Source organism: Arvicanthis niloticus, chromosome 2, assembly GCF_011762505.2.
Source record: "Arvicanthis niloticus isolate mArvNil1 chromosome 2, mArvNil1.pat.X, whole genome shotgun sequence".
Lineage (NCBI taxonomy): Eukaryota > Metazoa > Chordata > Mammalia > Rodentia > Muridae > Arvicanthis > Arvicanthis niloticus.
This window is the reverse complement of record NC_047659.1, coordinates 102,710,648-102,770,872: the sequence shown is the minus strand read 5'-3', so window position 1 is coordinate 102,770,872 and position 60,225 is coordinate 102,710,648. Positions and strand designations below refer to the sequence as shown.

At 46.6% G+C, this 60,225-nt stretch overlaps 1 protein-coding gene across 3 annotated transcripts; it reads left to right on the top strand.

Moving 5' to 3' along the window:
- The first annotated feature begins 10,650 nt into the window (after nt 1–10,650).
- On the top strand, nt 10,651–45,837 carry Rassf2 (Ras association domain family member 2). 3 transcript variants are annotated; one of them, XM_034495776.2, is made up of 11 exons: nt 10,651–10,804; nt 27,545–27,635; nt 29,130–29,205; nt 31,493–31,644; nt 33,629–33,717; nt 34,523–34,683; nt 36,137–36,238; nt 37,712–37,763; nt 38,242–38,363; nt 40,057–40,154; nt 41,886–45,837. In XM_034495776.2, exons 2-11 carry the CDS (start codon nt 27,577–27,579, stop codon nt 41,953–41,955), a joined length of 981 nt encoding a protein of 326 aa, XP_034351667.1. In that variant the 5' UTR covers nt 10,651–10,804; nt 27,545–27,576; the 3' UTR covers nt 41,956–45,837. The 3 variants fall into 3 exon arrangements, with proteins under 3 accessions (XP_034351667.1, XP_034351668.1, XP_034351669.1); XM_034495777.2 differs by lacking the exon at nt 10,651–10,804 and adding an exon at nt 11,348–11,689; XM_034495778.2 differs by lacking the exon at nt 10,651–10,804 and adding an exon at nt 12,381–12,499.
- The last annotated feature ends 14,388 nt before the right edge of the window (nt 45,838–60,225 follow it).

Genomic DNA, 60,225 nt, shown 5'->3' with positions numbered 1-60,225 from the left:
GTTTGAGGCCAGCCTGGTCTACAGAGTGAGTTCCAGGACAGCCAGGGCTATACAGAGAAACCCTGTCTCAAAAAAAAAAAAAAAAAAAAAAAAAAAAAAAAAAAACCCAATTTCCACATGATCCTCAGAATGGCCCAGATATCATCTATGTTTCTCTCACCCCGATTGTAGGACACCTGTGGGGTCCCCAGTTTTCCTCTTCTAGGCTTACCTCAGGGGTAAGTTCTAAAGGGGCCTGCTCCTTTAGAACTTCCTGAAGCTTTAGAAGCTATCTGGTTCTACCATGGCTAAGGATGCCCAAGACAGCTCCATGCTACAAGGTCTCTTACTACTGATGAGAAGTCTTTCCACTGAGACCCCTCACTGGTCTAAACACGAGGATCTTATCGTCCAAAGGCTCCCTTCTGAGATGACCTTGGACGGAAGGTCTCCAGGCACCTTCTCAGGATTCCCAGGACTCCACGGATGTGTTTCACTCCTCCATCTTCGATGACCAAACAAGCTTGCTTCCTCTTTTTCCTCCATCACTTACTTGTGTTTGGCTGCTCCTATTACTCATTCTATTGTTTTAATTCTCTGTGAGGACAGCGTGAGAGCTACATACGAAATGACTCTCCGTCCAAGGCAGTGTAGCATACCACAGTTTCTGGCTTATTTTTCATTCAACACAGCTCTCTTGAAGCCCCGAGACAATGCTGCTGCCCCTCTTGAAGCTCCCTCGCAGTCTCTTGAATGACTTCAAACTTACTGCCAGCTCTAGGAGCTGGGCCATTCATTCTGCATGGACCCTTTTACTACCTTCTTATGCCAAGTTCATCATTGGCATTTTAGTTTGTCGGTATAATGAGTTGTAACATCCATGTTTCATTCTTGTAACCACAAATCTAATAGTTGTCTTAACAGGGGCACAGCAGTGCTCACTGTGGGCTCTGTCCTGCTTCTTCATCTCTTTAGCCAGTTTCGCCTTTGGGTATTGTTGTCTTGCCCCAAGGCATTATGGGAACCCTGGAGGAATGGAAACATCTCACTGTTCTCTGACTGTTGCTGTACTAAAGTATCTAACAAGGCTGACTTTTAAAAAATAGGCACTTTGAGCCAAGCAGTGGTGGTGCACACCTTTAATCCCAGCACTTGGGAGGCAGAGGCAGGCGGATTTCTGAGTTTGAGGCCAGCCTGGTCTACAGAGTGAGTTCCAGGACAGCCAAGGCTATACAGAGAAACCCTGTCTCGAAAAAACCACCCCCCCAAAACCAAACCAAACCAAACAAACAAACAAAAAAACCCAAAAAAAAAAACAAAACAAAAAAAACTAGGCACTTTGACTTGTATTCTGGATGGCCAAAGAAGATTTTGCTCTTAAAGTCTAGTAACGAGGACATGGCCTAACTCTTTGGCTTCATTTGCTCCTTCAACAGCTCAGTCAGTGTTTGTTTATTGGGGCTTCTATGTGTCAGACATTATTTAAGCATTTGGGGCCTAGAGGAAAAGTCAGATAGGCAAAGGTAACTGTCCTCATTGCTATATTTTGGATCTTCAGTGTATCCCAAGGGCCATTGTGTTACAGACAGGACTGGAACATTGGGAGATGGTAGACACAGAGGTGAGGCCAATGTGTGTGTGTTGGGGGGGGGGGGTATATGCATTCGTGTGGGGGGTTGTGGTAAGTGGGATGTAGTAGTTTGAGCTTTCCTACACCAAACACAGACTGCAAAGCACTGACTGCCGTAAACTCCCCCTTATCCCCTGGCTTTGTTCTCTGTCTATGCATTTCTTCAGATCAGCACTCACCTTTCTGCTGCTTCCTTGTATTATTTGGTGCTGGAAAGAGTTCTTCTCCCATAGTCAAGGTGCTCGTGTGTGTGTGTGTGTGTGTGTGTGTGTGTGTGTGTGTGTGTGTATGTGTGCTGATTCTCACTATAGTTATCTCACAATAGGGATATTCAGTCACTGTTTCATTATATTGTAATGCCTTAATGATTTGTCTCTCGAGGGCTGAGGACAATGCTGGCATGGCAGGTGTCCATTACATGTTTGTTGAGTGAACTGACAAATGACAGAGACATTCACATCATAGTCAAATATCCAATAGGGTGCGAGCTAGGAGGAGAAGACAAGGAAGCAGGAGCTTCTGCCGACCTCACAACTTGGCCTGGCCTGGCCTAGCTGGGCACCCGAGCCCCAAGGCCTGCTGGAGGACTAAGGATGGGATAAACTTGACTCTACCCAACTCTGGGACATAAGCCAGCCTCACCCTCACCATCAGCCTCAGCCTCAGCCTCAGCCTCACCATCAGCCTCAGCCTCAGCCTCAGCCTCAGCTCAGGTTCATTACCTGGTTTCAAGTGTCAGTGGAAGCTAGCAGTCTAGGTAAGGGTCAGCAGGCATCATCTCTCTGCCGGGCCTGGCTGCTCAGAGGCAGAAGACAGATGTGTGGAGAGACCACACTTCTGGCTCTGATCTTGAATGGTCACTCACTGACTTGGTGCAGGAGTAGGACCATTTCCTGAGACCCTGTGAGGACTGAATGAGCTGCTGCTTGTAACACGTGGGGTTTCTAACGGCAAGTATGCGTGTGCTGTACAACCCACTGCCCCACAGACACCGCTCTGTGGCATTCAACACTCTGCCAAATGCGTTTCTCCCTTTGTTAGCTGCGTGCTGAGTACTCGCCGGCAGGCAGGTGGAGGAGGACAAGGACTGAGGTTAGCCTGGCTCTCAGCATGGCAGGACGCTCCTTGTAGATGTGTTTGGAAACTATGCTGTGAGGTCACCAAGGAAGCAGGGTGTGTGGTAATTGTGCTAAGGAAAGGTGACACTTGAGCCAGTTTTAAAGATTGTGGAGCCCGCTGTGTGTTAAGAACATGATCCTTTCTTCCAGAGGACTCAGGTTCAATTCCCAGCACCTACATGGCAGCTCATAACTACTCTTTGGGGTTCTGTGGGCACTACGCATGCATGTGGCGCACAGACATATGTGTAGGCAAAATACTCATACATAAAATTAAGAAATAAATAAAAATGTAAAAAGAAATATATGTATAAACTCCCCCCTGAGACTATGTTTAACATAGGTGCTTAATGGGGTTGCACCGCTGGGCAAGGCCTTCCCAGACCACTCTCAACAATGCCATGGAAGAAACAACTCAGCAGAGAGGGTGGTAAGGGCATCAGGAAGGAAGACAGGGGAAACCTGGGGACTATGAGAATGCATGAATCCAGGGACTCAGCATCCAGGATCTCTCAAGGATGCTCAAGACGCTGGGCCAGTAGAAGAGGTTTGGAGCCTGGCCCCAAACTTGGGCAGAAGGGTAACAGGTGAGAGTTCAGCAAGCCATATGAGCACTCAGACACCCCTAAGCCAGACACGGTGATGCATGCCTATAATCCCAGACTCAGGAGGACCGGGAATCTGAGAGCAACCTCAACTCCATAGCAACTTTAATTAGCAGCCTTCAATCCATGAGACCCTGTTTCAAAACACCAAAACAGCAAACACACAAACTCCCCAGAGATTCAAAGTTATATCCCCCTCCTGCTTATCCCTCATCCTCATGGGAACACTGCCCAGTCTCATGTCCCTCCTCCCTGCTGGCCAGCACTGATGGCATCTAGAATCTCAGGGAGCTGATGGTAGATATAGGATCTTTCATCCTACATGGATACTGGGGCACAGGTTACAATTGGGCATAAATTGGAGAGCAGACAAGAGAAAGCAGTGTAAGAAACGGAGGGAGAGAGTAAGGGAGGGCCAGGCAGGCATGGTTCTGTAAGGCAGAGGCCACTGGGCCCTGTTGCTCTTTCTTTGCTCAGAGGCCTTGATTCTTTGAACTCTCCTCTGGTGACTTAGGCTGGCTCACATAAGTTTTTACAAGCAAATGGCGAGGTGACTTGATTTCCCTAAGTCTGTGTTCTGAGCCCATTAATGCATTGTTGTACAAGGTGCTCCTTGGCACTGCTCTTGGCTTTGTGATGCTTGCTTTTCCGGTCATTTACCTGCCTAATATAGTGGCCGGCACACTGCCGATGCCTTACACACAAACATGGACACAATGGAGGGTGCTTATTCTGTTTGTGTGGACTCACACTAAAGAACATTGTTCCAAGTGGAAGAGAAGCTTCAGTGGGATGGAAATTTGCGGGTCAAGGAAATTGGAAGTGATTCTGAGAATTCTATGGACTATTTCGTGTACTTGAAAATAGCTCAGGTACTATGTATTTAATAAGTTTAGCAGGCTGCCTTCTATGTTTAATCTTGAGGCTTGTTCCCAAATAATCCCTGTGAAAAGAGATGTGTGTGTGTGTGTGTGTGTGTGTGTGTGTGTGTGTGTGTGTGTGTATGAACAGTTCCAGGTGATCTACCCAGGACCCTTTGCCTTCTTCTCCAATTCTTATCAGACTCACTTGTGTTTCAAGTGAGGATGGAATGTTTGGTAAGATAGATCTCCTCCATGGGGCTGTGTAAGAGTTCCAAGCTGCTCTGCATTTCCATCGTCAAGGATGATTCAGATACTGAGCCATATAAATATTTTAGACTCCACAGAAACCTGTCACCTGTGGATAACGTGGGTTCTTGGTTAAGATAGCCCTTCTCCGTGAAAGGTACACTGGGAGAGTTTGCTGACAAAATCTTTCCTTCTCAGATTTCTCCGAGTCCCTCCAGCTTGTGAGAACAAATGCGGTCATATTAACAGCTGTGCATCTAAATTTTGCCAGCTCATTCAGACTTGAGCCATGTAAAAACACCACTATGCTGTGTGGGTGGGGTTCTGGGAACCCAGGGAGGCAGGGTGAGAGGTCCAAAGGTCTCTTGGACAAGTTTATAAACAAATCCAGGGGTCTGACCTTAGGACCTCATCCTTGCACTTTACAGCACTTTACAGGAGAACCGTCTCTCTAGCCCCTGAGTTGGCATTTTACCCCAATTCCTGTTTGCTATAACAGAGTACCTGGGACTGGATAATCTATAAGGAAAAAAGGTTTCTTTGTCTCATGGTTTGAGGTTGAGCGGCTACATCCAATTAATCAAAAGTAAAAGGATAAGCAGATCATTCAAAAGAAACAACTGAGGGCATCTTCTGTATCAGTTACTCTTCATCTCTGTGACCAAATACCTGACACTAGAAGCTTAAGGGAGGAGCAAGCTGCACCAAGAAAACATGGCAGCAGTGATGTGTGTCAGAGGAAATTCTGCAGCTCTTGTAAGACAGGAAACAGACAGAAAAGCAGACAGGGTCCTCTTAAGCTTCAAAAGCCCTCCCTCACTGGCCTACTTCCTGCAGAGAGTCTCTACCTTAGAACTTCCTCAAAATAGTACCCCTAGCTGGAGACCAAGGGCTCAAAATATGAGCCCATGGGCAGCGTTTTAAATTAAATCGCTATCTGGGCCCCTGAGAACAAGCACTCACCCGTGAAAGACAGGAGTCCATTTTGGGAGCACCTCCTGGAAGTGCTGCAGCCAGCTTTGGAGGGCAGAACACCCGCGGCCTGGGGGGAATCGCTGTAGCCACTGCACAGTCCACCGTTTTCCTGGGAAATACCAAGCTGGACAGAGGCCTGAGATCTCTTTAGTGTTACTCAGCAGGAATGTCCACAAAGCAAGGCTCTGTGGACCTAGACCATTCAACTCCTGTCAACTAAGGCTTTGTTTCTGGGCCCGACTTGTTTTGTTCTTAGTGTGAGAGTAACCTCCCAGAGGGGCCCTTTTTCATCTCTCAAACAGATTTCCAGTCAGCTTCCCTGCCAGAGTTCCAGGCACGTCCAGATGTGGTTGGGACCTCAGGGTAGAACTTGTTTTGACTTCCTGATTTCTCTGTAGCTCATTGCGTCTTCTTGTAGATTTTACTTTCAGGATAGAATAGGGATGGGTGGTAAATGCAGTTTGATACAATCAGCCCCTCTGGTCTCTGTAAGTTAAAATTCTCTTGGCATTCTCCTTTCATTTCCGGCTGTCTTCAAGGTGAGTCCTGGGGAGAGTATGTCTTTTCTTTTGTGGTAGCATGTGGTAGCGTGTTAGCAGGTAGATAATAGCACCAGAATCTCCCTAACCCCCCAAGACCCCCAGAGGCCCTGCTTTGACAGACATATTGAAAGCAGAATGCTGTGGGACGGTAGACCCAACCTTGAGGGGCTAGTTGACATTTGTTGCTTATGTCTGTAGTTATGGAACTCGGGGTCTGGGTGCCCCGCACCCCTTCAGACTCAGCACCACTGACCATTGCTTTTGATCACTGACAGACCATCTGCCTTCCTGCCAGCCCTGAGCAGACACTAGAGCTCCGGTGAGGTCTTAAAGCAGACGTCCTGTGTGTGCTTAGTCACATCTTCTGGGACTTCCACTCACAATGTCGTGTTGGTGCGCAGGGAAACATGACCCACACTGGGACCTCTGCTAGGTAAAGTGAGATCTCTGCCTATGCTTTGAGATAGAGTTCCAGAAGGAGTCGGAGGAAGCAAAGTCAGCGAGGTTTTAAGAGACAGGAGGGAATGTGCTTGAGACTCACGCAGGTGTTTAGAGCAGTGTGTCCTTAGGTGCCCCACAGTGACTACACATGTGCCTCTGTGACTTACGTTACATAACTCCAACTTATAATAAATATGATTTGTCGTAAAGTTTAAAGATGAAGAAAAGCTTAAAAGGTTTTTTTTTTTTAAGTGAGATTATTTATGTATTTTCTTTATCTCCAAGAATGAAATCATAGGTACTCCTATGAGGTGTGTTGTTCAGACTTAGGAATGCCCTCACTTGAAATGTCTTTGGGAAGTCAAATGCTGGCTCAAGAGGCAGTTGTGATTTACTAGCAGAGTTTCTGAAGCACAGCCAGATTGCACTGGAAGAGGCTTCGTCCCCTCTTGTGTCCTTGTAATCTCCCACCTCTGTGTCCTGTCTCTACCATCACAGGGACAGCAGCCACAGCTCCCCTCTTCTCTCAGACGGTTCTCTGAGGCCAACGAAGGCCACACCATTCAGGAGGTCTGAGGAGGTGAGCCAGGCTGGAAGCAATACTCAAATGGTCAGGTTTCCATAAACTGCACAATCCCCCAGCTTCAGAGCAGACAGCTCTGAGGTGCATTTATCTAGGTCCTCAGAGGGCACCCTAACAACCACAGCCCTAGATGCTCACAACAGTAACTTGTCTATCAATGCACCAGGCAACTTTCCTCTCTACACCCTTGTAGCCCACCCCTCGTTCTTGCTTTCTAGGTCCTAAGCAAATGACCTGCATCCAAGTCTAGCCTGTGCCTCACAATTTAGCTTTTCTCAAACCTTTGCATGTCTGTGGTACCCTGGGATTTATGGTGACCCTAGGGAGCTAAAGCCAGGCCTTCCATTTGTATAATCATGGGGAGCATGTTCTATTTCCCCGCACACACCTTTCCAGATGCTAGAGTGAGAGCTAAAGGAAGTTGGAAAATTATTTTCTGTGGGTGTTCTGCATTTCTGCCTGTGTTTTGCTAATGAGAATCAGAGGGCCTTCTCAACCCACCCTGGAAGCCATCAGTCCTGGGTCATCCTCCTGTGGAGGCTTTTGGTCACATGTAGTAATTGAATTGGCTCCTGTTCTTTTTGCTGTTGTTTTCTTTCTTTCTTTCTCTCTCTCTCTCTCTCTCTCTCTCTCTCTCTCTCTCTCTCTCTCTCTTTCTTTCTTTCTTTCTTTCTTTCTTTCTTTCATCTCACTATGTATCCCTGGCTGGCTTGGAACTCACTATGTGGAATAGACTGACCTAGAACCCTTAGGTCTTCCCGCCTCTGTCTCCTGAGTGCTGGAAGAGTGCATTAAAGGAGTTTGCCACCACACCTGGCTGGCTTGTGTTCTTTAGGAACAGAATTTTAAGTTTATTTACTCAAAACTCAAATTAAAATTAGATATTGCTTCTCAATGCAATTACTAAGTAAGTCTGAAGTCCATTTGACCCACTTGGGTATGTGAGTCTACTTGTCTAACTAGAACTTTTAAAAATGTAACTACAGATTAAGAATTTTTCTTCATTTTTTATCTTTTGAGATCATATGATTACATCATTTCCTCCTTCCCTCTCCTCCACACTAACCCTACCTTACAATTTTTACTCTTTTTCAAATTCATGACCTCTTTTAAAAATAAATTGTTGTTAAATACATATATATATTCTTAAATATATGAATCAGATTGAGAAATTTTTGATAAAAATTTAGCATCTGAATTATGATGTGCTGGTTTAAACATGCACCCGTTTCATCCTTAGTATAAAAATATACTAAATATATAGTATCAAGTATAAAATACTTCATGAATAATTTCTTTATATTATTGTTTATTTAAGATTTACTTATGTATTTTTAAGACAGGTCTCACTATGTAGCCCTGGATGGCCTGGAACTCACAGAGATCCTGCCTATGCCTCCCAACTGCTGGGATTAAAGGCATGTGCCACCATACCCAACATAATATTTTTATATTAATTATATATTAAAATTATATTTTCAACACACCAGGCTACACAGAAATATTATAAAACTTAATTTTATCTGTTTTGTTTTCCTCCTCCTCCTTCACTACCACCTCTGAGACAAGAGTTTTCCTATACCCTAGGCTGGCCTTGAACTCATAGTCCTCCTGCCTCAGTCTTCCAAATGCTGGAACTACAGGTGTGTGCTATCATGCCTGGCTTTCTCCAACTACTATTAGCTATTAGAAATTTTAAATGCATACCATAGCTCTTAAAAGGAACCCAGGGTCCCACCCTTTCCTTCTGAGCTACTGCCCCAGTATTTGGCACCATTTTTATTGGGAAGCTTCTTTTAGACGGCGCTCTCCTAGGCCTTGGACTTTCCTGTGTAGTCTGCGCGTGGAAGTCTGCAGGGTTGAAAGGTAAAATTCAGTGTGTGTTTCCTGTTGAGAAATAGCATCTCTAGCCCAGATGCAACATCTCTGTCTACTCTGAAAGGATGAAAGGACAATTCTCCTCTCCTACTGCCTCGATATGAGGAAATGGACCATTAGAAAGGTGTTTTCCGGTGACTCAGATCACCACTCATTGTATTCACGGAGGTGCTTTTTAAAGGTCTCACTATGTGCATGGAATAGTCTCAAATCCACAGTCTTCTTGTCTCGGCCTCGTGAGCACTGGAATTATGGGTGCACATCACCAGGGTTTCACGATTTGGATTTAACAGGGCCAAGGACCAGTATTTCTGGCATTAGGAATGTACCCTAATTGGCAGGAAGCCAGATGATTGGTTATAAGATGGCCATTTGACTCAGGGTAAGCCAGGAGAGCCAGGGAGTGGCTCTCCTGAGAGCCTGGGGCAGAAACTGAGGAATTCTAGCAGCCTCTCAGCTGCTTGAACAGCAAAACCAGAGCTCTGCTGTTAGGAACCATAGCTGCCCTTTGTCCCGTTTCCGAGGTTATGGAAGGCCAGGTTAGAAGAGAAGAAAGAACCCTTGGAGAAGGTTCCTGGAGATTTCCTCAGCTCTTCCTGCAGTTCTAGCTTGAGAAATGCTCGTATCCTCAGAGCACATATTTCCCCTGGGGTCCTGATACTTGCGAAGGAAAGCAGCTTACCTAATACACAGTAATGGCTCCAGTAAGAGAAATTAACGGACCAGGTTTGTGTTTATAGCTCAAGAGGAAAGAACTAGATGCATTTGTCCCCCTAACACTCCCCTCCCCTTTCACAGCAGAAAAAGCCGATCAGTAGTCTTCTTGTTTAGTATTGTGGGACGTTTCCAGCACCACCCCGCAGCTGTGCTTTGGGCTCAGCACATTTGTAGCTGGTCTGGGAACGGATCGCCGTTTATAACATTGTTTCTATGGGAGACACATTCCAATATCCAAACAATGAGTTTAGAAGAGAATATCTGGCTTCCAGGCAGATGCGATGCACTTTGGGGGTTTGGCCGCCCTTTCTTTAACCGTTAGGTTCCCTTCTCCTTTGGTTTGGGGACCGACTGCAAGTATAAACGAAGAATTATGGTTAGAGGTTACAGAATCCGTAGCTGAGTGCTCCCTCCTCTGCACTAGCATTCCCTGGAGTCTAAGGATGGAGAGGAGAAGGAGGTGAGGGATGGACAAAGAAACTTGACTTCCTTCTCATTGCTGTCACGTCTGCCGGCCTGTGAAGTCGAAGAGGCCCATTTAGCTCTTTGGCAACTCAAACCCTTTTGGGAACCAACCCGGGTGTTAGAAAGAACCACCACCCCACTCCACCAACTGCACATCCTCTGCTAGGAAATCTGCATTCTCTAGGCGGGCTGCTCCCTGGGAGTGATTGTCTCAGTGCCAGGCGAACTGAAGAGCTTGGGCCAAATCTCCGCGCGGCTTGGAGAGGGCAGGCGCGATGGGGTGAGAGGCAGCACCTTATTCCCTCCACCCACCCTCTCCGCCCCCTCCTCATCCACTCTGGCCGGCGGAGAAGAAACGCGCGAGCGGGGCTTGTGGGGGGAGAGATGAAGGGAGGAGGCGAGGCAAAGCCACAGCATTGTCTGTCTTGAAGGGAGGGGAGAAGCTCCGCCCCCTAGAGGGGAGTGGGGGGGGGAGAGGAGGAAAGAAAGGCAAGAGAAGAGGGGTGGGGAGAGAACTACCCCAGTGGCGGGTGGGTTGGTCAAGGATCGGCAGATAAAGGCAGAGCTTAGGGAGGCGGGGCGGAGGGGCCAGGTGGGCGGGGCGCCCGCCCTCAGCCGCACTGTCGCCGCCCAGGCCGGCCCAAGCGAGCGGGTCCCGCGGATCACTGGCCAAGCACGCTGGAGCACCCCCCCACCCCCGCAGCGGCGCCCCCACTTTCCAACCCCTGCGGAGAGAGCGGATGCAGATGGTTCGGGACACAGGCAAGACACAGGGCGCGATACAGGGCGCGGGGCTCGAGGAGCCGGGTACTGGCGCGGGATGAGGGCGCAAGGTGTCGATGGTCCTGTCTCCCTCCTCCCAGCCCAAAGTTTTCCCTCAGCGGCCAGTGGCCAGTTTGGTCCGGCCCCTAAGTCTTCTCTGTCCCCGCTCGCCACCCCTCTCCCAAACCGCAAGGTGGCCTTAGTTGTGCGGGCTCCCCAGGAGTAACGCAGGCGGGCGCCCCAGCCCACTCGTTTTTTCCAGGGTAGAAAGTTGTGGCCTGGAGCTCATCCTGCGGCTCTGACATCTTAAGATCTTTCCTGCAGTCAACACTAAGTGCAGTGGCAGAAAAGTGCCCTCCTCCCTGGAGCAGGGTGGTCCCGAACTCCCTGGAGAGGTGGAGCGAGATAGCAGGTGCAGGCCTGGGGAGCTTAGGGGAGGGTCAGGCTGTAGTGCGCCCTCTGGCTCCCAGGGCGAGGACCAAGTCGCCGGCCCGCGGCGAGCCCAGACCCCTTTGGGTTTCAGAGTTTAAGGGTGCGTGGTGCTCGGCTCACTTCCCCTTCCAGGGTTTCTTGTCCCTTCCGGAGCTGGTGCACGAGGTTGCTGGAGGCCGAGCTAGGCAGGTGCTTTCAAAAGACGGCCTGGCCACTCGAGTATGCAGAGTGCTTACTCTGCACCCAGCTTTATCTCCGAGTGCGCCCTGGGAGGCAGCAGAGTGGTTGGTGGTGGTAGGGACAAAGCTGGACCAGCCACTGGACAGACAGCCACTGTGCTTCAGTGGCAGGCTCAGCACGAGGCTTCTCAACGCTGCGCGCGCTTTAGTCCCAGGAGTCTGGAAACCAGGGCATTAGAAACGATTCTTCCTGAGAGCAGAGGCCAGGGTTACGGTAAGCATCCCACAAGTAAGATGAAGCAGTGAACAAATGACAATTTGTCAGAGCGGGCTCTGTCCTTGCGGTAAATGGTCCTGGGACAGTGGGAAGAAAAAATTAGGGTCACGGTTCTCAGAAACAGCCGGCAGATTCAGCCAGGGGATATTATTGAAGAGCACGTGAATGAGGAACCTGAGGTTGATTTGTCGTACTTTCAATCCACGATTATTAAGTGGAAGCTTTTCCTACAGGTGTTCTGAGGGTTAAAGAAACCTCTGTGACTAAGCTATACTGGATTTGAGAAGAGTGCCCCCCACTTCCTTCCCTTGTTCTCATCCTCCCTTCCTTTCTGTCCTAGGGGACTAACTGTGGTATCTTTCTGAGCGATGCTCGTTTGAGCTCTGAGAACTAGAGTAGGGCTGCTGAGTATGGGCTTTTCCTCCTTCGGACTAAAGCCTGATTCCTGGGACCTGCTGCAGTCGGGATTCGGGAAGGTAGAGAGACACATCAAATGATGGTGGACTGAGAGATGACCTTTGTTTGCAAAGAAGCATGTTTCTTGCCCCAGTACCAAAGGGGACTATCTGGCCACCTGGGGGGTGTGGACTGATAATATTTGGGATTGCCTGTGTTGGGGGGAGGGGAGTAGTGGGAAACCACACCCATCCCTTCTTTAACAAATAGAAGAGCAGAGGTGGAGTACTTGCAGAAACACAACAAAACATGGGATTCAAGCACAAATGATGAGGGTAGACTTGAGAAACTCAGCTAAAAGGAGACCAGGGTATCCAAGATTCCCATGCCAGCATCCATGGGATGGGCCAGGTTGGTCAGTGCATGCTCTGTTCTTGTACCCGTGGTACCTGCAGCCATCACCTCCCCCACCCTTGCTTTCCTGAGAGAGGTCTCTCCAGGCTCTGCTTCCACAGCATACCTCTCTCCAGCTCACCGTGTCTTCTCTTTAGAGGTGCCTACTTTCTCTCTATTTCGTGGTATTTTAGAGGGAGGGTAATAGATGCCACCTCTTGTTTTCAGTTCTCTTCCTCTCTCAGGTGTTAGGGTTCATCTGCAACATCTCAGAGGCTGACTGGTTTCCCTTTGACTTCTTTCCTGGTGCCTCGCAGCCAGGCTTCTTGTCTGGCCCTGTGTGCTTGCTACTTAGGGATGGCTAAGGATCTCAGCTAAAAGTGTGCTCAGGGCTGTACTTTTGACACCTCCGCTTCTCTGTTGAGCTGGACACCCGACCCCCCCCCCCTTGCCAAAAAAGAGACCTACTGTCCAATCACAAGAGAGCCTGGGCTGATTGTCCTCTTTGGGATTCTTAGACAGGAAGTGTTCTCACAGCTTGGGAGGAGGTGGAGGTAGATAGTACCAAGTGTAGCTGCCAGAGTCCTAAGGAAAGGCTGAGAGGGAATGGGGGAGGGGAGCCATAAGAACAGCCTTAGGGCCTGCCCAAGTCTCCTCTCCTCTCCTCCAGTGAAAAACTGCTCAAGTCCTGTATGCTTGGAATAAAAAAAATGTCCCGTCTCTGATCTCAAGTCTTAGCTGCTGAGAGCTGCCCCAGCTGTGCTTACAATACCAGGACGACAATCCTTCGTACTGCTTACCACTATTCCTGACCCCTTCACAATGCAATCCATTTTTTTTTTTTTACCCCAGTGACACACTGCCATGAATAAACACCTCCCTGATCCCTAAAGGATTTTTTTCCCCCTCTGTGTAGTCTTGGCTGTCCTGGAACTCACTGTGTAGATCAGGTTAGCTTTGAACTCATAGAGATCTTCTGCCTTTGTGTCCCGAGTGCTGGGATTAAAGGATAAAGGATAAAGGCATGTGCCACCACTGCCTGGCTAACTCCCAGAAGAATTTTTTTAAGTCCTTGAGGAGGGGTAAGTTCCCCACTTAAACCTCCCAGTTTGCTTCTGCTTTTCCATAGAGGATATGACTGTGGGGTAGTAGGTGGAGCGGAGCAGTGGGCATGCTTAGATTCCATTGAGTGGGTCACTGCTGATCCTCCCTGGATGAAGACACCAAGCCTATAAGCACAACTTGGTGCAGTTGTTTGGGTTAATAGTTTGGGGCTCCTGATCAAAGCAACTGTGGCTGAACCAGAGAGTGAAGGGCGCTTGGCTGACTCTAATGACTTCCAAGTCCCACCCTCCCCATCCCCAACTCTCTAACAGCTGACAGAAAGATCCCCTGTGCTTTCTTTGGCTATGTCAACCCAAAGTGATTAGCAAAGTAGACATATTCTATCACTATGTGGTCTTACCAATGGTTGACACTCAGTCCTATTTGTTTGGTTAACTGTTTCTATTGGTGTAATGGGTTTGGAGTCTGTCTTCCTTTTTATCTTTTTTTTTTTTTTTTTTCCTGTAGGATATAGGTCATGTAGTAGACTGGTCAGTGCCTTCCTTATGTATTGTTGGCTTCTACCAGCTAGTAATGGAAGAAATTATATAAATACACCCCAGCTCCCTCACTCCGAAGGGATTATTTTGGGACATAATCTGTGCTGTCTCTAAAGTTTCTTCTTGGGACACTGTTTTCCAACTGCTCACAGGAATAACTCTCTCTTTTAAAGATTTATTGTATAAAGATAGGTAAATGCCTACATTTATGGTATGTGTACCCTGTGAGTGCTTGGTACTTGCAGAGGTCAGATAGGGGCTGGATGTCCTGGAAATGGAGTTACAGATAGTTGTGAACTGCCATGTCGGTGGTAGGAACCAAACTTGGCCTCAAGAGCAGTCAGTGCACTTAATCGATGAGACATCGCTTTGTTTTCCCTTCTTGTCTTACACCTCTATTCCTTTTCCACTTAAACTTGACTTCGTGTCTCTATGTCCAGGAAGACATTTTCTAGTGCTTTGGTTAATACAAGGAAGGGTGTGATAGATCTGAGAGTGTGTATTATGATGGAACATGGAGAACTGAATTTGGAAAGAGAGACTGTTAGGTGAGAAAACGGAGGGTCAGCAGCTCAAGAGTGCATAGCTAGGTTGTAACTAGTGATACCCTGTGGTATTGTAACTGCTGGCTCCCATAATACACTGTAGTATTGTAACAGCTGGCTCCCAGTGATACACTGTGGCATCGTAACAGCTGGCTCTCAGAAGGGTGATATGGGGAAGCCTAAGCTTGGGTTGTTCACCTGTTTCTGTAGTACAAATATTCCTGTTGTTGCTGATTTATTTATTTATTTATTTATTTATTTTTTTATTTTTAGCTATCAGCACGATGTCACTGAACACTGAGTTGGCAGGACATGAGTTGTGTGAACTCTCTGGCTACAGCTAAGTTGGGATATGACCCCAGTGATCTTGATTTCGATTTTATGCCCCAGCTAAGGAGGATAAGGATTGCACTAGGTTTCCAAATTTTGCTCTGACTTAGTTGAGTCACCATTTGAGACAATCCTGGGGCTCTAGGGTGGTTATTGAGACATTTATTCTAAACCTTTCTGAGCCTTACTTCCCCAACTCAAAGGCAAGGGATTAGGCGGTTTCATGTGTACCTTTTAGCCCTTGGTTTCTTTAGAAAGGGTTTATTTGCATTTTCAGGAACTATTTAAATGTCTACTCAAGCCGGGCAGTGGTGGCCCATGCCTTTAATCCCAGCACTTGGGAGGCAGAGGCAGGCAGATTTCTGAGTTCCAGGACAGCCTGGTCTACAGAGTGAGTTCCAGGACAGCCAAAGCTATACAGAGAAACCCTGTCTCAAAAAAACCAAAAATAAATAAATAAATAAATGTCTACTCAAGATTGAGATCTTGAACAAGAAAAAGCTTTTCAAAAGCAAGCATCCCTGAGAACCCTCAAAGAAGTGCTAGGGTATCCTGCTGGATAAGTTCAGGGGACATTAACCCAGGATAACCCTGCCTGCCTTTAGGTCCCAGTTGCCTGCTTTTCATGGCCCACGTAGGATGTGTCCCCAGGGAAGCCTTGGGAATGGAGGTTAGGATGACTTTTGTGGAGAAGGCAGTCTAACTTTCTGATCACTATGCAATTTGTTAGCAACCCAAGTGGAGTCTAAGAAAGATGCATGGAGAGAGTGGAGTGTTGGTAAAACAGAGTTTAGCCCCCTTAGAGTAGCTTACTCTCTCTGCTCTTTGGACAGTCTTCCTGAGGGAGCCCCTGACTCAGCACTCCACTAAGGATATAATTGGACAAGTGCTTGGGGACGTCCCTTGAGTCATTGTTTGCAATGCTTACAATCTCCAGTTAGTTAATTATGGTATGGAATATCACATGGCTTCGAAAGTAAAGGTTGCAGAGGCGCGTCTGTAAACATGGGTAGATACTATGCATTTCTAAGAAGGAAGCTACCAGGCAGGGTAATACTTTTGTGAAGCATGCCAGGATGGGATGAGCTGATGGCCTGTATCTCTAGGTGGCAGAATTTAGGGAGATTTTGATTCTCATCTCTCTCTCTTTCTCTCTCTCTCTTTCTCTCTCTCTCTTTCTCTCTCTCTCTCTCTTTGTCCCTCTACATGTAATAACTTTACATTTTTAATGCCCTGTTGAAAACTGTAAAAACTATTTCTTTGCTCATTTTTAAGGGTACAGTTCATTTTCTGCAAACTTACTTGCAATTTTGTCGGACCATCGCCACTATGTATTGCCAGAGTGTATGTCACTCTGAACGGATACTGTGTACCTCTTAACAGTCCGTCCTACTTCCTCTTCTCCTCAGCCCCTGGTTACTGCTGGTCTCCATATTGTCTTTATGGATTTGCCTATTCTAGAAAGCCACTTGAATAAGTAAGAACATTCTATATTTGTCATTTTATGACTATATTTTTTGCTTATTTATATTTTTAAAAAACAAACACATAAAATATGTATGTAAAGGGAAAGACTTGGAAGAGCCGTGTGGTAGTTGGTGTTTGTGCTTTATTTCATGCCAGGCCACAGGGCCCTGGCTGTTCTCCCTGCCCTGGGACAGGTCTGAGCTTCCACCTCCGTCTAGCAAGAAGGAGGTATAAGATTGGGTGTACAGCACTGCTGGCTATGAGCTGATTGTAACTGGGTTTGATGTCTGCTGGCTGCTGGGCTTCAGCCCCTTGGTGTTGAACCATCTCACCCAAGGACTATCAGTGTGGGTGGTGAGTTTGGGAAGGTGGGTCAGTAGCTGTCTTGTGGTGAGTGAGATTCAGTTATGGGTTGTTAGATTGACTTCATTAAATATGGAGTCTCAACCTTTCTATTTAAGTGTTTTTTTAGTGTGTGTCCCAGAACCTTGTGGCTGACTGGACTTGATGAATGCCCCTCATGTCCACCATGGCTATGTGTGTTGATACTTTGTTCTCAACATGGACTGGAGCATAAGGAGAACTTTGGTTGGTAGGGTCCATGAAGTTTCAGGTATTCTAAGAAGTTAAGTAATAGCAGAAGATAATAGGTACCCTCTTTATAAAGTTCTGTGTCGGATCTCCTTGACCACAGGGACATTCAAGGTGAGAACCACTCTGCTGTGCACACGGAAGGATAGCTAGGGCTGTATGGGGGCAGATCTAGTAAATAAGTGTTTACTTTGAATTAAAACTGAGGTGAAGGTGATCTGGAAGCTGTAGTCCTGTGCCAACTAGGAAGCCAGGTCTTGTGGGTCTGTTCAGCTATTCCAGGGTCACTGAACAAGTCAGGGTGCTTTTGTAGGGTGCCATGTTCTAGGATGAAAGCTTTAAGATGCTTGCTAAGAGAAGTCCTGCTGGGCCCAGGAGTCTTCAGTGCCTTGATCAGAAGGAGATCTGGGAAGCCTCTGGAAGGCTCTGTACCTGGTTCTGCCTTTTTCATTTGCCTAGGGGGGAGCTGCCCTTCAAATCCCAGGCACTTAGGGAACATGAAGCAGATTCTATACACAGAGCCTTGGAGGACCTTGAAGGGACTCAGTTTTTCCTGGTGCTGATTTTCCTTGTAGAGCTAGTCAGCTAGTGGCAGGACAAGCCCGGCAGGTTTGACTATGACGTTGTGGAGGATTTCCCTTGAAATGCTATGGAAACCCCCAGATGTGCAGTTTCTTCTGGTGCTGGGAAATCAGCTGGATGATACTGATGATACTGAATTTTCCTCCTTTGATGATTGGGCATTATGTCAAAGGAGGTGGAAAAGACACCCTGGTATGGCTGATTGCCTGGAGGCCCTTGTCTCTAGTCCAAAGACTGTGGGTTCTGAGGAGAAAGGGAGTCAGACAGCCTGGCTTTTGATTTTCAACCCTGATCTCAGGTAAGAAGTAGAGGAAACCCCAAGATTCCAGTATACAGAGTTCAGATTCTCAGCTTATAGCACCAAAAAAGGAAGGCTTGTGGGGGTTCCCTTCAGGAAGAGGATGTGAAGTCAGAGCTGAGTCTCGGTGTGGCCAGTGACTTGGAAACCATTCTGTAAACAGGACGTGTGGCCCTCACAGAAACCCATCGTGGGAGGAAACCAGAGGCAGGCCTTCCTTACCTGCTGCTGTTGGCAAGTCTGCTGAGCTGGGAGACCAGCCTGTAGACAGGCAGGGAGGACTCAACAAATATAGGAGCAAATACTGGGTCAGAAGGAGATTCAACTGTCTTTCCAGGGAAGACTTCTATACTACCCTGTTAAAATAACCCCTTGTTTCTGAGAAATGCAGGTCTGAAGTGTATTCTCTTTTTCACTCAGCTTGGGTCAGTGTCATCTCCCCAGTACCCCCAAACCACTTTGAGACAAACCAATCTGGAGAAATTTCTATCACAGTTGAATTTCAGTTCACAGAAGGGCTGAGATACATACACTGTGGCAGGGCCCCTTTGCATTGCAACAGAGAGGCCACTTCACAGAGCTGTGACTAAGCTCTTCCTCCCAGGGTCTGCATATAATGGGGGACCAACATCCTAAGACTCTGCTTGAGCCAGTCTGAATTGTGTCATCTACCTTGTCTTAGAGCAGATCACACTGCTTCTCCCTGTTCCAGACTGGTCTTGCCCCATGTACTGGGAGGGGGACTGCTGAGCAGAGAAGCTACGATGTGTAAAGCTTTGCTGGCTTTCCATGGCTCAAGCACTGGATCATACCCTCTTTGTTCAGTCACATTTCAATGCAGCCGTTGATGCTACAAGCAAACCTATGTAGGGAGCTCTTCATGGACAAAAGGATCGGATCTAGAGCATTACCAGGGCTTCGCAGCAACAGAGGGCATGGAAGCTTCTAGACCTCACACTGTGCAGCTCCTGAAGCCCCTGTGATATGCTTTATATAGTGTAAGTACTTCCCTGAGCTGCCTAGCAAAAAAGCTCAACTGGTCAAGAGATTGTAAGATCTTGATTGGCAGCTAGCCAGTTGGCCAGAAGCACAGATTACACCCTGGGCCTTGTGACTGGCATATGAAGAGACGGATGGTCTAGGGGTTTGAGTATCCAATCCATGGAATCTGATGCTTCCCTCCAGAGATCTAGTGTCAGGATTTAACTGGATTAGAGGACACTGGATGTCCACTGCAGAACTGATTGGTACTTACTGGGGGAAGGGGGGGCGGATTCCACTGCTACAAGGCTTCTCTCCTCCATATACATATAGCCATACAACACACCACACACAGCTCCCCCACACTCATTCCACACCTCAAAACACTCTACACTCTTTCACACAGCCATGCCTATCTTTAGACACACCCCCTCATAAGCACCAATACCTGAACCTTCAGATCCATTCACATGTAACCTTTTCGGAAAGAAGTTTTGCTTTCCCTGTGCCATTTTTAGTACACACCATGGCTGTTGTTTTTTCACAAGAGATAAAGGCCTTTGAACTTCCTTTTACAAACATCCATTGAACAGGCCCAAAGCCTGCAGATGCCTGAGGGATATCCCTCTATAAACAAGCTGCTCTTCTGGTCAGGCTGACTGTTTTAGTGTCTCAGGCAGCCCTAGTCACTCACTTGGCTAATACCCCACTGGTGTGGAGCAGGAAGCAGGTGTGTGGGGCAGTTGCCTCAGAGCTACTTCCTGAGTTCTTCCGCAGTAGCTGTGTTGGGGAATTCAGACCTGAATGTGCAGGCCCAGGTGGCATGGTGGAAGGAACTGGTCTTTGCAGACCCAATTGCTGGGAGAATCCCAGCCCAGTCCCCTGCTATGGCTGAGTTTTGCATCTTCCCAGTGGCCTGTGGGAGTGAGGTGGCTTGGCTAGGACCTGTGCCTTTGTCAGTAATGGAGACTTTTATCTGAGAGTAGGGGTAGGGTGGGGACTGATTGTGGAGCCTGTGATGGAGAAAAAGAGTTTATTCTCTTGACAGGTTGCTATGATTGCAGATTGGTGACTGTGACTGCCAGGTTCAACCTGGACAGGACCCTCCCTGCTCTGCCCTGGGCCTGGCTCTTATGGGTCGTCTGCCCTTTTTACAGCCTGTTTGCTGGACCAGTCCCTTCCACCCTCCCGTATCCTAAGGCTCCCAGCCTCTGTTGGCCGGGGCCTAATCCATTTGCTAAGCCCGTGCCAGCCAGGCACTACACCAGGAACACTGGGCTCTGTGTGGGACTTGGGACAGTCACCTGACCTCGTGCCTTTCATTTCTTCTCCGATGCTGCTTCTTTCATTGTGTGAGGGGGTCAAAGCATTTGCCTCATGGTCAGAATTGAACGTTCCTCCCACCTCCTGCCTCCACATGCTGTCCTTGGTGACTAACTCTCCCACTGTTCTACTTTTAATCTGTCTCTTCTAATTCACAATGCTTCTAGTGCGCTCCTCCTCAAGATCAGATTTTGGCTGCTGTGACATGTGTGAACGTACATGGCCAGGATGTACCTCCTGATATGCTCCCACCTCAAGGTCTGATTGAGACACCCTCCCCCCCCCCCCCCAAGTCTCAAAGTGATTTCTCCTTATTTTATTTATATTTTCTCTTCCAGACAGGATTTCTCTATGTAGCCCTGGCTGTCCTGGAACTCACTCTGTAAACCAGGCTGGCCTGAAACTCATAGAGATCCACCTGCCTCTGCCTCCCAAGTGCTGGGGTCAAAGGTGTATGCCATCGTCACCCGGCTTCAAGGCTCTCTCTCCTAATAAAACACATTTCAAAATGTTTAAAGAGTAAAAGAGTAAAGCTTTGTGAGGGAGACTTTGACTGATGCTCAGCTCCAGCCCTCCTTGTGGTACTGGGTGCTGCCAGGGATCTCAGGTATCGGGTGCAAAGGATGGAGGTCATCTGAGGAAAGAAAAAGAATAAGCAGGTCTCAAAGGACTCAGCCTGGCCAGAAATCGGGCCCTTCATTGATCAAGGAATTTAGATAAAGGCAAAGCACTGAAAACCTGAATTTACTCATGCAAAGTTGTGAACCACTGTGTGGACTCTTTTGTCATCTGTAGATCTCAGCAGGGCAGGCCCATAGCTCAAATCTCCTTCCTTGTGTGGTGCAATGGGGCTGGGGCTTCCTGTTTGCCATCAGCCCTTCTTCCTGCCCTTATGAGGGGCTGAAGCACATAGATACTGGTACTGTCTTCTCTCCATCATAGCTCCTCCACAAAGCCAATTCTCTAGGGTGATCAGACTAGGTAGTCTTTGCACTATAATAGGAAGCACAGTGTGAGAGCTCTGGGCCGGGGGAAGGGGGAGCAGAGAAGAAATAGAGTCTAGCCCCAAAGGGGAAGCTAGGGCCTCTGGTAAGCATTTCCTTTGCATCAAGCAGACTTCCTGCTTCTAGTTTGCAAAAAGGGGGCTTTTGCACCAGCTCTGCGCCTGCACATCATGACTCCTAGAGACGTGTTGTTGTCTCCTTTTCTCTTACAAGTCAGAGGAAGGGATGCTAAGGACCAACTCGGTTCTCCTTTAGACAGTCCTTCCTGCAATATAATACATTAGGTGTTGCCCTGGATCTACACAGCTCCTTGTCAGATTTCACAGTGGCTGTGGACGTGGATCTACACTGGCCTGACCTGGGAAGGCTCCCAAGGGTGCTGCTAACCATTGGTTTTCGTTGTGGCCTGGGGATCATGGTTTTTTGAAACAATCCCTTCACTGTCCTATTCACTGACCCATGGGTGGGTGCTGAATGCTACCCTACTCTATCCCTTCATGGTTGCTGAGGTGGGGATGTCCAGGCCCTACCACACACCCAGAAAGACAGGTTAGGAAAGAAAAACAACAGCTATTGAAGGGGACTCTCCACCTGCCTCCCTGTGGGCTGTTCAGCCAGGATCCTGCCTTTCTCTCCTATACCTACTTCTCTCCCTTGGGCCTTTCCAGTGGGCAACAGGAAAGACAGTCTCTGGGCTGGGACAGAACCAGAGCTAGCTTCAGGGCTAGCAGGAAATCTGCCTGGCTAATGGCCTCATCATGAACTCGGTGTGACTGGGGCCTGGATGGCCTGTGTCCAACAGTAGTAACATCCCCAAACATCATAAATGTTCTGCATTTAGGAGACATTCAGAATTCACCTTAGTTTTTAATGCACAGACTTAGAAGTCCTGTTCACAGGTCAGTAGAGGTGAAGGTTTAGATAGCCAAAGAGCAAATCTATATTAGTGATTGGGTGAAATATGCCCTCCTCCCACCTTTTATTTTGAGATAGGGTCTCTCTGTGAAGCTCTGGATGGCTTGGAACTCCCACAGATCTTCCTGCCTCCACCCACAAAGTGCTCTGCTTAAAGTCATGTGCTCCTGCGCCCTGCTGGCCCTTTCCTTCTCCTTTCCCCCCTTTCTCTCCTTTCTCCTTCCCTCTCTTTCATCTTTTCTCAGTGTGATAAGCCAGAGGGAGTTTCAGTCCTGTGCCTAGATGTCCACTGATGTGGCCTCTGGTTTATTTTTCCTGTCTTTTCTACAAAGACACGGCAACTGCCAGTTTGGTCCCAAGGCATTGTGGGACATGATGCTTGTAAATGATTCCTCCAAGGCATTTGGAGTAGCAGCAACCTACAAATTCTAGATAATAACAGGGAAAACAGGAAGGTTACAACCAGCAGCTGCAGAAGCTGTGGGTCACCTTGGAGGAAGTCTTCCACTGAACCACATTCCAACTACACAAATCATCTTCCTTTGACCCTCTTTCTGTGAGAAACTTAATTCTAAATTTTTTGTTTGTTTATTTGTTTGTTTTTTTCGAGACAGGGTTTCTCTGTGTAAGCCTGGCTGTCCTGGAACTCACTCTGTAGACCAGGTTGGCCTCGAACTCAGAAATCCGCCTGCCTCTGCCTCCCAAGTGCTGGGATTAAAGGCATGTGCCACAATTGCCTGGCTAATTCTAAATTTTTATCTCACTGTTAAGATGTCTTTTGGGCTTGCCTTGCAGTGTGTGTGAGCTTCATTTGTCTAGCTGATTGAGATAGTTAGGGATCTGTAGAGATGGTTGGAAAGTCCGTGAAGAGAGACTCAGATGTCCTGGAAACACGGGGAGGAGAGGGTAGGTCCTGCAACCACCAATCTGGCATGTCAGTTCAGCAACATGGTAGAAATATTCTTCTTCCATTCCTCTCCAGAGGTGTAAACATAAGGGTAAAAGGTGAGAAGAAAGCAGGCCAGAGAAAACAGGGTAGCATAGTCTACAGGGCAGGCTTTTACGAGGATAGAAGTAGCAGCCCATTTCTGGTTGTGCCCTTGGTAGGATTGCCCGGTAGCTAGAAAGAGTGGGAGGCCCTGGGGAATCCCTACAATTGGAGCTGCCAAATGACGTGATTTCTAGTCTGGCAAGTAAAGATGGTCTCAAGAGAGGTGGAAATTTTTCAAAGATTTCCTAGTAACTTGAGGTTCCTTATTGAGAAAGTTCTTCATATATTAAGGACATTAGCCCTTTGTCATATGTGTTGTAAATATTTGCCTTTTGACTTTCTATGGACAATTTTTTTTCTAAATGGGAGTTGAAAACAATATTTTTTTTTTATTGTTTTTTGTTTTTGGTCATCTGATTTAACACACATACAGATACCATAAATTCTTTTGTAATTTATTTTTTAATATTTAAATTTCAAGGCACGTATGATCTTCTGGTAGGCAACATAAAAGGTAATTTGTTTCCCATCTCCTCATCTTCCCTTTCCAAAAGCAGTCAGTCCTCTAGTGACATTTTTGGCTAATATGTCTTTTCATTGCTACTTAGTGATGCTGTTCACATTCTGTGTTTCCGGATATATTTGGGTCTAATTCTGGATGTCTATTGTTTCATTGATCTGTCTATTTAAGCACTAGTATCAAGTAGATGTTAATAACTACATGGGAAGCTTCTGGTCTCTAATTGGTATTCCCAGGAGGTTTAAGAGGATGTGGTATCAAAAGGGAGCTGTCTGAAGAACTGGGTAGATTGCTTTCAGATGAAAAACAAAATTACTAAATTATAGGCTGTGATGGAGGCAGTGAACAAAGGGTGCTTTATAGAATATACACCAGGTTTATTTGACACTAGCTAAATAATTCTGAAGAAAATAAGGGATGGAAATTGTGGGTGAAATGATATGAGGCTTGGAAGATGGATGGATGGACAGGAAATGGATGGGTGGATGAATAGATGAATGGATAGATGTGAGATAGGAGATGGATGGATGGACAGGAGATGGATGGATGGGAGATGGACAGGAGATGGATGGATGGTGGGGGGATGAGACTGGGAGATTGATAGATCAGAGGATGGGTATATAGGAAGACAGATGGATGGATGGATGGATGGATAGATGGATGAGAGGATGATGGATGGGTGGAAGGAGGTATGGAAGGATGAATGGGAGATAGAAAGAAGGGAGAGAAGATAATGGAAGGAAGGGTAGATAATAGCAGGATGGGAGGATGGGTGGAAGGATAATGGGTGGTTGGGGAATGCATGTATGGGAAGATGGATGAACAGCAAGATGGAAAGATGGATGGATGGTACTAGAAAGAGGGCATAAGAGTTTTCAGAAGAACCAATAATGGAAGAGAGGAATGAGAGAAAGAAAGAAAGAAAGAAAGAAAGAAAGAAAGAAAGAAAGAGAGAGAGAGAGAAAGAAAGAAGGAAAGAAAGAAAGAAAGAAAGAAAGAAAGAGAGAAAGAAAAGAGTATAATTTCTGTTGTGTTTGAGGTGAGAAAAGAGTCAGTGGCCAGGCTTAGTCTTTACCATTAATCTGATTTTCATCAGAGCCTGGCTATTGAACAACTCTAATTAAGGTCCCCTATGACCTTCATGTAGTTCCAGTCAGGCCCCAGGCATCATGCATTCCCTGGGCTTTACCACCAGCTCCTGGCTCCACTATCACCTCTGTCTTGGGTGCCTTGTTATAAAAGTGTTCTTTTAAGAACACTCCGTCTCTTGTTTCCTCTCTCTTCTCAAGGGACTCCTCCTCCTCTGCCCACTCTCTTGGCTGGGCTACCTAGAAGCTTGCCCTAACCCTCTCCATTCTCATTGTGACACTATCTGTTCTGACTCAGAAGCTCACACTCCCTTCTTGTACAAAGGGGTGTGCTTCTGCCTGGACATATCTACCCTGCACGCTGTCACCGTTGCCATACATTGACACCTTTGTTAGGGGGTCACTGAGTCCAGTTCATCCCCAGGACCCAGCCTAAACTCAGATGCAGTGTCCTTCTTGTGGGCCACCATGGCCTTGGCCTCTGTCTTAGTTAGGGTTTTACTGCTGTTAACAGACACCATGACCAAGGCATCTCTTATAAGGACAACATTTAATTGAGGCTGGCTTACAGGTTTAGTCCACTATCATCTAGGCAAGAGCATGGAGGCATTCAGGCAGGTCTAGGCAGAGCTGAGGGTTCTATATCTAGAGTCTGTTAGCAGAATACTGGCTTCCAGACAGCTGGGGTGAGGGTCTTATAGCCCACACCCACAGTGACACACTTACTCCAACAAGGCCACACCTTCTGGTAGTGCCCCTTCCTGGGCCAAGCATATACAAACCATCACAGCCTCTCATGATAGAACCATCTACTCCTCCTGTCAACTCCTAGGCAACCTGCACACTGAGAGCAGGAAACAGTTGGCTTTGCACAGCTAGACCCATGGTGAACGCTTACGGACTATGAAAACATGCAAGTGCATAGAAAGAGGCCTTTGGGGGTATTTGCTAGACACGAGCAACTGTCACTTAAAAAGGAGAGAAAAAAGCTCCAAACCAGTCTGCTTGTCCTATTTTTTTTTCTTCTTTTTGTAAAGTGCACAGCTACTCTGGTTTTATAGACATATTATGTTGGGTTTTTGGAAAAACACAAATATTTAGAACCTAGAGCTCCTTAGGGTCCTATTATTGGGTACATAGACGGGCTACGAGTCTCACCCTGGCTGAGAAAACCTTTTATTCACTTCCCATGGTTGCTAGAACAAACCACCAAAACTCAGGGCCTTAAAACCACATAGATGTATTGTCTTATATTTCTGCCACCTCTGGGGTCAAACTCAAGGTGTGATCAGGGCAGCTCCCTTCTGTCCCCACAAACACAGTGGGTTCAGTTTAATGATATACTTCCTGATGTATGTCACAAAAGGTACCTGGTGCTGGAGGTGCCTCAGAGATGGCAGGGTTGGTAACCGTCAGGAAGGCTGAGCGGATGCCTGAAGGATAAAGCATACATAGTAAAGTGTTGAGGATGGCCTAGCCACCAGCTGAGCCCTATCTGCTGTCATTTTTATGTTTTATGTCACTTGTACATTTTATAACTCCATTTTAAATGTTTTTTCCCTTTTTTGACATTTATCTATTTTTTTAATTTGACGTGTAGGTATGCTTTGCCTGCATGTGTGTTTGTGCACTGAGTATGTATAGTAACCACAGAGGCCGGAAGAGGGGATTGGATTACTCCTGGGACTGGAGTTACATCCAGGTGTGAGCTGCTGTGTGGGTGCTGGGAATCCAATTTGGGTCCTCTGGAAGAAAGTCGATGCTCTTAATTACAGGACATCTCTCTAGCCCTGAGAATTCACTTAATAACATATTGGGGGCTTGGGAGTAGACTAGAAGTCACTACTGGAGAAAGCCTTTCACCTTTGTCCGAGTCTGTGTAAGCGCCAGGGCTCCAAACTAGAGGCAGCTTTAACCCAGTGAGGCCCTAAATAATATCTGGAGACGTGATTTTTCTTTTGTGTACCTAATCTCACTATAGCCTAAGCTTGTCTGGAACTTGCCATGTAGCCTGAGCAGGCCTCAAACTCATGATCCTCCTGCTTCTGTCTCCCTAGTGCTGGGACATATGCCACCATGCTCAGTGTTAGACACCTTTGTAACTGTCACCATGGGGGAAGGAATACTGGTTTTGAGCAGGAAGAGGCCAGGGAGGCTAGCAAGCATCTTCCAGTGCAGACGAGGCAGACCCACGACTAAGCATAGCCCAGGTGCACATTTCAGTAGTTAAACAGAGGAACCCTGGCATAATTGGTAGGAGTTTTGAGTATCTGCTTTTATATACTTGTCTGTGTCGTCATATGCATAGATTACTGTAACATCAATTTAAACAAAATGAGACTCCTAGTTTCCTAGCCCATTCCTTGTTTTCTTAAGTAATGAATTTCCTTCATACACTGCACTCCAATGAGCCACACAGAGCTATGCTGCACTGCTGAGCGTGACTTCATTTGGACATTTCAGGTGGTTTCCAGTCCTTGGTCAACTTCAGTAGAGGTTGGGATGTCTCTGACAGACAAGAGTTTCCTCTGTGAGGCAAACATCCTTTTAGAGAGGAGACTCATTGGCCATCCTTGGGACCAGCTTGGTTTTCTGTGTTTTCCTTGGCTGGTGCAGAGTCCTGCTCTTTCCTGTGGGTAGTTTTCCTAGAGGCTGAAGCCGTCAGGAGGAGTATGGCGTCTCCTCAGCTTACTCTGAGCAGCTCTGGCTGTGGACCTGGGGGAAGGAGAGCCGTATCTGGCTGGTTTTGTCTCTTCCTGTCTTCTGCTCGATCTATCAAGGTCACAACCAAGCTCTAAACTCTGCCTTCTCCTTTCAATTACAGGCCTCTCCTTCTGATGAAAAGAGGAGGGAAGGATGGACTACACTCACCAAACTGCCCTAATCCCATGCGGACAAGACAAGTACATGCCCAAGTAAGATGTCCTGTAGCATCATCAGTCAGTGGCCCACAGCAGGTAGTAGATAGAAGCCAATGGGAGAGGAGTTTCATTCGTGTGAGCAGCTAAGCAGCTACAGGTGGACTAGTGAGAGCCATGGCGTGATAATGTGCTCCAGTGAGCCTCACCTGACCAGTAAAGGGGTAACAGTACACTGCGCCTTTGGGAACTCAAACAAGGCTTCTAGAAAAAGGAGTTGGCTGGTAGCTGCTTGCTATGCTCTGAGTATCTGTGCCTCCAAATTCTGTCTGAAGTCTGCAGCCTAAGATGATGGATTAAGATATGAGAGTGTTGGCTTATCCCTCTGCCGTGTGGGGAAGCAGGGAGGAGACAGCAAAGAACCAGCCCTCATTAAACACCGAATCAGCTGCAGCTTTAGCCGAGAAATGAAATCCTGTTGTTTTGAGGCTCCCCAGTCTAAAGTATTTTGTCATAGTTACCATAGATGGATACAAACAGAGCTCACTGCCCCTACTGTGGTGTTGCCTAGGGAAAAACCAGGCTGCAATAGTGTGCCGTGGATTGCCATGGCTCTGACTAAAACAGGTGCAGGTACCTTCTGGATGAAAGAAGCAGAATCATTGGGGGTGTGGTAACACACACCTATAATCCCAGCAATTTGGGAGGCTAAGGCAGGAGGATTGCCAATTCAAAGCTAGCCTGGGTTGTGGTGAGTTCAAAGCCAGTCAGGGTAATTTAGTAAAACCCTATCTCAAAATTAAAAAGAAAAAGGGAACTGGGCATGCAGCTCAGAGACAAAGCACTTGCCTAGCACACACCCCTACTCCCTACCATCCCCCAAGCCCCGTTCATTCCGTGATATACGTAAGGATAAATTCTGTTGGTGGAGGATGCAAAGTACATAGAGCCTCTTTTATAGAGGTGTGTTCTAGTCACTGCAGGATCGGGACCCAACACTGCTCAGGATATTGAGGGTTTCAGGTGGAGGCTGCTCCTAATAGAAGAGCAAAGAATCAGCAGGTTGATTGACTACCTTTCTGATTCTGGCTTTCCAGGTGACCCATTTCCTCCCATTGAAGAGAATAGGCCTGCGTGATTGGCAATTCTGGTTTCTTCAATGCCTTCTTTAAGCCTCAGCCATCCCTGTTATCTTCCAGAAAGGGCTGGAAGCTTCAGAGCTTTGTGAAAGCCAATAGCACTCAGCCTGTCCTCACTCACAGCAAGCAAGAGAAAAGGCCACAGAGAGGCAGGAAAGCCCCTGCCAGGCCTTTTGTCTACAGGCTGCCATGAAGTTCCCAGGCTACTTCCTAATGTTTGTCTTGACCTTGATCCTCAGGGAAGGTGTTGGTGAGGTGGTTGAGTCAGAACTTTGCGTGTTTGTATGCATGTGTATCTACATGTGTACACACCCATACGCTCCAAGGACCACTGAGGCCAGTTGTAGGGTAAGCAAGAGAGGGAATGATTGCTCTGTGGTGGCTTCAGCTGGCAATGTAATTCTCTTCAAAGGAATGAACTTCTCCTACATCTGAAGACCTACAACTTGTACTATGAAGGCCAAAATCTGCAACTCCGACACCGAGAGGTAAGGCATCCCCAGAGGAGGCATGGAGGCACCCCTGGAAGGGCCCAGACAATCATCCCTCCTGCAATGGGAGATGACCCTAGTATTTAGGGTGATGATGGATGATGTCCTTTGAATTCTTTGGAAGGCTCCTCAGTTCCAGTTTTGATCCAGAAAGATGGGTGCTCTGTTCTAGAGACATTGCCGTAGCAGACATTGCCCAGGCTCCATCTCAAAGCCAAGTTAACTCATCCTATATCTGTTTCTGTAAACTATGAAGAAGCTTGTTAGAATAACGTATTCTCAAATGTTTTGTAAGCTTGTTAGAATGATGTATACTCAAGTGTTCTTGGTTGGCTAGAATACACTTCCAGGTGATCAGTCTCTGATGATTTAGTTCATAGAAAGAGTGAGCAGGTGGTGAATTTAAGTTCATAGAAAGAGAGGCAGGCCTTTAGGGAATAGATTATAAGACGCAGTGGTCTTCCTCTGTCTCTTAAAGCACTCTATTCTAGTCCTATTGTGGATTAAATCCCATCCTGCAATTGTACCACATTAAGGAGCAACACCAGCCTTGGCCGTCTGGAAACCATATAAACAGCCATGGCTACATAAAGCCTTTCTCCTTAAGACTGCCAAAATGGCAGCCGAAGAAATGGCTCAGGGGTTAAGAGCACTGACTACTCTTCCAGAAATCCTGGGTTCAATTCCCAGCAACCACATGGTGGCTCACAACCATCTGTAGTGGGATCTGATGTCCTCTTCTGCTGTGTCTAAAAGCCAGTGTACTCATATTCATAAAATAATAATTTTTTTAAAGACCACCAAAATGCCCTAACGTTGTGTTCCTCCCCCACCTTGTTTTGTATTGCCTTCAGCATAAGGAGGATCCTTTGGCCCAGGCCAGTTGTTGATTATTAAACAGGTGTCCTGAAGCTCTTCATGGTCCCGCTCTGACGCCCATGAAAGCTTGGGTTCAGAAGGGAGAAGAGAAGCCTGACCCTTTCCTGGTGGCTGGGCTGTGAGCAGGAGCCATTGCCTTGCATAGCTGTCCTGCCTCTGTCTTTGGATTACTTTGTGCAGCTGTGAATGCACAGCCTGACAGACAATGTAAAAGGAGAGAGGACTTATTTGAGCTCCTGGTTTCAGAGGGTTTAGCCTGTGGACATGGGCTTCACATGCCCAGGCAGAACACGCTGGTGGCGGGAGCATGTGGCAGGAGAGTTCTTTACCTCATGGTGGTTAGGAAGTAGAGACACAGGAAGGTACTAGAGACCAGGTATAATTCTCAGTGACCACTTCCTCCAACTAGGCCCTCCTTCCTAAGGTTTCCACTAGCAGGGAAGCAAACATTTAGCATGTAGCCTGTGGGAACATCTTGTAATCAAACTGGAACAATCCTGTTGTCAGCTCTCTGAGACCTCAAAGTCTAAATAGGATTGGAGGGGCTGCGTCTGGGAAGGTTTTATGTTGAACTTCTTGCTAGTCTGCAACCTTCGAATATAACTTTGGAATTCCTGAAGGATTTATTCATCTCTCGGGAGGTGTAGTGGTGTGTTAGATTATGAAAGACACTGGGGGAGTTCTTCTTTAAAAAACAATCAGGTCAGGATGGCAGCTCGAAGCCTGCAGACACTTGACACCTTTTAAGGTAATACTTCTGCTCCAGGACCGTGCTCTGTAACTAGACTTGGGGAAAGCTTTGAATCTCCGCTACCCACAGTTAGGTCAGATCCCTAAACACAAGGGGAAACAGTCAGTTCTAGGGTTTTGTTCTTGCTTCTAATTAGTAAGGCCAGGCTCTGTTATTTTAAGAGAGGTTCTGACCCTCTCTCGGTTTCTTTCTCCTTCATTCCATCTTTTTTTTTTTTTTTTTCTATTTTTCCTCTCTCCTTTCCTTCCTTGTTTTTGGTTATGTGCTCATTTCGTAGCTCATACTTGCCTGCAACTAATGGCAATCCTCCTGCTTCCACTTCCTGAGTCCTGACACTCTAGATAGGAGCCATCACACCTGCTATTGTATTCTGATTTCCTTAAAGTCATTAAGATGAAGGCAATAAAAAGGTTTGCTGAATGCACATGTAGGTCTCAATTTTAAAGAAACAGGGTTTTGTTGGGGATCTCCCACCGCTGAGAACCTTCCCTCAGCACAGCCCCTTCACAGAAACTTTGGTGCTGTTGGCCTTTGAGGTCAGCTGTGGGGAGCTGGGAACTTCCCAGCAGAGTGTGCCTCAGAGCTAGGATCTGCACAAGGCTCGAATCCTATGGATCCACTCTGGGCTCAGCGCCCTCGATTGTTTTATGGCAGGAAGAAGACGAGTTCATTGTGGAGGGGTTGCTGAACATCTCCTGGGGGCTGCGCAGGCCCATTCGGCTGCAGATGCAGGATGACCACGAACGCATCCGTCCCCCTCCATCTTCCTCCTCCTGGCACTCTGGCTGTAACCTGGGCGCACAGGGGTGAGTGAAGGGAGATGAATTTGAGGGTATCTGGGGGTTCCTGGTCCAGTTCCCAGCACCCCAACTTCTACCTGCCACAGGTTTGGGATGAGGACAAAGGGGCCTCTGACCTGCCTGACTCCACAGGCACAGAGTAAAGAGGGGGTGGTCCTGAGTCAGTAAGAGGGAGTAGTTCGGACTGTGCAGCAGAGTCCATCCTCCAGAAGAGCCTTGCATCCCCCAGAGTTCTTGTTAGTGGCTCATTGATCCAAGCCTGAAGCTTCTGACAGGGTGCCAACCCACACACATCCTCCCAACTGGAATGGGCCTGCTCCAGAGACATCTAGGATTTGAACTCACTGATCAAAGCTCTCTCCCTTTTGGTGGAACCTAGTAGATGGGAAAGGAATGTTCTGTCTGAGCCAGCCAAGTGAGGTCAGCCAGGGGTCTCCTACACACCTGGAACAGGCCACGGCAGGAGGCAGTAGTCTAGGAGGTCCTCTATTGGTCCTCCTTACAAGGTCAGCGAAGAGCATGTCTGCTCTCCCACCTTCCCTGGCTGAATGAGCAGCTAGCTGGATGCTGGCACGGGGCCGATCTTCTTGTTCTCTCTGGAACTTCAGTTTTGAGATCAAGGGACTAACAAGCCTTGTTCCCCTTGAAACTTGCTGAGGTGGGCGGCATTCGGGCCAGAGCCTGGGTGGAGTGTGCTGGCCACTCAGCCAAAACCACAGTGACGTGCTTTCAAGTTTAAAGAGGAACCAAGCCCTCCCTCTCTGCTGGCTGCCTGGAATGTTATTACATTCCACAGCCAAGTGTATTAGTCTCTTTAGTTGAGAAATATCCACAGAACAGCCAAACCCTGGAACCAACCTTGGGGCTAAGGAGGGAAGTTGTTACCCTGCCCACTGGGCACGGGAAGCCTGGTCAGGGCTCTTGGGCTTGCTCTCAGCACTTTCACAGTTCCTTGTCCATGCCCAGCTTTGACCTCTAGATTCTGTTCTCCAAGTGAGATGATTTTTTAAATCCTATTTTCCTGTGATACCCTGGGCAGGAGCTGCATAGGGGTCCTTCAGTCTGCCCTTGTGGTTTTTCTCCATTCTCCAGTGACAAGCTGGTCCTTGAAGCCTGTAAATATTTTAAGGGCTTTCAGAAACATGTCTCAAATGCCAGCAGAACGAAGTGTGTTTGAGATGCTCAGACCAGTTTCTGCTTTGGACCGTGGAGACGGGATGCCACCTGGGCCAAGTGCCTGCATTTCTTGGAAGGGCACAGACTGAGGCTTAGACAACCATGAGGAGAAATTCTTCCAGTTTTTCAATTTTACTTTCTTTCCTTAAAGCCATTATCCTAAGAATGTAGGCCTTAGAGAGCCCCTCCCCCTTCTCATCCTGGTCCTTACTGTGACCATGTGGTCCTTACTCTCCCTTCAGACTGAATCCCCTGTTAGTCTTGGATGTGTTTTTCTGAGCTGCCTCCCTGGCTTTTGGGGACTTTGAGGAAATACTCCCAGTTGCTACAGTGAACCCAGGTCTCAGTTCAGGTGACCTTTTGTGGTCCCTTCTGATGACAACATCCTCACTCCTGATGCCAGAGGCAGTTTCTGAGGTATTCCTCTAACAGAAAGAAACCCAGCTTGGAATCGTATCCTTAGAAAATGAGCCACAGACCCCCACATGGTGCTTTGAGACTCAGTTCAGGGCCACACGTGGACTTGGTTCTGGGTTCTCCTTTCTGGGTCTGATGAATTGGGTTCTTGTGCTACTGTAGAGGTGGGGACAAAACGTGTTTCTTCTGAGCTCCTTGCCCCCTCCAGCACTTAGAATGGGATCTGGACCAGCCTCCTGGATGCTCGGCTTATCTTGCTGCCTCTTGCTTGCCTAATAGGTACTGGAGCTCCCCTGTGTGGCATGTATAAAAGCTCCCATTGTAGAAAGGGGACCATGAAGTTGGGACATGTCCTCTCAGGGTCTAAACAAGTCTGTCCCGTTTTTGCCTACCTCAGCACCACACTGAAGCCCCTCACCATGCCCACTGTTCAGATTTCAGAAGTGGATATGCCTGTTGAAAGCGTCGAGACACACAGCCCAACAGGTGAGCAATAGAAAGGGTCTCCTGCTAGAGGCCCACTGGGTGACAGCTGTGTTTTAACCTGTGACTTCTTCTCTATGTCTATAAAATCCACATGGACCAAAAGCTTTTTAAAAAACTAAAAGGAAAGACTTTAAAATCTCCTACCTCCTCTCCTTCAGTTTTCCTCCTTCAAAGCACCCTGCAACAACATCCTTCCGGAGGAAACAAGCAAATGCATGCAAATTCAAACAAAGCCAAGCAGATGGCCTGCTGCCACCACCTGGAGTGAGTGCAGCTCCTTCTGGTCCTCTTTCTCTCCAGACAAGTGTAGTAGCTCTGTTCCCCCAGTCCCCTCACCAGCGACAGCCACCACTTGACTTCCTGTCTCCACGACTTTGCTCTGAGCACCTCATGGGAGTTGACTCACACAGTACTTATTTTATGACTAGTTTCAACTCAGTGTCAGGCCTCAAGGTTGATGTGGCAGCTTGTTTGCAGCATCCTGCAAGCCCTTAGGTCATGCTGAGCCTGAGCCAGGTACTTTTCTCAGTCCTGTTATATGTGTTAACTTACTCACTATGATCCCACAAGGCAGAGGCTTTTGTAACCCTTTCAGAAAACCGAGGCACAAGAAGCCAGGGTATAAAGCCGAGACCTGAACTTGGAACCTGTGCACTGTTACTCTCAGTAAATCACACGGTGTGTCTCCTCCAGCAAAAAATCATTTTTTATAAATGTGTTACTGGGGAGATAGTAGGTGCCAAAGAGTTGGCCTCAAAGGTAACAAGGCTCAGGTAAACAGCCCATTTTCCTCTTTTCTTCCAAGATTCAAGAGGCCTGAAGCCTGTGCAGGAGGACACCCCACAGTTGATGCGTACACGCAGTGATGTTGGGGTACGTCGCCGTGGCAATGTGAGGACATCCAGTGACCAGCGACGAATCAGACGCCATCGCTTCTCCATCAATGGCCACTTCTATAACCACAAGGTAGAGGGCTCCTGGAGGAAAAACCTCTAGACATCATCACTTCCTGGGGTCTGCCACTTCAGTGCCGTGTGGTCCCTGGGGATGCATCTGGGAAGCTGGACATTTTCAGTTCAGTTTGAGGGTTGTACGTGTCATGGATGCTTCACTGGCTTTTTGAGAGAGATGGAACTTTGGGTGAAGAATAGTTTGCATTAGGTGTGGGAGGTTTCGGTGCCTGTATAAAGCAGACTTAGCCTTCAAAGCTTCATGAGCACATCTCATGAAGCCTCCCTTTGCCTCGGCAGGTCATCTGTGTAATTCCTGGTCTCACCCCTGGCCTCCATAGCACCCGGCACCCTGTGCTTCTTCCCCCCCCCCCCCCCCCCCACTTGGAGTGAGAAGCAAAGATCCTCACTTCATAATAAGAGCCCTGGGGCTCAATAGTGAAATAGATCTATTTTATGACTTTGCAAAGTCAGTGGCATCCTAGAGAAAAGACAAGAAGACTGGTATGCCATTTGGTAAAGGAGCATTTAACTGAGCCTTAAATTCCTAGTTGGCTGAGTTTAGGGAGGCACAATCTCCTCTGGGTCCAGCATTGCTTCTTCCACAGATTTCCCCTAGTTGGCTGAGTTTAGGGAGGCACAATCTCCTCTGGGTCCAGCATTGCTTCTTCCACAGATTTCCCATCCTACTGGCTCAAGACTCAAACTTTTCTGATTTCTGTTCTGAGGCTTGAATTTCCCCCCTTTTCTGATCCATGGGTTCAGTCATGTAGCTGCCTGTAGATTTTCAACCCCTCAGATGATCTGAGAGTGTTCACTGAGTGAGCACTGGCTCCCAGGTAGAGGAGGCAAGGGCTTAGTGCTGGGCCCTCCTGCTTCTCTGTGTTCTCTGACAAGCTGCAAATGCACCCACTGAAAATGGAGCATAATGGTTTATTCCTTTCTCTGCTGCCATCTGACCCCTCAGCTAATGCTGTTTTTGAGCAAGGCTGCAGGTCTCAGCTCAGCACACTGCCACCTTGGGGACTCCAAACTAGCTACGTCTTCTTTTCTTTCTGCTGCTTAAATCCCACCAGAAGCAAGACCATGGTGGGAAGGTGACCAGAAACCACCTCCTGCACAAGTGCATGGTGGGAGGGTAACCAGAGACTACCTCATGCACAAGTGCATGGTGGAATGCTGTTCTCTCAAGGGAAGCATCTTTGTGAATGTTTTGCTTGTCTAATCTCATCCCCACTCTAATCCTGCTCTTTGGAGCTCAGACTGAACTTCTCAGGGCAGCAGAATGTGAGGTGGCCAAACCCCGAGGGCCACTTCGTCTACATCTAAGGCTGATGCTGACCAGTGTGCCAGGGACTCTCCTCAAGCACATTTTGAGTACGGCTATTGCTGTACCTCTTACTCACTGGGTTTTGATACTCAGTCCTTGTCCCGACTCCTCTCCTAAAGCTAGACCCTTTTGTTGACAGACATCAGTGTTCACGCCAGCCTATGGCTCTGTCACCAATGTCCGCATCAACAGCACCATGACTACTCCGCAGGTCCTGAAGCTGCTGCTCAACAAGTTTAAGGCAAGTTCTCTCCAAGGGCAGTGAGCCTCAGTGCTCTCAGGCTGAGGGGGCGGGGTAGAGCTGGCCAGTTTCCCCACTCTTCTACCTCCCATGATTCATTGCTAGTGAATGGTGCCATCCACAGCGAACAGACCTTCCCTCCCCAATTAACATCATCAAGCTAACTCTCACAGGCCAACAGACTGGAGACACCTGTCTGTGAAGCTCCTTTCCCAGTGATTCTAGATTGTGCCAAGATGACAATTTAAAAACACCAAGTATGGGGGTAGGGGTGGCTGGTGAGATGGCTCAGTGGTTAAGAGCACTGACTGCTCTTCCAGAGGTCCTGAGTTCAATTCCCAGCAACCACATGGTGGCTCACAACCATCTGCAATGAGATCTGATGCCCACTTCTGGTGTGTCTGAAGAGCACAACAGTGTGCTCTTACATACATTAAATAAATAAATAAATAATCAAATAAATAAATATTAAAACAACCCACCACACATTATTTATTCACATTTTTATTTTGAGGTGAGACCTCACTATGTTGCCCAGATTGGTGTCAAACCCCTGGGCTCGAGTGCCTTCAGCCTCCTGTCTGACTGAAACTATAGGTATTATCTCAGCTAATATTATTTTTCCCCCAAACAGTTTTATTTTTATCTATATGTTTTTGGGGTTGTTGTTGTTGTTCTGCTAGGACTCAAATCCAAGTCCTCACACTGAGCCACAACGTCCTCAGCTCTCGGATTCCTGTGTTCATAATTTTTTATTATTTGTGTATGTGTATGTTCAGGTGCACGTGCCTCAGGGCATACGCAGAAGGCAGGGGAACTCTGTAGAGTTGATTCCCTGTCAGGCTGGCAGGCTTGCACCCTTGCCTGGTTAGCCGTCTCATTGACTTGAGTAGTCTTATTTTCTATGGAAGCCAGTGCAACCTAGGGCTCAAGGCTCTGAGTTTGAGCCCTCCTGCCAGATGGTTGAGTGGGACAAGTTGCCTTAGCCTCTCTGGGCTCCAGCTGTCTTATGTGTAGAAGGCAGGTGGTGCCCATGTGTTATGGGATGTTATAGTGTGAGATAAGTGAACACATGTTAAGTATGTGGGCTTTACATTCCAGTATGTGTTAACTACTCCAGTCCAAAAGCTTGAAATCTGAAATGCACCAACCTCAGAAACTTGAGCAATGGTGTGGCTCAGCCACCATCTCAGGTCTCAGCTTTTTGTAGAAGAGATTAGGTGGCAAAGCTTTTGCCATAATTTTCAAACCTGAAAAACTAAAACCTGAAATCCGTCTTCTCCTGAATATTGCAGATGAAGGATGCTATTACCTGGCATGATTGATAGCTCCCTGTCTGCTGCTTAAGCTCCTTGGTCGTAACTAAAAGGCCCTTCACTTTGCAGAAGCCTAGAGTCTGCTCTGCACTGTGGAGGCAGAGGGGATGGCTCAGGACTGGGGTGTTTTACTGAGTTTCTTTTGCTCCTGATTCAGATTGAGAATTCTGCAGAGGAGTTTGCGTTGTATGTGGTCCACACCAGTGGGGGTAAGTCTGAAGAGCACACAGTACACTTCAAATCCTCCAGCTAACTCAAAATGGCAAGTTTAACAAACAACAACAAAACCCTCTATTCTGTTGTTAAGAGTTCCTAAAATTCCAAGTGTTGTTTGTCCCCAAGCCTGGTGGGCTTTTGTGACATGTGCCCCAGGGGAATGCCATGTGGACAACAATAGTAAGTCCCCGAACTTAATTGCCTATTAGGAAATGAACTGGGTTTTCTCTAGAGGTAGGTGCCTCATTTTTCCCAAGTGGCATCTTCCAGAAGGTCTGAGGCATGGTATTGTGTGTGTGTGTGTGGGGGGGGTACTTTTAACAATAGATGTTGAATAATTTGTCCTAACATAGTCTGACTTGTGCAGCTGCATCTCCTGAGGCACCTGGCCCACTTTGACCCCTGAATTGGCCACCACTTTTGGGGAGGAATGTCTTGGGCTGAGCTCAGGCTATCCTGGTTGTGTTTCAGAAAAACAAAAGCTGAAGAACTCCGACTACCCCCTGATCGCCCGCATCCTCCAGGGCCCATGTGAACAGATCTCCAAAGTTTTCCTGATGGAGAAGGACCAAGTGGAGGAGGTCACTTATGATGTGAGCCCCTTTGTTTGGTGGTCTTTCCTCAGCAGTAGGGGTGGGAAGTGACAGTGTGGGCGGAGACCTCCTGGGCTTCAGAACGTCCCCTATGGCCATTCTTTAATGCCAGGTTCTTTTGATACCAGTTGAGGATAGGCCCTGTGGGGATTGTTAGAGGAATAACTTTCTTGAGCCTCCCAAGAGTGCTGGGGCTCTGAGGACCTCGGGAGGATGCTCTTCACACCAAGAACTCAACAGCGGGTTTCTTTTCTCAGGTGTTAGTTCATACAGTAACATGCATCCCCAAATCCAAATACCTTATATATAACATTCATGATTTTTCTCATGATTCCACTATCTGGTAGCAGCAGCCCTGTGTCAGACTCTGGGTGAGTTTGTATCTTATTCAGACCCCGGCTGAAGAGCAGTGACTTCCTGGGCAGGTGGCTGGAACATTTAAAAAAAAAAAACAAAAAAAAAAAAAAAAAAAAAAACCTAGTACAGCGGTTGAGAGATGGCTCAGTGGGTAAAGAGTTACACATGTGTGAGGACCTGAGTTCAAATCCCAGGATCTATGTAGTATATATATGATATAGTAGTGTGCATCTGTAATGTCAGTGCTCTAGTGAGATGGGAGGTGGAGGCAGGAGACACCCTAGGAGTCCCCTCTCTCAGGCCACAAGCCTGACACATGCAGTGGCAAACAGCAAAGAGACTGTGTCTCAAACAAGGTGAAAGATAAGGTTTCCTTCTGACCTGCACACCAAGGTGCATGCAAGTACTTGAGTGCCTGCCTTAATACACATGTACACATACACATGTACATGCACACACGTTACACACACACATAATAAATCTGGAAACCATTTTTTAAAACAAGAAACTAGTCCTAACCATGGAAATGTATCTGAAGCCTCCGCTCAGATTTAGCGTGTGAAGTCTGCAGGGACTCCAGTGGCCTCCGAAAGCCACCCAGTGACACTCAGCACTGGTAGGGTAGAGGACCACCCTTAGACAAGTGGAGAGAGTAGGTCTAGGTCCCCGTTGGGAAGGGAAAGAGAAAGACTTTCTTCAACTCTCCAGAGCCAGTCACTTCGATGAGGCAAGTACCAATTTGGATGTTCAGAGACTGGGGACTTGAAGCTGGGCTATGATGATTCTTCACATTCCCTCTGGGTAGACAGAAGCAGATTATTAAAGGCCTTTTTTTTTTGGTCTTTGTTTTGTTGCAGCTTTGGGGATGGAACCTAGAGCCCACCTCCACCCTCCCAACCCCAGGAAGGAACCTAGAACCCCCCATCCCCTATCCCCAAGAGAGAACCTAGAGCCCCCCCATCCCCTATCCCCAAGAGAGAACCTAGAGCCCCTCCCCCATCCCCTATCCCCAAGAAAGAACCTAGAGTTCATCAGCTACACTCCCAGCCCCAGGAGCTCTTCCTCTGGCTCTGAATCCTTGTATGAAGGGAAACACTTCGCTTCTGTTTGAAGTCACTAGAGCTGTGGATCACAACGAAAGGGAAACTGAGAACTAATAAGATGGAGTCATGTAAACCTCCTCATGCAGGTGTGACCTAGCCTGGGATACAGAGGCCTGGCCCTTGTCTGAGGAAATCCTGGGTTAGTGGGAAAATAGGTTTCTGATGGCTTTGTGCCTTGAGGAGATCAATAGCAAAGAACTTTTATAACAATGGGATTTGCTCACCCTCCCCAGGTGGCCCAGTATATAAAGTTCGAGATGCCAGTCCTTAAAAGCTTCATTCAGAAACTCCAGGAGGAAGAAGACCGGGAAGTGGAGAAGTTGATGCACAAGTGAGCATGGTGTCTGGGTGCAGGCTGATTTCAGGGCCCCAGTGAGAAGCGCCACTGTTGAACTGGCTAGTGGGGACTGGTGCTGGGGCAGAGGGGTACCCACTGACAGTCCCAGATCTCAGACAGGGACATAGACACTGGTTTTCTGTTTGCTGCTTCTTGTGTTAGCTGCTTATTTGAATATGAGATATCAAAATATCTTTTATGAAACTCTGGGAAAGAATGTGTTGGCTTAAGATCTCTTTGGAATCTGGATTTAGGGACAGGGAGTTCACTTTCTCCTGCATACCAGTCTATTGTCTGTTCTGTAACCAAACACTTGTGGCTGGGTAATTTAAAAAGAAAAGAGGTTTATTTAGCACATAATGAAACTTGCGCTCACAGTTCAAGAGCACACACAGGCCATATCTGCTTGGCTCTGGTGAGGGCCTTATGGCAGATGGTAAGACCGTGATAACCACATATGTATGAGACAGGAAGCTCTCCAAGAGAGGGGCTTGGGCTGAGCTTTTTAGAACAACTTGTTATTTTAAGAACTAACTGGAGTCTTGTGAGCCTATACTAATTTGACTATTACCAGACATCCCTACATGGGCACCAGGCTCCAAACACACGAACCTTTAGAAGTCACGTTCAAAGGATGGCATGGTGCTGTCTCAGCCACGTGACTAGACTCCCAGCAGGAAGCTGGCTTTCCTTCAGACAAGGTTCAGAGTCTGAGGTTATTTGAGGACAAAGTATGGAGGTCATTTAAGGGTTAGCACAGGTCCTGGGACACATGACAAAGGAGTTCAGGCAAAGAATGCTAAGACACAGAAGCTCTGGGAATCTTAGGAAGGTGTCTGCATCATGGTGACTGCCTGAGCTGCCCACTCTAAAACTGTTTTCCATCCTCCCTTCCTTTAGATGTGTCTCTTCTGGAAATTTCCTTTGGGTTCAAGCAAAGCTTCTTTCTGGAGAGGAATTGATATTTCATTTTAATCACAGAATAGGCCTTCTTTTGTGGATAGACTAGAAAGCTGTTAATCTGGTTCTGGAGAATAAATCCAAATCGATCTTTGCTGCTCTCAGTAATTAGTGTGGCAGTAGCTTTTGCTGAGTATAGCTTTTGCTATGCAGTGTAAGCTCCAAGCATGAGGAGTATGCCCCCAGGCTCTGTGCCATGATGCCCACTCCAGCATCTGCAGTGCCACCGCTCGTGAGCTTTGTGCAGAAAATGAATTTACCCACTAGATTTGAAGCTGCATCTTCTGTAGTTGTTAGAGCCTCTTCTGCAAAAGCAGGCACTGGTGTAGGCAGGCCCATATGAGGACGCCATTTTGATAGGCTCCCCCAAAAGGTGAAATACTGGTAACTGTGTATGTTCTAGCCTTGATGAAGGTTCACAAGATACCCTGCGTGTGGAGTACTGTGCACAGAACCTCCACAGAATACTGTGCTCAGTATCTCCAGCATAGTAAGCACTCACGGAACCTGGCTCTGCTGCTGTTGGTGACCTCATGTTTCTAATCCCCATTTGCCACACTTTGTAACCAGTATAAAAGAGTCTCATTTGAAATTGACCTCTTTAGTCCCTGCCATCCTGGCATGGGAAGATATGTGAAGTGGGTGGAAGGGCCAATGCTGACAGCTAGAGGCAGGATGGTTGGTTCCAGTGAAGCTTGGGTGGCAGCAAAGGCACAAGAGACATATCGCAGACTACCAGCTACTTCAAGCTGCTTCTGTCCCTAGGTACACTGTGCTCCGGCTAATGATTCGGCAAAGGCTAGAAGAGATAGCAGAGACCCCTGAGACTATCTGAGCCACGGGAATGAAGGCAATCCAGACACTCCAGGGGCCGAGGCTGACCCGAGAAGACCCATGGGAAGCTAGGTATCCTTCCACAGAAACGTTTTCACACGAACCTTGCAGCCAGCACTGCTCCCTACAGTCAGACACAGAAGCAGCAGGCAGCTCCTCATCTCTGGATCCCTGCTCTTTGTCTCATTCTCAAGGACTTTCATCCTAAGGAGGACCCACAGTGTGTATGCTCACCTACCTGAGTGTGTGTATGTGTGCACGCACACATACGCAAGCGTGCATCTGTGCACTTATTATGTCCACATGCTTCCCTGATGTTCTTACATTCGGTTAAATTCCAAGCAGCCAGCAGGTGCCATGAGGTTGGCACACATGCCACTCCTGTGCAGGAAGAACAGGGGAGTGACTGAGGCTTTTTGCCTCTTCCAGTGCCAAAGGCAGCCACACGGATCTGCCATGTTTGATAGGGAAGTGGAGGCTGCAGGCTCACCGTTTGGAATGTCTGAAGGTTTACAGCAGAGATTCTTCTCATTTGCCAAGAAGGATGAGTGACCATGAGATCCTTGGGAATTAGTTAAGTGGCAGCCCCATGCCCTTGGGGCAAGTCCAATGAAATGGAAAAGCTGCTTCACCTTGGGGCAAATGCAATGAGTCTATGAGTTTTTGCACTGGAAAGGTTATCATTGTAGAAAGCACAATTAATGTCCTGTCCTACGCAGACACCTGGAAAGAATGGATTCTGCCTTCGTTCTTGGCTTTGTGGATGCTTCTGGGTTTTTCTGCTCTCTGGCTGCCACTTCAATTCACTCTGACCTGCTCATGTACCTGGGCCAGGTGTGTGCTGGAATAAATGGCACTCAAATGTTTTAAGCACTCGTAGACTGAAGGGAAGGTTATGAGCCACCGGCTGAGATGACAGGTGCCTTTAAGCCTAGCCCACCAATTACATCAGTAAGAGTATGCCCCACATGGAGTCGGAGTGTTGTATTTGAAGTTGCCTGTTTTTCTTTCTAGCTTTTGCACACCTGCAAGCTCCTTTATGTTATACATGGAGATGGATTCCAAGAATGGAGACCTGCCCTGTTGTTCACTCAACATAGGGAGTAGGGAAGCTCTTTGGAGAGTTCCATGAGTGTGGGCAGAGAGGACAGTGCTTGCTTAGCTTTTGAGAGGCCATGCTTCTGATTTTTAGAACCAGCCTCATTGGCAGAAAGGTCAGGGATGACCCTGTATGTCCTCCATTTGGGATGCTGTCATGTAGCTGGTCACCTGTGTGGCTTGCACCATTTGAGGTTGGACAGATGGTTGGGCTTGCTGCTGGTCTCTGAAACTCAACCAAGCAAGATGAGCATCTCTGAGTCTTGCTACAACAGGGTGCTCTTGCCTACCTGTTCTCTAGAAAGCTCTTGAAGCCTAGCAGATGAGGGACTGAGGAGTCCTGACCAGTGTGCAGCAAACCTGTTCCTGTGGAGGAATGTTACTGTCCTTCACCCTCCTCAGAAGGCTCACAGCATTGGTCTCATTGTGGGTTCTCAAACAGGTGGCTTGTGGCCGGCCATTTTGCTGGGTATCACTTAGCAACCTTGTTCTTCTTCCGGGACAGTACAATCCATCATCCCATGAGCAGTGGGGATGGAAACCCAGTGAGTCTTAGTTTCTATCATAGACTCCAAAGACAGAAAAGCACAGAACTGGGGAGTGGGGGATGCAGCTTTCCTTATGAGCATACACTCCAGTAAAACTCTGAACTCACTGGGCAGCTGGGGTGGGGGTTCCTATATTACAGACAAACAACAGCTTTGTGAATGCAAACACTTGAGAAAATTTGATTTGGATAATTTCTCTTCCAGTTTTCTTTATTTTGAATGTTCAGAGCCTGTGTTGATCCACCATTTTCCCTTGGGAGCTTGGGGGTTTCCACGGAGCACACTAACTGGGAAGTTATTTCTGATTTATGAAAGCTCATTGTGATAATGTCAATATGTGACTGTTTCTGGGTGTCAGGTTGCCAGGCTCTCCAAGATAATGGTGTCAAGATAGATGGCTTTTAAAGAATGGGGTTCAGAAAGGGAGTTGGGGTCCATGTTCACTAAACCACCTGGGCACATTCCCTAGAGATTGCTTCTCATGTCCAAAGAACTGGTCAGGAGTTTGAGGAAATTGGCTGGGGATGAAACTCAGTGCTAGAGTATTTCCTTAGTGTGTGTGAAAAGCCAACTTCAATCTCTAGTAACACACACGCACACACACACACACACACACACACACACACAGAAGAAAACAAGCAAGCAAGCAATCAGCTGTGGTGTAGTCCAGTGGTAGAGGGATTACTTAGAATGTTAGGACCTGGTTCCTGACACCTGCCCCAAGCTCCACACTACCCCGTGAACTTTGGAAACCTTTAACATAGCCACAACAGAACAGACCTCTACTGTGGCGACTGGATTTTCTCCCTGGTCTCCCTTCTCCTCAAAGCTTTAAATTCCAAGTCTGATTAGTGTGGGTTTATGTAATTGGGTGCAACGGACCTGAAATCCTGAGAAATAAAAGACTAACACATAAGGCGGTGTGTTGGGGGTGGGGTGGGGGTGCTAATCCAACATGTGAAAAGAGTTTGGACTCTTCCCCTCCCCCACCTCCCACCCCTACCCCCACTCCCACAAAGGTTTACGTTACAAGGTGGCCAAGTGACAGAGAACACCAGCCTCGGTCTGAGTGAGGCGGTGAAATCAAGCACAGGTTCACTTTGTCGGTGACCATTTTAGTGGGGAAGTGATTTCTTAAAGCGGGTGGGGGGGGTGAGTAGGAAAGGGGCCCAAAGCACAAACACCAGCCATGCCTGCGCTGTTGGTGAAGGGCACACTGCTAACACACTGGACAAATGCAGCTGGAGCCGAGGCCGGGGAGAGATGGCCTCAGGACAGTGCTGCAGCCCAAGACTGAAGTGTTGGTCTGAGACATGCTGATGGTTTGGGAAGAAATAGCCACAATCTTCTCCTTTTCTAACTATTTCTAGAAACTTCCAGATAAAGAAATTTTATCATTTTATCCGTGTCATATGATGGTCCTCTAAAATCTGAAAAAACATCTTGGCAAAGATTGTGTTTTGTGGTTTTGAGTGTACATTTGATGTCAGGAGGGTAGATAAAGAAACTGGACAAACAGGGCAAGAAGCATTCAAGAATTGCTGGTGCTTCAAAATGACAGACACAGTAAAGCCTCAGAACAAAACCCAACTTTTAGTTGAAGCTTTGTAACATGGAGAACTTGGGGTTAGGGATACATTTTCAAGAAGGAAATATGTCCAGTAACCAAAGGAGTTTTAATGTCCCACAGGAATAAGCTTTGCCTTGGGTGAGGGAGGAGGCAGGAGGCTGCCCTAGCTTGCTCCCACAGCACTGCCTGTTTTAAAGTTTCTTACTTAGGTTGTTTTCTGTAAAGCCAGGCTTCTGCCGGATGAGAGAGCATCTATAAACCGATGTGACATCCCTTCCTTCAGACATAATTGAAAATGTTCACCATATCTTGGGGCTACACCTCCCTTCCTCCCTCCTACTCCCATTAAACTGAGCACAGAGGTGCTTAAGCTGTGAACTTTCCAGAAGCCCCAATTCCATGCTGCTGGGTTCTGGGGTTACTACTAGTGTTTCTTCAGTTTTCCCTCTTAGTTGGGTGGAATCTATTTTTCCTTTGTCATATTTGCCTATTAGGAATGGTACATGACTTGGTTCAACTGTCAGTTATGAACTGAAAATCAGTGTGCTTAGGTGTCTTACATGATTGGATGGGGCCTCAGTGGGGAGTCATGGTTTTGTAACCTTTTAATGTTTTTGTAATGTACCTGTCTTAGACCTTATTTAAATAAAGCACTTTTAGGACCGAGTCCCTGTGGATTTGTTCTGTGGGTCTTAGGAGGGAAGCTGTGCTTCCTGAGGTTAGTTGTGAGGTGAAGGCTCAGAAACCTTAAGCCTGTTTTCTTCCCCCAGGGTTTACGGTTTGAATGTGCCCAGAATTAGCTATAATGCTCTTAGTCTACTTAGTGTTATGCAACAAAGTAGCGGAGAACAGGAAACTTACAAAGAGCAGCCGGCTTATCTAGTTCAAGTACTGGAGCCTATAAAGTGTACAAGCATGGAGTTAGTGTCTAGTGGTGGCCTGTGGGGAGCCACATGGTAAGACAGAGAAAACATAGTGGAGAGAGCTAGGTTTTATATCTGTTCTGTTTTGGTGGTGGCGGGGATGAACTCTGCCCTGCGCATGCCGAGTACACATGCTGCCACTGAACCTGAGAGCTTGTGTTGACAATTAAACTGCTCCTAAAATATCCCATGATTCCATGTGCTCACTCTACTCATCCGAACAGAGTTCTAATGGCCCAGTTCCCTCCAGGCCCTTCTGCTTCTGGGACCAAGGTTCCAACATGTGAATTTGGGGGATACACTCAAACCACAGTTTCCAATCACAAAACGAGCATGTTTTCCTGTGAGTCTTGAGTTGAGGCCACTGGTGTGGTAGATGAAGCTGGGACCTGCCTCAGAGTGGCAATGAATGTCACCCTGAGGTCACCTCTGGCTCATCAGGATCCTGAATGAATCCATTCTGTCAAGTCCATGAATCTGTTTCTATGCTTTGTTTTCTCAACTGTAAACTAGGGTGTGGAGACCTGACCCTATTTCATTGGTGGTACCTACTTAGTGGTCTCCCGGAGCTTGGCCTTCAGACTAACATCTAAATTCCACTCTGTTGAAGGTGTGAGTGCACTGACTGATGGCAACTGTCAACTTGGTTAGGCTGTGGTCCAGGACTTTTGGTCAAATGCTTGGTGTTGTTATGAAGTGTTTGTTTGTTTTAGATGAAATTAACATTTAAATCAGTAAACTTTGAGTAGATTACCCTCCACAGTGAGGGTGGGCCTCATGAAAGCAATTGGAGGTCTTAGGAAAAACAGAGTCTCCATGGAAGAAGTTCTGCTTCTAACCTGTACTATACTTCCAACTCAAACTTTAACCTTGGCTGCATAAGTAAGTTCTTTCTTCCTTCCTTCCTTTCTTCCTTCCTTTCTTCCTTCCTTTCTTTCTTCCCTTTCTTTCTTCCCTCCTTTCTTTCTTTCTTTCTTTCTTTCTTTCTTTCTTTCTTTCCTCCCTTCCCTCTTTCTTTCTTTCTTTCTTTCTTTCTTTCTTTCTTTCTTTCTTTTTTTTTATAGGTTTTTTTGAGACAGGGTTTCTCTGTGTAGCCCTGGCTGTCCTGGAACTCACTCTGTAGACCAGGCTGTCCTGGAACTCAGAAATCCGCCTGCCTCTGCCTCCCAAGTGCTGGGGTTAAAGGCGTGCGCCACCACTGCCAGCATAAGCAAGTTTCTTAAAAACAATTTCTCCATTTGTGTGTGTGTGTGTAAATATAGTCATTTTATTTGTTTATAATCCCACAAATTTCCCAAAGGCAGACTTGAATTTGCCATGTGCAATACAGAGGATGAGTGAATGCAGTGGCTGTAGACACGGCAAACATGGCCTGCCATCCCTGTTTCCCTGTCCCTCTGTCCTGTTCCAACTCTCAACGTTGGCCTGCATCTTAGTCATCTGATAGCTTGTGAATTCTACATACACATACACACTCACACACACATACAATACATACATACAATACACACACACACACACACACACACACACACACACACACACGATTTCTCTGGAGATCCCTGACTAATGCAAAGGAAGAAAATGGTTGGGTTATAAGCTTGAACACACAGTCAACAGTTGTCTTCCTGGAAACCTGGCCATGAAGGATAAATAATTACCATAATTTGTTCCCTAGAACAAGAAAACAACCAAGACAAGATTTTAATGATGTTCCCAAAATGTGGCAGACTTTTATACTGCATGTCACAGAGATGTTGGTGACATAGACAAAAGACAAATGGGGTCCAGGCAGGCAGTAGGCCTCAGGATGCATAGATTACCCAGCAAACATTAGCAAGCTGTAAGGGAACTGGCAGTTGGTGCTGTACTTTGTGGAAATGGGTCTGATTTAGTGCTGTCTGTTTCACACGCTACAGCTCTCACTAGGTGGAGTACAAGACTCTATCTGCAGGTCTGTGATGCTCCTGAGCGAGTTACTGTGATGCTTGAGTATAAACAAACACTACTCAAACGCGAACTTGAGTAAAATAACCCTTGCTACCTTTCCTATAAAGTGATTCAAAACGAAGACATGTGCCCCCTAAAACTGTCATTGCTTATGATTCAAAAACACATGTAAGTTACACATGTATACACTCACTCTGTATAAGTTACACATTACTAATACATACTTTATAAATGTGCAAGTCAACTTTACAGGTTTTAAAACTGAAGGCACGCTGGTAGGAGCTATACAGGAAACCAGCAGCCATGCCTAGCATCCTAGTCATCGGTGAGTGAACACGACTTTTATCAATTATACCTCAATGAAAGTGATTTGATATCCAGCATGAAATGTTTGCCACGGTAAGATTAATTAACACATTCATCATTGTGCAGTTACCATGTCGAATGTATCAGGGCTGGGTTAGAAGGACACTTCAGCTCTACTTTCCTGGAAAATTTCAAGTAAACAATACAGTATTGACAACCACACTCACTACACTGAGTTCTAGAGTGGATTCACTTGTTAACATACCAGTTAATTTTATGTGTATGGGCATTTTATCTGCATCTATATATGTATATCATGTGCATGTCTGGTGCTTTCAGAGGCCAGTAAAGGGCGCTGGATCCTCTGAAAGTAGAGTTACAGATGTCTGTGAGCTGTGGTGTTGGTGGGAATCCAACCCAGATCCTTTGGAAGGGCAGCCATTGCTCTTAACCACGGAGCCATCTCTCCTGTCTTGGTTCGTCTTCTAAATGATGGGTTTTTTGGGAAGTGACACTAATAAGCATGTGCAACAAAAGCAAATACCTGGAATTATGTGAGACTACATGGGCTGAAAAACTTCTCCACAGAGAAGTAAAAGGACACCCCACAGGATGAAGGAGACTTGGCAAAACATGTATCTGGTAAGAGGTCAGTACCCCAAGTGTCACTCCACAACTCATGACTCTGAATGTCCCCTGCCAGTCACCAAGCCCCTCTGAGTTGTCATAGTCCCCCCTACCCACACCTACATGACACCCTGGGGTCAGCAGCAACAAGGCAGAGCACTCCAGGGTTCTGGGAGGATAACTGGTACCAAAATTGGGGCAGCATGAACAGGACAGCATGGGTGTGCCCAACTAATGGAAGATAATTATGTCTCAGAGATGTCTAGGGTATAATTTTGGGAAGAAACTTTCGAGAACTCCCACACATACCATATAACTGCCTGGAACATTCTCTAATCCAAAATGATCCTAGGTAAAGATCCTAAAGATAAGGACTATATATGAAAAATATAATTTTGGTTAAAGTTCTTTAATCAGATTTTGGCAAGAACACAAATGAAGTCATGTGGTCCAAAGCTCTTGAACAAAGAAGACCAGAACATCTATGATCCATTTAAAAAAAAAAAAAAACCAGAATGTAAAGACTGAATTTAAAATGCTCATAACAGGCTAGAGATAAATCAGAGTTAATATTAGATGATTTTTCAAGGTCATTAAAACAATGAGAGTATATGAAATATTATATTTCTAGGTATAGACTTTAATAAAAGATTAGAAAATAAAATTGAAAAACGGGAAGGTATACTTTATCCATAGGTTAGAAATGTTGCAGGCTTCCTACATTTATCTGTAGACTCAGGTAATCTCAATACATCAAGTAGGTTTTTCGTGGCGTTTAGAATAATGGTTCAACTAAAATTAAACTATAAACATAAATGTTATTCAACCATTGCAAGCATAATATAAAAATTGATGTTAGAATATTGTGCCGGTGAGCTTTAACTGTTAACCTGACACATCTTAGAGTTATCTGAAAGGACGGCATCAACGGAGGAATTGCTTGGATCAGATGATCCACGGTTGTGTCCGTTCAGGGTTGTTCTGACTGTTAATTGTGTAGGAGGGCCCGCCCACTGTGGGTGGTACCATCCCTAGACAAGTTGTCCTGAGCTGTATAAGAAAGGTAGCTGAAAATAAAGCGGCTTCTGAGCCAGCTGGTAAGCAGCTTTCTCCTTTCCTGCTGATTCCTTTGGTCAGAAATGGTGCGCTATGCGATGGCAAGCAGGGCTGCCTTCACGATCTGACCTCGGGCTCCTGTCTTGATGACAATGAAGGGCTGTGGCCGGGAGTAACCCTTTTCTCCCCTAAGTTGCTTTTCACCATGGTCTCAGTCACAGCAACAGAAATGAAACCAGAGAGAGCAATTATTATGTAAAGCGGAGAGACCTTGCTTGATATGAATGTAGGCAGATATGTAAAAGCCCATGAAAACAATTACCTAATGGTGGGGTTATGCTTTATTTATGCTTTGAGTACATAGGCTTTAACATAAAATTTCCTGTTTGCTAAGTCCAATGGTACAGACCTCTTTCTCCCACTGCACCCCAATCTTTTAAAAATTAGAAGAGAACTAGGCAGGGAGGTAACTACTAACTAAGCCCTCTTGTGGGCGATTCTGGCTAATGTGGATCTTGCACATAGGCCACGCCCCCATCGCGCATGAGCGTTTGAGATCTGAGTCATGAGTTCAAGAACTGGGCCAGAGCTGAGAGATAGAGGCTGTGGTGGTCATTTCTGGTCTGATTCACATAGCTATCAGATGGAATTAATAACTCAGATCCTTCTGGTGCTTACTCTGGATGTGCACACTAAACCAATAACCAATAGCTAAAGGGTTACCCAGCTGATCTTAAAATGCCCCTAGAATTTGCCACCCTCAAAACCTCAAGGATTCTGGGGGAAAAAAACCCCACACATACACACATAAATCCTCATGTCTGTTTTTGAGCTTTAGTGAGTAACAGAAAAAACAGGAACTTGGCCCCTAGCCTGCTGGGCTGTGGTGGTTCCTCATTCTGCAGAGGGTGGTGGAGATTTCTCTCAGAGTTCTCTTTAGGTGTCAGTGTTTAGGTCAGCACAGTCCCATGCTTCAATCCAAGAATCTGAGGCATACATTGCCATCAGATTCAGTTTTTCAGGGGGTGTAGTTCCTAAAGCTGGCTTTCCCTTTTTTTTTTTCTTTGATTAAAACGTGTGTGTGTGTGTGTGTGTGTGTGTGTGTGCATGCGCTCGCACGCGGGCGCAGGTCAGGGGTCCTTGCTGCAGGCAGGCTTCCTAATACAGTTTCTGTCAAGCTTTACTCTTGCCTGTGTGCCTTCCTGTATGTACTAAACTTGAGAACCACATCACCACACAATCCTCTAAGCTTCCAAATCCAGATCCAGACAGCCCTAAGCAATGATGCACCACTCATGCAAAACACTGAGACATGATAGACCAAAAGAACTCTAAGCTGCCCAAATGCTATTATCCAACCCTGTATGACCCAAAAGATTCCTAAGAGAGCCCAAATGACCCCTAGTGGCCAAACTTCTTTTAAGGAAAACTTACAAAAGCCCACAACAATGAAAAATATCCTAAATAGCCTTAGAGAAGTAAAGTACTGTGTGAAGGTCTACCTGACGTAGCCTGTGGTCCCTGACTACTGCTGAGGTGAGAGGCTTGCTTGGGTCCATGACTTTGAGTCTATCCTGGGCAACATAGAAAGACTCTATCCCTCAAATGAGTAAGTTTTGGCTAGAGATGCAGTTCACTGTAGAATGCTTGCATGAGGCTCTGAGTTCAGCACTCAGATACTCCAAAACAGAACAGAATCTAATTAGCCACATACAAATAAAAAAATAAAAATGATACCATCTATAGAACCTGGAGAGGCTCTTAACTGTAAAACCTACAAATTTAAAACCTTAAGTCCTTAACACTGATAACCCTAAATAGTCTCAGATGAATTCCAGAATCCTCTGCTATAGCAACCTTCTAAACGCCACCAAACATCCCAGAAAGTCTTAGTGACTCCTAGCAACTCTAGAGGTCCCCAAACCTCAAATGAACCAATTCTAAACATTAAGAATCTAATGACATTCAGTATCCTAAATGGTCTCAAAAGAAAGGGAGAAGGAAAGAAAGAAAGAAAGAAAGAAAGAAAGAAAGAAAGAAAGAAAGAAAGAGGATGGAAGAAGGAAGGAAGGAAGGAAACCAAATTCTCTAGTCAATTCTACCTAAATTGTCAAACACGAGCTCCTCTCATGTCTCCATTCCTTTCCACCTTCTGGACAGCCATCATGGTGTCATCTCTCTGGATTTGCTGTCCCTCAGACATACCTAACACACCCTGCTTCCAGGATTCAACCTTGTCACTCCTTCCTGGAACAGTCTTTCCCAGATCACCACAAGCTGCCTCCTTTCTGATGGGGCTCAACTCTTGTTGGCGTTGATGGTCCTGGATTGAGCACATCCACCAGCTCCAGTTATCTTTGTGGATAACAGAAAGTGTGCTTTCTGATAAACATCTAGACTCATGAGGATGTCCTAAATACCTTGAGCAGTATCCAGCCTTGGGTAGGCACCGTGATGTCTGCATAAGGAATGAATGAGTATCCAGTGTATCTTAAGCACCAAGACTTTGAACATGTAAATTTAGTCCCCATTAAAGTGACCTCCAATGGGCCTGGAAAGATGACTCAGCAGTCAAGAACACTTACTCTTGAAGAAGATCCAGGTTTGCTTCCCAGATTTCATATAGTGGCTCACAACCATCTTCTCCGTCCTAGGGGATCTGATACTCTCTGCTGACTTCCACAGGCCTCAGGCATGGTAATGGTGCACAGACATGCACGCAGGCAAATCATCCATCCAAGACACCCATTTAAAAAAATCTAAAAGACTTTTAAGAAGGACCTTAGGTCATCTCCAAATAATTCAAAGTCCTTTATGATATTGAACGACCCCAAACGGCCTGACACCTAAACAATCTTGAAGATTCAAAAGATACGTAAATCGCTCAAAACAATGGTAAGAGCTGAGTTTCTTCCAGGACTTTAAACCATGCTAAATGCCACAAACCACACTTAAAAAGGGCTAAGCAACCAGAAAGAAGCGTTCTGAGAAGACCTTCAGTATTTTTAATGCCACTCCCTCTTAGCATCCAATGTGTGAAATGCACTGAAGGAGGACCGTGTCTGTAAGAATTCTAAAGAATTCTAAAGCACCCAGTCATTTAAACGAGCCCCCAGCTAAAGTGTCTAGTAAGCCCTGGTTTGCCCTGGTCTAACACTTGGGAATGACTGCAAATGAGCCTAAACCACTTTTATTAGTTTTCTACCGCTGTGGCAAAACACCTGAGATAATTTAATTACTTAATTAATGGGACACTTTTTCCCTATGTAGTCTTCTTGTCTGGCTTGGAACTCACTAGGTAGAGCAGGCTGGCCTTGAACTCATAGATGTCCACTTGCCTCTGCCTCCTGAGTGTTGGAATAAAAGGCATGCACCACTCCAATCCGCTACCTGAGACCATTTAAAAGCAAACAGGCTTATTTGGGCTCATGGTTTCTGAGTGCTTCCGGTTTGACCCTGCTGCTTTGGGCTGGGGTAAGACATCACAGTGGAGCGCAACTTTTACTAGGAAATGGAAAAAAGAGAGGGCCAAATATTCCATTTAAGGTCAGACACCTAGTAACCTGACTTCCTCCAGCCAGGCCCTGTTCCCTGAAGCTTCTACCATCCCCAACAGTACTGGCAACCACAGACTGGCAGCCAAGGCTTCTATAGATGACCTTTGGGCAACATTTAAAGTCTAACCCATAATACTTTCCTAACAGAGAGCTTTAATACATTGGATTTGGAAAGGGATTCTTACTGATTATATTAAAATGTTGATTCAGATCCATCACATCTGGTGTGGGCCTTGGATCTATCCTACCAAACTTCCCGGGGCTAGTATTGCTGGTGAGCCACAGAATACACATTAACAGCAGAACTGGAAGGTAAGCACATCTGAATGATTCCGAGACACCACTCCCCTCCACCAAAAAAGACCCTAAAACCTGAGCTATAAGATCTCAGACACTAAAAAGATCCTCAGGTTTCTGAAATGTCTCTCAGATCTTTCAGCTCATATTTCATATATCCCTAAAGTACCAGGAATAGCCCCGAACCCTAAGGGTGCTAGTAGACTCTACCAGATCGTATATTACACCTGTCCATAAATTTCAGCTTTACGTGAATGACTCTAGTCTAACAGTCCAAAAGATCTCCAGAGGCCCAACATCCTAAATGTGCCAAAATTCTCACACTAAACACTAAGCACAAACAAAACAAAACAAAACAAAACAAAACAAAACAAAACAAAACAAAACAAAAAAGAAATTGTTAGGCCGGGTGGTGGTGGCGCACGCCTTTAATCCCAGCACTTGGGAGGCAGAGACAAGAGGATTTCTGAGTTCGAGGCCAGCCTGGTCTACAGAGTGAGTTCCAGGACAGCCAGGGCTACACAGAGAAACCCTGTCTCAAAAAACAAAACAAAACAAAACACTAAGCACCAGAAAATTGTTTAAATTGTTCAAAATTGCCCTAAACCTCGAATGATTTTATGCAGTTCTGATAAAGCCAGACTTTCAATGAGCTCAGCTGGTATGATTTGATTTGTTTTTCTTTGTTTGCTTTTGTGTGTGTGTGTGTGTGTGTGTGTATATGTGTGCGCGCACGCGCATGCGCATTTGCTTGTACATGTACATGTGTGTTTTCCAGACAGGATTTCTCTGTACATCCCTGGATGAACTAAAACTCACTTTGTAGATCAGGGTGGCCTCTGCCACCCAAGTGCTGGGATTAGAGGCATGGATCACCACTGCCTGGTCTGTGATTTGGTTCTTACTCACACTCCAAAGACTCCCACACTAAGGGTTGTGGAACTACTGGGAGGGGCTGGAGAAGGTGGGTCAACATCCCCTTGAAGGGGATGTTGAGACCTTGGCTACCACATGGTGAGCAGTTGTTCCACCATGCACTTTTAGCTATGGTGTTCTGCCTTGTTACGGGCTCAGAACAGTGGAACCAACCAACCATGGACTGACTCCTCTGAAGCTATGAGCCCAAATAACAATTTCATCATTTTAGGTTCTTTCAGGAATGTTGCCATAGTCACTGACAACAAATTTTTCAGTCTCAAGGTTGTTAAAGCTAGTAACTTCAAAGACTTTCATGACTCAATAACTCTCAGCATTGCCCCAACAGGCAATGGAACAGACAGATGGTCAGCGGCTTATCCTGACTACATCACTAATGATTTAACACATTCATGCCTCTTCAAGCAAAACTCTGATTATGTACTTTGACTTTAATTCTGCTTGGGGATCTACTGCCCCTGAACCAGAAGGCCCTGAATTCCTAATGATGATGACTTAATCCTAATATGATTGACCTCAACTCCTCCCGATACCAACAAATTTAAAGTGTAGTTAACCTTGAGCTAATTAACTAAACTCCAAATTCCATAAACCCACATACACCCTGCTGAGAACCCTAACCTACTTGCCCTTCTTAACGACAGATCTCCCTCATAAAGAATTATAATGACATAAGAAGAGTCACAAAGATGCCCAAGGCATACCCAACTCCTGTCTCGACTCTGATCCCAAGGGCTTAAGTTCTAATGAGTTAGAATTAACCCTAAACTTTGCACAACACATAACGTAGCATTAGCATAGCTCAAGCCTGATGCTCACTGCCTCTCTCCTTCTCCTAAGCACAGTGAGTGTGGACTGTGTCTGCAGCATGGGCTGTATCCGCTAAAAGTTGCCCTCACCTTATGCTGTCGGGGCCAACCCAGTGTCTGGGCTCTGGTTTACCAGGCCTCCTTAGTGCGTTCTGGGGAGCCCTAGGAGGGGACATTCACAGAGCACAGGCCCTGTCAATGTCCTTCCTTCTCATGGGCTGCAACCTTATCCATTTTCTTCTGACTCACTTTTTAGGGGTGTCTCTGGGAATCATTATGGGAACATGCCTTGCTGAGCAGCCCAGACCTTGGGGAGCTTTCAGTAAGCCTGGTATTTCCTTACTTTTCTGGTTTCCCTCTGGTCCCTGTCATGTTTCCTACCTGTGGCTAAGATATTGCTTGGTCAGACCAGACGACTACTATCTATGGACCTTTGGTGGCTGCTCCCTTGTCCTTCTTTGGTCTCTGCCTGCACATGATTCCAAGACTGGTAAGAGTAGGAATCTCTCTACCTTTCTTTCATCTTGAACCCCAGTGGCTTCCAGTTGCACCTAGAATAAACTTAGAACTCCTACGTGGTCTTTAGGACCCTCATTATGCCCCCCCATCCTCATCCTATCTTGCATACCTGTGATCTTGCTCCTCTGTCTACCCACATCCCCACTGCAGGAGGAGATAGCAGATATTGGCATGGCCAACATGTTCTAATTCGTTCTCACTGCCCAGGACTCGGTCCATCTTGACAACATCTTACCCCAGGTACTCTGCTCACTATCTCCGGGTATGCCATGATGATGGTGGCAAGTACCTATAATCCTAGTACCTGGGATGTGAGGTATAAGAATAGTGAGACTAGGTTACATAGCAAATTTGAGGCTAGCCCAACACTCATTGTGAGACTATCTCAGGCAATCAAAACAACCACTCATGTAGTCAACATTGCAGTCCCAACCCAGCCTTTTCTCGGCCATCTTTCACGTTGGTTCACTTCATCCATGCACAGAGTTCCAGAACTTTGCTTACTGTCAGCTCCTTTCTCTGTCGTGGAAGCTTCCAGAAAACACAGCTCTCTCTGTTTTGTTCACGGCTGTAGTCCTTCTGTACGAGACACCTTTCTTGTCTGTGCTGAAGGAATGAGAGGTTTTCCCAATGGAATGAGCATATGGCCACGAATCTCTGGTAACTCACCCGAGGATCGGTAGGATTAAAAATAAGCTTCCCTTGGTGGGATGGAATTCAAGTTATATGTAACCTTGGGATGGAGTGCCAGACCTCTTCCTTTGGCTTCTGGGTTAAGAATTTACCAGAGTTCGTTCTTATGATTCTCTTCACCCCACCACGCCTGTACCACCCAGCTCAGCTCCACTGTACCATCCTGATGCTTTAGTGCGGTGTCTCAGTGCTCTATGGTGACATCACAGGGCTAGACTGATGACATCACAGGCTGGACTGTGACATCACAATGCTCCATTTGAATTTACAGTAATAAACAGTGTCGTCATACTGCTGCATTTTTTGCCACCACAGCATCCCACCCTGGCAGCTCATTGCTGGATAGTGACATCACAGCGTTCTATTGCACAATCACAATGCTCTACTGTGACATCATAATATGGCATTGAGTTGTCATACTGCTCCTTTGTGCTATTATCATGCTACCCTTTGACATTAAAGTGCACCCGTGTGTTATTGTGACATCACAGGGCAACAGTGTTCCATAACAATACTGTATTGTGACATCATTATGCTAAATTGTGACATCTTGGAGCACCTCCCTCAGGAAATGGCATACAGTAGAAAGACCATCTTTCTTGTTCTGCCTGGAGTTCTGGGTGAAGGATGCATGTGAGTCAGTTTATGTGTCTGAGGGGGCACACTTCAACATCAATTTCTGTTCAGGCAGGACCTGATGTTCTCCCAGCATTCATTAGGGAAGGTCCTAAATAACTCATCTCCAGAGGGCACCTGTGGAGACAGGACACGAGGCAGCGTCTCCCAGAGGCTCTAGGAGAGTTTCAAGGTCATTGCCTATCTTGGAGGGATTTGTAGCTAAGGGAAGATTGACCTCTCTTTTAGCCTGGCTAGGCAATGGCTTATGAAAATAAACAAACAAACAAACTCCTTGCATCTTTCCAGCAGTCCATCAACTGTGAAAGGTCTAGAGGTGGGCCCTTGCCTGTCCTGGTCGATGTTAGGATGCCCCCTGGTGGTGATGATAATGGCATAACATCCACTTCCCAGCTCTACCAGGAATGGGTAAGTGTGTGTGTGTGTGTGTGTGTGTGTGTGTGTCTATGTGTGTCTATGTGTGTCTATGTGTGTCTATGTGTGTCTATGTGTGTCCATGTGTGTGAGTTTTTCAGTATGTAGCCCAGGTTGACTTGGATTCTAGGCTCTCGTACTTATGTCTGTAGCCCAGGTAGGCCACATCTTTTACCCTGATGTCCTTACTTGGTTTGTCTATTTGCCCCATACTATTTTGTAAGGTAAGGGGAAAGATGTGATAGCTTCCCACCTTAGAGCTATGCTTTCCTGAGTTCAGTGGGTTTGGACATAGTTTTTGACATATTTCTGGTTCATTTTGCACTTTGGTATTTTCCCTTTTTTCCTTGGTTCATTTGTTTGTTTGTTCTTCCCTCTTTCCCTCCCTCCCCCTCCATCCTTTTCTTCCTTCCTTTTTTTTTTTCTTTTAGAATTTCAGACAAGATCTCACTGTGTCACCTTGGATGATGGTCTGAAGCTCACTCACTATACAGACCAGGTGGTCTCGCACTCTCAGAGATCCACCTGCCTCTGCCTGAGTGCTGGGATTAAAGCGTGTGTGCTAAGTCTCTTAGCTCTTTTGTTGTTTGCTGAGTCAGACTTCTCAAATCTTCATTCGCTTTATTGTGAGGCTGTGACCTATGATGCCCACCTCTACTTCTGCACAGACCTAATGTATATAACATTTATTCTCATCTCACGGGGGTTATGCAGAGACACTTCTTGTTGATTTCCTCAACTGACAGCTACTACTGGTCTTGTTATCAGTTTTACTAAGACTAAAATCCTCATAAAACCCTGAAAGACTTAAGAATTATTGCAAAACCTCAGAAGGCTGAGGAGATAGCTCAGTTGGCCAGGCAAGCATGAGGTCCTGAGTTCCGTCACCAAAACCCATACAGAAAATGCTGGAGCTGGTGGCCAACGTTTGCAATCCCTGTGTTGGGGAGACAGAGAGCGGTGAACCTCTGTGGCTTATTGGCCAGACAGTTGAGCTACTTGGTGAGGTCCAGACCAGTGAGAGACACGGTCGTAAACAGAACAGGGGATGGCTACTGAGGAATGCTTAAGGAAAGACACATAGGGTTGCCCTCTGACCTTCATATGTACACACTTGCACATGTGGGTACTCATGCGTGTGCACACACACACACACACACACACACACACACACACCCCACAAGTTAATGATGCTTGTCATTTATGAGTAAGTATCAGTACCTATGGGGGATGCTTTCAGGGTGGACGTTGGGTTCTGAGATGGTTGGGGACAGAGGTTCGTTCTGTCTTGTCAATCTCTAACTTCCTCAATGGCTCTTTGGTTTTGGGAGCCTCAGTATCTTTCTATGTAGGAACACCGAAGCACAGATTGTTCTCTTGAAAGGACATCAGTGAGATTGGATCTAGGCTCATCTTGACAGCTTCATATTATCCTACCTGTGAGGGTCTGGCCTCCAAACTCTCCTTCAGAGGAGCTGGGAGTAGTGAAATGCATCGAGAAGCAACAGAGGACCGGGTGCCCCCACATTTGCCCATCTAGAAGTTCTGAACATGGTTTTAGACAAGAGTTTTAAATACGTGTGGAAAAATCGCCATCTGCTGAACTCAGTCCCTGCCTTCTGAGCTGGTGCCCAGTTTGACAGTGATGTCACCTTTGCTATATTCCCAGGCAAAGGCTTGCTCTCATAGTTGTCATCCCTCTGCACAGTACAGGAGCTGCTGGGCAGCTGCAACTTCTCCCCAGGGGGCCTCTGACTTTCCTCTGTCTCTTTGTTCGGTGGGTTTCCTTTCCAGCCAGCCCTAATTTTGCCAATATCAGGAAACAGTGACAAAAGCCGGAGCTAGGGTGTCCTTCGGCTGACCCTCATATCACCTTGGCGTGCTGGAGACTTAAGAACAATGGTGCTTGAGAAAGTCTGCCTTCTGTTTCCTCAGGACGGGCACCTTCATCCTCACCTCCTGTTTGGGCTGGAGCTGTTTCTCTTGGGCAGAGACAGCCACTGAAAGTTTTGCCTTGAGAAACAAGGCTTCTCCATATTACCATATAAGCATAGGACAAGGACTCTGCGCTATGAACTGGGGAGACAGCTTGTGAACTTGAATTTTAGGGTTTCCCATTCTTCAAAATAAGAGGACAGAGCTCAAGGCTACCCAAACTCCTCCTTCTCTTCCTTGCTCTTCCTTCTATGTATCTGTAGGCAGCTTTCTAAGGGCCCCTACCCAAGTGCTCTGTCAGATCTCCCTCAGCACTGCAGTCCCACCTGGGGACCACAGGAGAAGTCCCTGCCCGTCTCTGTCTCTGTCTTGAGCCATGTGAAGCAGGCCAGAGTCA

What these genes read in the sequence shown, in the direction of transcription:
- Rassf2 (XM_034495776.2), top strand. Translation starts at nt 27,577, where the DNA reads ATGGACTACACTCACCAAACTGCCCTAATCCCATGCGGACAAGACAAG. An exon ending in TGTAACCTGGGCGCACAGGG is followed by an intron (nt 31,645 to 33,628) that starts GTGAGTGAAGGG and finishes TGCCTACCTCAG; the next exon opens with CACCACACTGAAGCCCCTCA. An exon ending in TGGAGGAGGTCACTTATGAT is followed by an intron (nt 38,364 to 40,056) that starts GTGAGCCCCTTT and finishes CACCCTCCCCAG; the next exon opens with GTGGCCCAGTATATAAAGTT.